This window comes from Carassius gibelio, chromosome B22 (assembly GCF_023724105.1).
Source record: "Carassius gibelio isolate Cgi1373 ecotype wild population from Czech Republic chromosome B22, carGib1.2-hapl.c, whole genome shotgun sequence".
Taxonomy (NCBI): Eukaryota; Metazoa; Chordata; class Actinopteri; order Cypriniformes; family Cyprinidae; genus Carassius; species Carassius gibelio.
Window position 1 is genome coordinate 33360984 of NC_068417.1, and position 72089 is coordinate 33433072.

At 37.2% G+C, this 72089-nt stretch overlaps 1 long non-coding RNA gene across 1 annotated transcript; it reads right to left on the reverse strand.

Moving 5' to 3' along the window:
• Positions 1-24816: 24816 nt before the first annotated feature.
• On the reverse strand, positions 24817-54119 carry LOC127987453 (uncharacterized). Its single transcript, XR_008161211.1, has 3 exons — positions 52855-54119; positions 37686-37815; positions 24817-28569 (listed from the first exon to the last, which is right to left on the reverse strand). It is a non-coding gene; the product is annotated as an uncharacterized LOC127987453 (long non-coding RNA).
• Positions 54120-72089: the final 17970 nt, after the last annotated feature.

A 72089-nucleotide genomic window follows, 5' to 3' on the forward strand; every position in this document is an offset into this window, starting at 1 on the left:
AATTGTTGGAGAAAAACAGCGAGAACAAGATTCCATTATCCCATGATCAATACGGCTATTTGTGCCATCCGTTCAATTCAGAATCTCTTTTCTTTGAGAGAATGGCATAGATATACTGAGCTGGATGCACTGTGAGTCGACTGCCTTGAGATTGTTTCCTAATGCGGGCCCTTATGGGATTTACTCTGTCACATAAAGAACGTAATGACAGGAGGTGGGTTTCACTTATGTTTAGATGGTCCTCTTCGATGAGTGGAGTGGCTAATATGCTAGTGAATAAGCACCAGAGATTTCCGTCATCCATTCTACCCGCTCAGTAAGTGAGTAAAATACCCTTTGAGGGGGCAAAAGAAGGTTATTTCTGAAGAATTTACCTGAAATTGGAGATGACAGAAGTTGTTTGTGGGCAAAATGCCTCCCCGCCATCGGAATCAGATCATAATTCCAGGTTGAACGTTCGTACTGTGGCGCTAAAGTGTTAAAATACACAAATGCCTTCGAAATGGAACCTCAGGTGTCAAATTACACAGCCAGGTTAATCCAAAAATTAGCTATTTCTGTTGTTAAAAGCAAATGACACAGAAAAGGCTTAAAATCCTACATCATATCAAATTAATGCGCCAATATTCCAGCAAAGCATTGACCATGTCTGCAATTTACAGTGAATAACTTAATTAGGAGGGCTAACTTGCGAGTTCAAATGAGATTCGTTTGATTGAAATGGCTCATATGCTGCTGATTTGTCCTTTCATGCAAAATTTTGCACCTTGGATTCCTTTTACATCCGAAGAGCCATGTCATTCAAATTAAAGTCTAGGATTTCACTATAATGCATCAGTTTTGGAATGATCTGGATCCACGATGACTGACATTCAAAAATAGAAGAATTAGTTTAACATGATGTGCGCATTAGTCACTTAAAATAATAGTGTTTTATATGTGAAGAGGGCAGAAAACAATTTAGTCTGCATTTAGGTTTAATACCTCCAACTCATCCGTCAGTGGTTTCTGCATTCAGTCGCTAGCGGATGTTTTTCTAACCTTATTTGTCACATACAGTGGGCTATAAATAGCAGCTTCCTGTCCTCTTCTGCCACAGTCGCAGTGATGACTTGGTTCACAGGGTCTCCCTCAGCATCCTTGTGCAGCAGATGGCAAAATGATTTGAACTGTTTGTGAGCTTTATTTAAACGTGCACCGTATGCTAACCGCTGTGGTTTATACAAGGTTCCCAGAGTCATGGTAAACCTGGAAATATCACACTGCATAACAATCATTTTTCATGTTTTATGCATGAATCTAAGAAAATCAGGGAAGTTTGTGCTTAAACCTTGAAAAAAGAAAAATGATCAAGGTCCTATTTTTTTCCTTCTCAATATAAATATCTATAAGTAAATAATACAATATAAATATTTTATTACAAGTAAATATTTACAGTTTAAAAATTTATAATTTAATTAATAATTGATTCATAATTTTAATTGTAATTATCAGGCCATGAAACATTTTGTCGTTAACATGATTATTTTTTTCTAAGTACAATCTTGTATAGTGTGTAATATTGTAATATTGTAATATTACTGTGTAATTCACACAACATACATCTTTACACACCGTTTAAATTTAGTAAACTGTCAGAAGTCCTCAACCTCAACTTCAAGCTAGTGGTTGAACTATGTTGCGACGGCAGGCTTCTTCCAGACTGCAATACCCCTTTGTTCCACTAGTGGCGCAGAATGTCGTTATCCACTCATAATCCACAGTTGTTATAAAATTTGTGCAATATTGTGTTACATTCCAATAGAGAACTATATAATGGCTTCCGACATTTTGGAATATAGTGAACAAGTTCATTTTATTTGTATTGTTTTTTCACTGCACTGCCTTTCCATAGTTTTGTATGTTGCATGGATTTGCGCATAAGATGTCATTCTTAAAACACAGCTCAGGTTAAAAGAAGTTCAGCTTTTAAAAACCACATCTATAGAGTTTGTTTTATTTTATTCCACTGGCTTGCATTTCTCACTTTTGTGTTTAAAAACGCAAAACTCTGTGAAATGCCCCTTATGATCCCTTTTTGGAGCTTGAAAGCTCATTTTCACATACCATATGTTTTTGTTTGATAGAAAAGAGCAGCATGAACATTCTCTGAACATTCTTTCACAATTCAAGGTTTACAATGACATGAGTGTGAGAAAATGATGGCTGCAGTTGTATTTGTAGGTGATTTTCTTTTAACTTTGTGCATGTGTGAGTAAACTCAAGTCTGAATCATTTCCTGGTCCAATTGCTTCTCTATCTATATGGCAAAAGCCACTAAAACTAATTTATATGTCTAAAATAAAACCTTGACATCATAAACCCTAATTCTTCTCGGTTCTATATTTGTTCCCATGTTTGGGCGGCTTTTCCTGAGGTAAAATATGAAGTGAAGAGGAAGATCACAGAGGGCATTAGTTACGATTAGGAGTTTGGGTGGGTAGGTTTTGCCGATAACCCAGCAGCTATCATTGGCTCATCACGCAGCCTCCAGGGGGTGGGCACCATCAATCTACCCGTCAGGGGCGGCCAGGCGTAGGCAGCCCAGCGTGAGGGAGAGCTCCGCTGCCTCCACACTCAGTCCAGACAGAAACAAATGGAGGGCTCTGGAGATTCGACTGAAAATTAAGAAGGCAAACGGTGTGATGCAAACTTAAGAAGCAAAGCGTGTTGAGTGCCAGTGTAATCATCTCCTTTACAGTACATTTCCTTTTCACTCTTCTTCAGCGGTTTTTGCACACTATTCTACCTTGGCATCAATCACATCCATATGACTCACCCCTCATTCGTAGATAAGGTTGCATATGAATTTTCCTACAATATTGGTTAGGAATTGGTGGTATGAAGTTATACACAGTGTAGAAGTAAAATTGTGACAGGGGAAACTACATTTCTTTATTGGGGTTGTCAATTTAAAGGAATAATTCACCAAAAAAAAAAGAAAAATTTCTGAATATTTACTCAACCTAAGGGCATCCAAGATTGTTTCCTCATCAGACATGGAGAAATATAGTATTCCATCATTTGCTAACCAATGGGTCATCACAATAATCCACAAGTGGTTCTCACCAGTACAACAATTAACATCTTGTAAATAGAAAAGCTGCCTGTTTATAAAAAAAACAAATGCATTTTTTATGTTTATATTTCAAACCATTGCTTGAGGCTAAAATATGAGGTTTAGGGTGTACTGTTTCTTTAATATGTTAACGTTTGACTGTAAAAAGCTAAATAAAATAAAAAACATGCATTTTGATATAAAATGTGACCACAGCGGCCACCTCTTTTGAGTATTTTTTAATATTGTATCCATCTCTCTCTCTGATCCTGCTCTGCTTGACACGCTCTCCTCCCACCTCATCATGAGTGTCAAGTTTATGGGGTCAGACCCGTTTACCCGGATATCTTAACTCAAAGCTAGTAATTACTCTCTGACCCCACTCTTTGGTCACTGAGATGACCGGCTAGCTTGTGTGGTCTGAAGTTGTGTGGCTGATCAAATTGAAAAATATGATTCAGATTGGGGCCCGTAGGTTAATGATATACTTTGTCACAGGAGAAGTCTCTGTTGCTGTTGATTTGCAGTTGCAAAAATAACCAACTATTCTGAAATAATAAATAAAAGGATGCACATTTGTGCATGTAAAATGATATTAAAGTTAGTTCTGGTCTGCAAATATTTTTCTGCTGGTTAATTTATTGCGCTAATAGGTGGCGACAAATGACTGTATTCATTAGTGAGTCATGCAACTCATTCATTCATTCAAAAACTCAAATAAGTCACCTTATCATTAACTCAGCCAATTGGAAGAGAATATGAATGATTCATTTCCATAAACAGTTCCTACCAAAATGCTGATTCATTCAGGAACAAAACAGCTAGCTGCTTTAATGAACGATTTGCATAATTACTTGCTCATTGAACATAACTCATTTATAAGTGAGTTATTTTAATCAATTACTCAAAAAACGTATTTAAAAATTGACATTTATATATAAATATAAAAATGCTAATACTATGTGTTTTTCTATGTTTCTGTGGCTTTGCTTAACTGCTTTTGTTGGTGGAGCAAAATAGACAAAGATGTATCTGGCAATATTGCATCTAAAATGTAAGTTACGTAATATTACCATATTTTCACTTAACTATTAAAACCATATCACATAGTGCTGCCTTTTGTTATTTCATTAACTTCGCAAAACAGCCCAAGACATCCCATCAGGCGCAGGATGTCAATAGCTATACCATCAGGATGTTGTCGGATAGGAGTTCGGACAGACGTTGAATTTTGAGAATGAAAATCTGGGTTGACGTCAGCATTTGACGCCAATTGGACGCCAATCACTGGATTTTGATTACACAACCTTAAAAACAACAAATAGCAACTTCAGTTAACATTGCTATTAGACATTAAACGTTGCATTGACATTGAATTTTGGTAACCCGATGTCGCAACCTAAATTTAACCAAGTATCAACTTCTTGAATAGCGTTGTGTGACTGCTGGGATCACTAGTTTTGAGACACTGTTTTTTGTATTAGTTAAGTAGGGTTTGTTGCAGCTAAATTATTGCTTTTAATTTTAGGGTGGACTATTCCTGTCAGACCACATCCTCCATCTCCTTACTGTATGTGTTTTGGACTTGTTACAGCAGAAAACTGGCGAAAATTTTCTACTGTAATTTACACGTCACGCAAATAATAAAAACCGGTTATCGCTTCTACTGGGCCATCATTTTTTTAAACGAACAAATCAGTATGAAGGACTTTTGCTTCAGGGTTTACCTTGACCGAGAGCTTATGAACCCAGCTACAACCACGTGACCATGACTTTTTTCTCAATCCCTCCAGGTGTGTAACGCGCTAGTTTACTTCTCGCACTGGATTCATTACATTTTGTATGCCACGTAGCCCCTCAAAACCCATTTCCCAGATTATGACTGGCCTATTTGTGAACCCGTTTGAGTTATACTCTCTCCTCTCCTCATTGATATGCCCTACCTGTCTGCATGTTGAATTATGTACTTCAACTGTATTTCTCCTTGCAATGGCCAAATGGTCCAGTGAAGATGGATTAAAATATACACAAGTTAATCCTATCAGGACCGTCACTACGCTGAATAATAATGCAGTTATAAAAACCGACCCCTTGACTCTGAAGTGCAATCATTTAAGTAAAGAAAAACACTGCTCTATGGCACTTGTTTTCATTGGGCAAATTGGCTGGGAACATTATTAAGCAGCCTGCAGTGATCTCCAATGCTGTAAAATAATAACTCTGGCCACGGTGTCTCAGTGACCTTATTTATTATTTTCAATAGAACAAATGAAAAAAAATAAAAAATAAATAAATAAAATACAAATAGGGGAAAGACAGCTCAATATCAACGAGCCCCGTGAGTCAGCACTATGCCTATCTCTTAAATACCTCCAAATGAACACGAAGCTTGCTAAGACAAACAGTTATTAAAATTGAGTTGTTCTCTGAAAATATGGTGCATTGCAAAACATAACGGAATCGCATTCCGCCCGATTATTTACAGTGGACACAAAATCTATTTCTTTAAGCCACATTTAAAATGCATGAATGTCACTGCATTAGAAATGTTCTATAAACTGTGCTGTGTTCTTAATTTTTGCTTTTCTGCCTTAACATTTCATATCTCAATGCGATAAATAGTGTTTCTTGAAGGACTGTTTTGTTCTGTTGATTAACACTAAGAAACAAACACAACAAGCGGAGTCTGATTCATGGATGAATGACTCTTATGAGCCAGTTCTTTGTAACGAATCAGTCAAAACAACTCGCATTGTTTGATGATTTACACTGAGTAAAGATTTGTTAATGGAAGTGTTATGAAATAAAACAATCAAACGAATATGCATAATTTCTTTCCAGTTGTCACTTGGTTTGATGTGCTGTTAGCCTATTGATGCAGTGAAATACCGGACTTAAATATGCACAGTAGCATCCTGAAATGTTCATTTTTATGCAATAATTAGCATTAACAATAATTGGCTTCATAAGTTTCACTTGGCATGAAATAGATGAAAATTGGGGAGAGATATGCACACTGATATTGATTAAATTGCTGTAATTATGGTAAGTGATGTAAGTGCGTGCTGACAAGGTAAAAAAAAAAAAAAATCATGAAATTACTGAGAGTCATAATTAGGGACCTAACATTTCTACAAGATTAACAGCGTTACATGAATATGATGCAAATTGAAAGTGAAACTCAACCAAACATTTGTCATGTTTAATATTTTCGATTTTTCCAGCCCTCCAGGCCAGGATAAGATGTCGAAAACATGTTTCTGGTGACTCGTAAATGCATCTATTATCATCAAAACATGATTCGAGGAATGATTCCTCAATCATTTTATCCAGAGAGTAATAGCCATCCGTAGTCTCTCGCCGAAGTTGCCCTGAGGTGACAGTTGCTTCTCCGAAAATCGCAAAAACCAGCGCTGCCCTCGAAGCTGCCAGACAAAATTTAGTCAAGAATCCCTGGGAAGCGCCATTGTTGCATAACTAATATTATTATGAGAGATAAATATTCACATCCATGTCCACTGGCTCAAGTCCATCTGCCCTGCACACTTGTTCATCCAAATCACCTGAACACATTCCGGCTTTACCTTTACCTTGAGTTGTTTTCATTCATCACCGTGCCGACTTCCTGAATCCTTTCTTTTCTCACTGTTAATAAAAAGAGGAAATCTTGTTCATTTAGTTTGAGTCATGCCACCATTGAAGTGCCATTTGTGTCCACAATATTTGATGACTCTCACTAAAATATAAACTAAAATATTTTGTATTTAAAAATAGGTACACATATTGGACAGACATTGGGTTTGGACAAACATTTTATGGTCATACGTCTTCCACAGATGCTGTAAATGCATATAAATACATGTAGACCACTTAAGGGGTTGGTTCACACTAATAGTGTAATCCTACACTATTTCTCAAGTAAATATATCTTGCTTTAGACATTTGTAGTGGAAAACCAGACAAGCCGAGGAAGTAAACGAGTTTCGCAGTGTGTGTAGGCGATTCCTTCATGTTGTGCCGGATGCATCAGGACAGATTAGCAAATGTCATGTTCATCTACATTTCTGGTTTCCTCCAACTGTGGTTTCATTTGTGACTTGCTCAGCTGAAGCTGATGTTGACGTCTATATGCTTTTCTTGTTCTCTATATACAAAAACACACAGACACTCATATCCTTTAGACAGCAGGTGGGCTCAGTTTATTGAGCTCAGACCTGACTCGGGCTCCATCGCTTCTGGGCACCATGCTGTCTTTTCCCCCGTCTATTGTATTCATGGCATCTTTAGGTCGCGTACATTCATATCAGATACAATGGCTTGGGCAGAATCGGGGCTAAAGTGAGGAGTGCGGCATTCCTGGCGGCTCTCCAGAGATACGAGTGGATTTATGAAGATCGGAGGCCAGGACAATGAAACGCCTTGTGGTCATTCAGCCGTGGAAAGGAGCTTAAAAGAGCCACTGAGACACGGTTCACCATCTCGTTCCCCGGGGTCCGCGTAGATGCCGCTCACCTCCTCTTGTCCTGCGAAGAGATTGGCTTGATGGGAAGCAGAGGAGGGAGTAATCCTCCCAGCGGCCGGCACCGGGAGATGATGATGAGGAGATGGCTCCCAGCACTCCTATGGAGATAATTACAGCCGCGTCCCGCCGTTTCACTGAGACGTGTGTCTGTCTGGAAAGAAAAAAAAAAAAGAGCAGAAAATACTTTGAAACTGGAACTTGCCAAGCTACATGTTAATTTGAAATAATTAAAATAGTGCTTTAGCTGCACTACAAACTGTTAACATCACTTTTTAAATGACTGTCAGGTGATATAATTCACTTCTCCAATCAGAATAGTATTTATCTGGCACTAAAGAACAAGAATCTTAATTATAAACCAATTCAACCAGAAATGAAAATTCTGTTAATGTTTTCATGTTGATTTCAACCTGTATGTGGTTACATTTTCTTTGGAACACCATTGCTGAAAAAAAAAAAAATAATAATAATAATTGTTTCCACTACAAATTCTATTACAAACCAATCAACTTTACAACCATTAAAAAATGGTTTACTGTGTGTTTTGGCACATATTCCATTAGGATTTAAAGGTTTTTAACAAGCCACCAATAGAAGGTGACCAATTATCTATCCATCTATTTTAAATTCAGCCAATTTATTGAATTTGTAATTTTTTAATCTTTGATTTTACTAAAATACTTAAACATAACGAAAAAGGGTCAATCAAGAAATGTTTACTTGAGAAGCAACGCTGCATAAAATATTTAATGACTTAAATTCAAAAAGTGTACTAGAGTAAGAAAAATATACAATTTAAACACATTTAACACAATATGTAAAAACACAAGTAATTTAATTTTTTATTTAATTGGTAAACGATAAAAAAATAATAATAAGAGAGAGAGACTAAATAAAGAATAAATCATCACAACACACGCTTGGAGCACAGTAAAGAGGGAGGAGACGAGGAATAAAATAAATGAAAAAGTTTTAATAAAGGCATGCTGGGAACACAGAGACCACAGAAGACACCAGACTAACAAAATGATATTTAACAGCAGACAGAAAACCTGAGGCAGAACTTACTTTAAATACACAGAACAAATGTGACACACCTGGGAACAATACGGACTAAATGGGGAACACCTGGACTAAATGAACATAAAGACAGGAACAGGAAGGACCAAATAAGGGCAAGGCAGGCACACGAGGAAAACAAGGACCAGAGTCTGACACACGTTGAGAAGCGTTTCTCCTGCAGTGCAATTTATTGAATTTAAGCGTTGAAAATGGTGATATAGGCGAAACACGATTGCATGGCAATATTTTATATTTTGGTGAATTTGTGGCTAATTCACATGAATTCATGATCTCATTCGCTTTCATATAAATGGTTTTAACCCATTCGTGGTTAATTTTGTGGTGGACCTTCAAAACATACATTTTATGATTCACCTTGCATGAATTCATAAGAAATTGCTACAGTACATCATTCAATTGTTACATTCTGACATACATTTTGAGCAATCATCAGGTTAGATGGATCGCAGCATTTAAATACCCCACAGCTCATTCAGCTATAAAGACCAATGTATGAAGATAATTTTACAAAAGCCAGCTTATTCCCCCAACACTGCAGTAGTTTTATGTGAAACTGCTCTTTTAGCAGAGTCCACAAGCCTGTCCTTACTCCATGTTGTTTTTTGGCACGTCATAAAATCAGCACTTGAATTGCTCTATGAGTGTAAAGCCTGTACCAGTTCAAATGAAAACATAAAACTCAGTGTTATAATGTCAACAGGGCAACATATTTTGTCTTGTAATGCACTTGGCCTCAATGTAATGGCGCTATTAGGATGATGCAATTTTATTTTTCGTCCCAGCCTCATAAAAATTACATCATTTCAAGTAATAAATTAAATCCAATAAACAAGGCGGAGAGACACTGGTTGTGACAGGATGATAGAGCATCCATCGGGATTCATATTGGACTCATATTGCAATCCCGTGAAGCTTTGCCACTTGAAAGTCATTAAGCTGCTATTTGACCCCTAATCACCAGCATTCTGCAATCATTTCTAGTGTTCTTCAATCTCCCAAATGAGCATCTTCGTGTTTCGAGCCTTTTCCGAGATGTTAAACACTGAATGCGAGCAAGCAGGAAGCTGGAATCCCAAGCAATTGGAAACTGGGAATCTTTCTTAGGTGGATATTTAGCATTATATTTTGATTAGGTATTTTATGTGGATCCATTACAGGTGTTTATCATGACATAAAAAAGGCAATGGGCATATGAAAGGCGAAATTAAAGTGTGAATGGTGCTTTTAGAGGATGTTATTGGTAATAGCCCACTGGTATTGCAAATGTCAACTAAATGGAACTAAAATGCTGGATGGATGGGTAGTTGGATAGATATATAGATCAAAACGATCAAAATCATTTAAAGCAGAGTCCAACAGTGAGCAGCCAAAACGTTTCTGAAGTCATGAATGCGGCCTTGAGGTTACGTATCATTACGCACAACCTCCAAATTCTCATTATTCTCTTGAGAAATTAGTCTATGCACCGACAGCCCTAATGAGTCAAACTGGCCTGATCAACATAACGCAGTGAAGACAATGACTTTTACATTTCAGGCGGCCTCTATAGCTACCGCTAGCTCTGTTGCGTTAGCGCCTACCGGTCTTGAATAAGCTCGTGGTGATCAGTTGCCTAGCAATTAACTTGAATAAATGAACATCCAATTTAGACCTAACAAGGTAAAGTTGATTAGCCAACTAATGGTTATATGGCTTTATGTTTGTATAGGACAGACAACACATATGAAGAATTAGCTTAAGCTAAGAATAAGGAATGTTAAAGGTCAGATATTTTGGAGTTGGATTACAGCGGGGGTGCAAAGGAGGTTTTGGCAGCGTGTCTGATGTCACTTGCACCTCTGGATAGATTTATATTGAGGCTGGATTACCACAAGGATAAACACTTTAGCTGTCTTATCTATTGTGGCCTGGAAATGCCGCCTTGGAGAAAGCAAGCCTCTGGAAATTTAAAATAGGGTTGAGAAGTAAACGCATTAGCATGAGGCTTATCAGTGGCTTGGCCTCTAAAGAAGGGGAAATCACTTTGGTAAGGCCTTGGGGTCACAGAAAACGTTTCAGGCTCGGCATTTGTAATGACTTGCAATGTGCAAGAGTACAGAGAGTCTCATAAGGAACTAGTGCTGGGTGATATGATGTTAAAAACCGTGTGACTAGCAACATAAGAGAAGAAAAATGGCCGTAAATGCAGTTTATGTAGCTTTAAATAGAATGTACACACCTTTTGTTGTAGTTTACAGAGTAATAATTGTAACTCCTGTTGGACTCTAGTAATGAAATGTACTGAAACAAATCGGCTTCTGCTCAGCTTCAAAAATGTACACCGATCATGGTCACCTATCGATCAAGTGATAAAGTTTTTTTGTATTATTATTCTTTTTTTATTTATTTACTATTTTATTGATAGTTTTCTTTATTGAATTGAATGACAAATAATTTACTTAATTGATGTTTGCCGGATAAATCTTATAGTTTTTCGGTTTGGGAACAGAGCAGATTTGATATTTCATAGTACATTTCATTATATTTTATTTGCTTTAAACTTATATATGGACAGTGTTTATATACACATACACACTGTATGTATAATGATTTAATATGATACACACACACACACAAAGTAATTAAAGTTTTTGTTCCATTAAATTTTTGTACTGTTGATCTTAAATTCTAGAGACCTCTCTTACCATGCTATAAAATGACTCCTCTTCTCTAGCGCTGCTAATGAAAGTCTGCCACACATGTAGTCTATCATATTGAGATCTATTCTGGGCCTTATTGTCGGTGTCATCTCTAGATGGAAAACATGAGCAACTGGAACCAAAGTATTCCATACTCCTGAACTCCGCGTTCACCCCGTTCATCTCCTCACAAACCATTTCAATCATATCCAGCAAAACAATGCAAGGGAAAGCAAGCAAGCACGGTGCCCTACTGCTGCTAGCGACATTTTGCAGAAAGCTGAGGCATATTGAAGGTCACTCTTAATAAAACTCAAAGCAGCAGCCGGGCAGACCAACATAAGCGCGCAGCTCAAGGATGTCTGAGTTTCTCTGCGGACACAGAGAGAGAGAGAGAGAGAGATAGAGAGAACGAGACAGCGAAAGAGCAGAGTGATAATGCTAGCATGCTAGGAGGGATTTGAGGACCTTAAAAGGGCAAAGTTCACCCTGAGAAGTCAGAGACGTTGGCATTAGCTTTGCTTTGAAAATCTCAAGAACGTGGGTAACGATAGCTAAGGCAGGCATTTTATGGAACAAAATGCTACAGAAAGGACTACCACACTGGAAAATCTAGCTAGTGTGTAATGGAACATGCTATGTATTATCAAATTGTATTAATCACTTTTTTATCTTGTCTAAAAATAATCATCCTTAAAGCAGGGTCAACCGTGGAAGCTCAGTTTCACTACACTTATTTTTATCTGACGATACAGAAATTTGTGTTGCAATTCTGAGTTTATATCTCAAATAAAAAATTTTTTTCACAATTTTGAACAGAAAAAAAAGAGTCCGAATGGAGAAATATAAACTCAGAAATTTCAGAATAAAAAGTCAGAAGTGTGAGAAGTCACAATTACAAAAAAATTTGAATAAATAACAACAACAACAACAACAATAAAACATCAGATTTGATCAGATATATTTATATGTATTCATAATTTAATATATTCATATTTCTTTTTTTTTTCTTCTTTTTTTGGTGAGACCGAAATTCAGAATTATGTGGCACAAAAGTCAGAATTTCACAAAAAAATAAAAATAATAATATAATATAATATAATATAATATAATATAATATATATCTTATACCACTGACAAATTTCTCTACTAATGCTTTCTTCCATTTTAAGTATAAAAGTCACTAGATGTCATTTGGTGTATGCTTAAAACAAGAATATTTACTTATTCTTTACTTAGAAAAAGTCACTTATAAAAATAAAAATACTGATTAAGTCAATGACTGAAGACTGTGTGACTAGCTGGTAGCTAGTTTATTGCAGGTTAAAGATGGTGGACCAACAACAAACAAACTACCAGGTTCCAAACACAGCTAGCAGCTAATGCTAGGTTTGCCAGCAGTAAAGAGCTCGACTATTTTTCAGTACTGTGGCCTCCATAACTACAAGACCGTGAGCAACACTGGCAACTAATCAACTGCTAACTACTAATAAAGGTTCTGGTGAGCTAGCAGCTCTGCAGGGAACCTTTGAAAGCTGAAATTAGTTGGTCCTTTGTTTACATTCGTAAATCTGTCACAGTTTATTTCCCCAAGCCTGGTGGCTGTTTTTTTCATTGCCAAATTTCAAAACCTTTTATAAGGTCTTGATAAATTATTAATTCGGCAATAAATCATTTGCTTGTACTCTAAAGAAATGCAATTGATTTTTTTTTTCATTTTCTGAAATTTCATTAGTGCTGCTAAAGCACCCATCACTACTACTTTACTTTACTCCTAACCCTAAGTATTAAACTTGATGCATAACAGTTCTGCAGACATGATTGAAGCCAGAAATAATTTTTTTAAGCACCCACCCAGAACAACCTAGAACTATATAAAAGTTGTCTGGTCTGAGTCATTCGTTCTTTTGTTAAAAAGAAAAAAATGAAATGATTATAGTTGACTTACTCCAGAAACTTATCTTTGAGCAAGACCTAAAATATCAGTTACAGTAAAATGTCTTAGTCACCTGTATATTCAACTTTGTTTCCAGAATATAGCCTATGCGGCTGTCCCTGATGAAAAAAACAGCAACTCGGACCAAGAGACTCAGAAGGTCAACTGATCAGTAATGTTTCCTTCACTGAAAAGTGACCTGGACGGGAAACAAAATCGATTAGTTCACCTCCCGAGTCCTCCCATGCATGAAGGAAATAATAACGAATCGCTCTCTGAGACAACTCGTTACTTCTTCTGAATCCTATAAAACAATCATTGAAAATGAATTGATCGTTCATGAGTGACCCATGACTGCTCCTTTACAGCTGCGATGCAACATCCTTGTATTATGGGGGTGACTCTTGCATGTGTAAGCAGCACTTAGGGTATGTTTCAACGACAATGATGTGCTACAAACAGAAATTAATTTCCTTTACAATTTTAAAAAGTTCTGCATATACGAAAATTGTCAACGATCTACCCTTTACACGGATCTGCAATAATGTCTTGAAGTGCTCTATTATGCATGCCAAGTCATTAGTTGGTGATGTCACTTTGTAAAAAAATCTAGCGCTGTCAAATGATTAATCGCGATTAATCGCATTCAAAATAAAAGTTTTTGGTTACATTATATATGAGTGTGTAATGTGTATATTATTTATATATATATATATATATATATATATATATATATATATATATATATATATATATATAAAAAGTTTTATGTTAACATTTTTTTATTTTCTTTTAGCATGTGGTTAATTGTTTGACTGCATTAAGAAAACGAATGTGTGTCTATAGATGGCTATATGCATATGATGTCACGGTTTTCATAAATTAGCATTTTTGTTGTCTACACAGAGATGATAATGGTTTTGTTTCCAAAAATTCACACTTCAAAACTTGTTTTACACCCCAAAATGCAATTGTTTATGTGAATTTTATGTGAACTTTTTAAGACCTGGGAAAGTCTTGTGCGCTTACTTATTGTTGCATGCATGTGCTCTCAAGTAGCCAAGACCACAAGTGTGGGTATTTGTACAGGCCCCTGAAATGGGTGCGTTAGACAAAGGAGACATGCAAAATGTTTAGGGTTGGGATACTCCAGGAATGTGGGTGGGGATTTGCATTCCCCCATTTGATGTGAGCTGATTATATTCTTGATTGCATGTTTCAAACATCCCCCTTAAAAGCTCTTAGTTTATTCAAGGTGTCCATGAGGTTCAGGGAAGTCATGCCACTTAACAGAACTACTGTATGGTGTGTCTGCATAACCTGCCCTTGACTTTCCTTGAAAATACATGGACACCACGCTACTTTCCGATTCGCTGCTTCCCAGGGACACTTTTATCCAATTTCAATATGTATTTCCATTTGAAATAAAACCCTCTGTGATGCATGAGTCCTTAATCCTGTCCTAGCGCCCCACTACTATACCTTGACCTGAACCCAGTGGAGTGACTCTGAAACTATTCTGTCTGCAATTCACAATCTGCAGGCAGTTGACTGGGGCGCCAGCGCTACATCCGTTAATAGATATTCACTCCGATAGCTTCCTAAATTTACCTCCTGCCCTGAAAAGGTCCAGGACGCTTGAGGTGGCAGCTGATAATGGGGGTTTTTGGCATTCCCGTCAGATTTTGCCTCAAACTCTCCGTCTTATAGTCACTGAGCTCTTAAACACACCAGACCCATGCGCCTCAGGACACAACTTGTCTAGTCAAGAAAGGAGGAAAGAGGCAGTGAAGAAGGAAAAGAAGCTTTTAAAAGCCCAAGTTATCTTTTCCCTCTCTCCTGTCCTTTATCTTCCCTCCCCTCCGCTCTGCCCGAGAGCTGTCGACGTCTTCTTCTAGTTCCCCTTTTACTTCTCTCGTCCCTCGTACTGATTGTGAGGAAAAGAGCCTTGTGACCAGAGGGGTCTTAACTATTTCTCAGAACATACATTAAATATTCATGGCATTAGCATATGCTCGCTCCAATACTGATTTAATTGAAAACATCTCTTTAAAAAAATGGGAAGATGTGCCCTTTCCGCCCGGAGAGACGGCCTGTGGCTAATTTAAAGCTACTTGGCCTTTTAAATGGCACATTTTAGTGGAGAACATGGAAAGTGCTAGACCACCCTGTAGTGTGAGACGAGAAAGAAACAATGGAGGGATATTTGCAACCACCTCTTTCTCTACCTATAATTTCAGTGTGTGTGTGTGTATGTGTGGAAAGTCGAGATACCCAAAATGAGAAAAGGTAGACAACTGACTTGCTTGTTTATCAGTTTCTTTGGGCTTTTATGGTGATTGCCTGAATGCATTGGCAGTGTCTCAGTTAAAAGTTTGTTTGCAGAGAAGGAAAAACTAGTACTACTGTAGTACTTATTTTTTGATTTGGAGATTTGAACTTAAGGTATAAATCATCCCCTACAGCTGCGACACAAAGAGACAAACTTCTCTGTGGTTGGAAGCATTTCATTTGTATCTGTAGATGCCTTATTAAAGGGATAGTTGCGGCATGGTACTCTTGTGAATGGAGGAGGATGGTGATGCAGAAGAGAAGAATTGTTTAATAAAGTAGTTATTTTAGTTTTCTTTGCACACAAAAAGTGTTCTCGTAGCTTCATAACATTATAGTTAAACAATTGATGTCACGTGGACTATTTCGACAATGTCCTTACTATGTTTTTGGGCCTTGAATGTGTTAATTATGATCAGAAAGCTCTCGGATTTCAACAAAAAAATTAAAATTATATTATTATATAAATTTGTGCTCAGATGATGAACGAAGGTCTCACAGGTTTGGAACGATCATGAGGGTGAGTAATTATGGGCCTGTATATGTAAGCCATCCTGCCATATTGAAATGGCCAAGGCCGGTCCGTCAACACTCAAGAACAAGTTGACTTTACATCTGCGACCATGCATATGCATGTAAGAATAACTATATCTAAAATAGATTAAACAGGTAATTCTGCTAAATTAACACAATACAACATGACGACGCCATTAGCTAACACACCAATTTTTAAAAACTACCGTAGTTTGAAAACCTGTAATATTCAGTTAATACATATGAACACACAAACCGACCTCATCTGTGAAAGTTTATTCCATTTCTTCCGGAATTTCAATATATATAAATATTGATTTCACATTGATTTTTACTGTAAGTGATGTCACGTTGACGGATGTGATAGCTAAGGTGTGCTATTACTTCTATAAATGAACAGACTGAAAACAGTCACATCAAGAAACCAGTTCATAGAGAGATGGAGATTGACTCTTTTGTCTTGGCAAGTGACCATCTAGCAACACTCTAGACATCATTTGAACTATTGACTTTTTAAAGCCAGCTTGTATTGCGCGATATCTGTGCTGTCTGCTGTAACAGGATGTTGTTTCTAGAGCATTTTGATGAGTCACAATTTTCCTCTGAAACATATTTGCTTGCGGTTCCAATATCCCCATTTCAATTGGCTTGTAAGACCCACAAGCGAATAAACTGTGAAATAGGGAGATTAAAGTGGATAACATAGAAGGAGAATTTTAATGCATTTCTATTTCCTAGTCAAAAAAGTAAATAAATAATAAAACAAATCATTTACCTCTCAAACACTCCAGGAGCTCATGTAAAGCTTGTGAGAGGCTGTCGCTTTAAAGACGAGGAAATTCTGAGACTTAATTTGATTAAATTCACCTGCCTCTCACTGGGGAAATAACACAAGTATGGAGCTCTGAGATATGTGGTCTTGTCACCGCTAAATGCTTGTCGATGACTTGACAGGAAGTGACAGCTAATACTGACTCCAGAGTCGCAATTCTATTCATGATTGCGTAAGCAAAAAGCATATAAACAAGCATCCCAAGGGTCCTTTTCCCAGTGACAAAGTGAAGAAAGCATATATAAGTGCAAACTCACTCCTGGTAATGGATGACAGGTTTTTGCATGGGTTGTTTTGCTGTTGGTTGGATTAGAACCTGATACTATTCAAAAAGTAAGGATTTGGAAATGGGGTTTGGGGTTTGTTTATGTTGATTAGTGTCAAGTAATACAAATTACAATGGAAACTGATAGATGACCCAACATTTGGATCCTGTGTTTATGTCTATCAACGAAACCTTCCCGGTTTTTAAAAGAAAACCAACCTTAGAAAAAGTTGTTTGTTTCTGCCAGAGGGGAGTATAGAAGGGAGTATGTTTCCACCTGTTTTCATTGTAAAAATAAAAATAAATAAAACAGGCAATTATGAGAGTTTAAAGAAGAAGTCCCGGTTGCGAGATATAAAGCTGCAATTACAAGAAATAAAGTTAAAATGGGAAGACATGTCGCAACTAAAATAAAGTCACAATTGGGAGGCATAAAATCTCAAATGGATAATATTAAATAGCAATAAAGACAAATAAAGTGGCACTAGCGAGTTGCAAAGACCAGGGGATGCAATGTCACAAAAAACGAAATAGTCGCAATAAAGAGAAAGTTAGTTGTTATTGAAAGGTATAAAGTCGGAATTGAGAGATATAAACTCACAATTGTTGGAAATAAACTTGAAATTGCAACTATATCACACACAATACGAGTTTTATAGGGAGAAAAAGTGCCACAGTTATAAGAAATAAAGTCACAAGCAGTTGCTTGAAAAGCTGCATTTATGAGAAGTTGCAGTTGGAAGATATAATGCTGCAAATGCAAGAAATAAAGTGAAATTCCCTCTCTTTTTTTCAATCTGACAGGCTTCCATATGAAAGCGAATTTCTAAAGTACAGCACACTAACATCTACAGTAATGTTTCCGTTTCATTGTTGTGATTGTCAAAGCTTGATGTCCCACAGTCTGTCCTAGCAAGTTTGTATTCTTCCTCCTCATTCTGCATTTTAGTCTCTATCTCTCTCTCTCTCTCTCTCTCTCACTCTCTCGTTCCCCATTGTGAGCTTTTCAATTACTGCTCTGTTTCAATTACACACCATGTGTAGAATAACACAGTCTTAATAGCTGCCTTGTTAATTGATTTGAACAGTGGATGGAACGGACCACAGGTCTATCGGGAAGCTCCTGCGGCAGAGGAGCCCTGATGACTGGCAGGTGGAAAACACAGCAAGAAAGACAGTTTGAGGTTGAAGGCTATATCTCTGAGCTCTGGCCTTTTGGTGCTGGCTGATTAGCGGTTTCATAGCCGAGGGTATTAATGGCCTATTTGAGGTCAGGGACGGGTCAGAGACAGGCGCTGTTTGATTTTACCCTTCAATCTGCTTTGCTGTTATCATATCCAACCATACCTGGAAAGAGACAGGAAATGAAAATGCTGTGATCATATGCTCAAACCTCATGTTGTTCTGAACCTGTTTGGCTTTTATTATCCATGGAACATGAGAGTAATTTTACAAAATCTTCAAGCTGCTATTTTCCATACAATAATAAGGACCAAGCTCATAAAAAGGACAATAAGTACCATAGCAAAAGTAGCTGCTACTTGTATATTCCAAGAATCCTGAAGATACGCTGTATGTTAGCTTTGCAAGGAACAGACCTACATTTAAAGTCATTGTTCACTTAAAATCATGAAATCCAATTTGCATTTCTGAAAAATCAAACTTCGTTCGTAATCCTTCTCGATAGAACTAGTTGTGTCCATTGATGTTGAAACCTACTGTAACATGTCTTGACCAGGTCTTGTTTAAGTGTAAATAAAGAAAAAAAACATCTTAAATTTATCTCTGTTCCTCACACATAATACTATTGAGTCATATGGACTTCTTTCACTTTATTTTTTAAATTTATTTTCTTTTTTGGAAGTTTAAAATATACAGAATTTGACATTCTTAAAAACATAGAACTCGTGTCACTAAAAGAATGACGAGAAATGTCCATCTGTAAACATGTACAAACAACTATAAAAAATGAGTGCAGATATAACGCAACTTTTTTTTGGGCGCAAAGCATACTCTACGCAAATATGCAAATGTAAATGTATCTGTGTGTAAATGTGTGTTTTTGTGTGTTTCTGCATAACAAAATGTGTGAAATCCAATTTGTAAGTGAACACACGTGGCATTGTGAGCATTGTTGCAAGAAGCCAATATTAAGTAAGTAATTAAGGACTAGAAGCACAACAGTATAACGATAAAATTACTATTTACTAACTTTTTGACATTTAGATTTTTTTATGTTTAGCTGTACATACTTTGTTAAGATGTTTTAAAACAGCACTCATGTCACGACAGACTAAAAGAACAGCAAGAAATAATACAGCGGACAAATAATAGAAAGTGCAACAATGCATATTCTGTGAACGTCCCTTTTTATGCAAATGTAGGTGCTTATAGCTATGCTAGCTTGATTTAATGTGATTCTGCATTGCGAAATGTTTTAGAACACAATTAGTAAGTCAACACAAGTGCGTGTCGTATGTTTAACATTGAGGAAAAAAGTCAATATTAACATAAACAATCTTCCGTTATTTCAGTTTTCTCTTTCAGGTGGAGCATTAGCATAACTGTACAGTTGATTCACAAGAACTTGCATGTTAGTTGAAGTTGTTGTGTTTATTTCCTTATTTCGCTACCTGAATCTGATTAGCTAATACATTTGGTTTAATGTCAGAGGCATTTAAAAGTAACTCTATTGCCCCCTAGAGTATGGAGGTTATGTTCTAGATTTTTCTGGATTAGTTGTACGATTAATAATTTTTTTTTTAAAAATTGAAACAGAATTTTAAGTTTTGGATAAACTACATAATAATAAGAAATAAATAAAAAACATAAACAATTTGATTTTGAATAGAATGTTTTCTTCATTTTTAAAACAAATCTGACTTAACCGTCCTTGCCCTGCAAACTACAAACGCTGACAGCACTTAGAATTTTCCATATTTGCCTTTCAAGGACGTGCCTGAGAGAAAATGAAGTCATTCATACCACAACAAAGCCCTCACTGCATTCTATCTCAATGATGAGAGGTGTAACGTCCCCAGGCATGAAATAATCTCTTGCTTTCCCATCATGCCCGGAGGTGCTGGGTGTTAATTACAGGCCACACTGATTTAAGATGTCAGTTTTACAGTCAGAGACACCAGCTGGCCGCAGCTTTTCTCCACTTCCCGATTATCTTGCTTCCTTTCTCACAGACATACACGTAAACGCCGACTACGTAATCCTTGTTTACTCTCAAGCCAAGCTATTGGATAATTCATTAATGGCAAGGCCAAGTTTTGGGCCAGATGTTCTAGACGGGAGCCTGCCAATGTTCCACTTCTTCTCCCGCAGGCCCCTGTACGCATACTTTCATGCCCCTGGTGGACAAAGTGCTAAGGCAGGACTTTTTCCTATTGGAGTCCATTTTTTTTTTTTTTTTGCTTGAGAAATTAAGTAGTCGTCAAGTGCTGTGTGGTGTGAACTGCATATCTTCTTTTACTCAAATTACAGCCCGAGGGGTTTATTTAAACAAACAGTCTCGTAATAATAATGTTTTTTCTATAATGATGTTGTTGTTAGTCGGCCCCTCTGCATGCAGCCTTGCATATTTAAATTCAAGAAAGCGTTGGAATGTAGTGAAATCGCTTTCATGCAGGTTTTGTTTTGCATTGTGAAACTCACTCTAATAGTCACCTCAGTACACTGCAGGTGTTCGATAATTACACCTTTTTATGGACTCAAATACTAATAAAAGTAGTATTTACCTTTTTGTCTTGAGCTTAGTATTAAAAAGCAAAAGCAAAAAATAAAATAAAAAAATAAATATGTTTGTTTTTGGAGGGGTTTGTTCTGGTTGGTCCAGCTGTTGTGTAGTACATGTGTTCTAGATAAATTTGCTATATTTTAGTTTTTATATGGTTTTTAATATTGTTTTAATATTAAATTTGATATTTTTATTTAGATTTTGTTTCCTAATTTCACTTTAATTTTGTATTTTTAAATAATTTTTTATTAATTTCTATGTCTGTATAGTTTTCATTCATTTTAATTGATTAGATTTAATTTATTTTTATTTTTTAATAGTTCAAGTTAAACTAAATATGAGAAATGTTACCTTGACAATTTTCTTTTTTATAATTTAGTTTATTTTAATTAACAATTATTTTATTTATATATATATATATATATATATATATATATATATATATATATATATATATATATATATATATATATATATAATTTTTTTTTTTTTTTTTTTTTAATTTAAGGCTTTAACTCTGACATTTTTTATTTATTATAATATGAAGTTTAACTATTTAGACTATAACAAATGAAAGGATATCATTTAATTTTGCAATTATTTTGACTCAAAAATCAAACTTTTTTTCTCACACCATATAAACAGATTTTTATATGCACAAAAGGTAAATAAAGCTGCTTTTATATGTATATTTTTAGAATGATCATGCGCAAGTGCATCAAAATATTATGTGGCATTTAACCTAAATTGGTTTGCAAACCTAAAATAAGGACTTTTATAAAGAACAGATTGGGCCTTTAGAATGTGATTGTGCGTTTTGATGAACATTTTTCAAGTTACATGTCATCAAATCAGAAAGTTGCATGTCCTTTGCAAGTCTCGTGTTTGAGGTACTGAAGTACTTTTTGGTAAGACAAGGTAATCATGTTAATGTAATTATAACATGATTTCTTTGTTTAATTATGAGTTGTGCGCTATATAAAATCATGGTAACAGTGTTGACATGCTTTCAATATCCTGCTGACATTTGCTTTTCTTTGAAGATTTGAAAGCATAAGGATATAATCTGTTGTTTTCGTGTATTCTTTTTTTTAAATTCATGAATTAATTAAAAATATGGTAACAGGGTTGATGCATTATCAAATATAACAAAACATAAGATAACACAAGGCATTTGTTTTTCCATTAAAACAGAAATATATCATTTATTATTTTATTTAATTTGTTCATTTATGGATTACTTAAAAATAGAAACAGGGTTGAAGCAGAAACAAACGTAAAACAATAATGTGAGACTTAATTTTCCTTGAAGAGGAATTAGAATCGTAATTCTTTATTACAATTAATGTTGCTCATTCACAGAATATGGTAACAGAGTTGAAACATTACCAAACGTAACAAACCATAAGATAAATTAATACATTTGCTTCCCCTTGAGAACATGAAAGTGTAAAGACATCAATTATTATATGTATAGTTCATTTATGGAATATTTAAGAATATGATAATAGGGTAGAAGGATAAACATAAGATAATGTGAAAAGATGTTCTTTTTTATGATCAAACTGCGTTGTTTATTTATAGAATACTTTAAAATATGGCAACAGAGTTAAAGCATAATTTGATCTTATGTTTTGTTATGACTGATTACAACATTTGTTTTATCTTGAGAACATGAAAGCATTAAGGCATCATTTATCTAATGGATATTGTTAATTTATGGAATATTTAAGACTGTGATAACAGGGTTGAATCTGAATATTAAGATTGAAACCATAAACGATTTCTTGGTTTTTGTTTATTTTATTTATGGAAAACTTCAAATTATTGCTGTAACAGGGTTGAAGCATTATTTGGGGACACATTAAAGACTTCATATTATATTATATGCTAGTTTTACTCTCTCATTTTTTTCAAGTTAAATGGGTAGTAAAACTGTAAAAGTTGCCATTAGCTACATGGCTAAAGTAAATTCCTACACCCACAAACGACACAAATTGCACCGTTTTCATAAAAGGACCCCTATGGTTTCCTCCTGGCCTGATTACCTGGTTTCTCACTTCCTAATAGACCTGCGAGATTTTTACCTTTAATACGAAAGGTGTGCCAAGCAACCGTCACTGAACGAGGGAGAGAAAGCCTGCAGGAGTCCAATTAACAAACGAGGGTACAACCGTCGGGAACGCGCAGACAGTCTGGCCTTTTCAATGAACCCGTTTAGTTTTCCGAGCTTCCGTTCAACAGTCCGCAGGTCTTGTTCTTTTACATGTAATTCAAACTAGCCTTTTGCCTTTCTCCACCCCTCCTCCTGAAGCAGAAAGCCGCTGAGTGGAAATGTCAGGTAATTGATTTACGGTCATCGAGTTTTTTAGTTAAACACAATATCGTCTTCCAAGATGAAGGAGAGTCTGAAAAAAAAAGAGAGAGAGAGAGACTGGGGGGAAATAAAATAGCCTTTTTCCCCTCACTCGAAGCCCCATGGGCGTCAGTGAGCAAAATCTCCATTTGAGCTTTGCTTGATATATGGAAGTGTTTTGTGCTGATCAGGATGTTTTTTCTTGTTGTTGTTGTTGTTGTTGTGTTTTGGGTGGCGGGGAGGAGGGAAGTGTAATGTTAATCAGCCCCAAAGCTGGATTTGCGAGAATTTCTAAACCTGGCTGCAAATTCAATATGCTGGCAGGTTGTGTAAATTACAACGAGGAGCAGGATTTATTACTTGTTTATTTATTCATGATGTCCTCTTAAAATGGCTGTGAGGATAAAAGTTAGTCTGGTGCACGCTTCGAGTTAAAACTTCCATTGCGAGGCCCGGGTGGCGTGTGATATTTATGTCCTTGAGATGCTTCTGGAATATCTCTGCCGGTATCTGGGAAGTTTGGCCTCCTCATCACATTTTAAATGAGTCCACGAGTACAGTGCTTACATAATCAAGAATTTTGAAAATAACAAATTTAAGGGGCCGTTCACATAAGACGTTGTGTTGAATTTGAAATCAGCAAGATGCAACAGCATGAGGCTAACCTCAGGGGCCTTGGTGTGTTTCGAAAAAGTTCAGATTCACATGATATAGCAAAGAATTATAATATAATATAATATAATATAATATAATATAATATAATATAATATAATATAATATAAACATGTATTATTATTATTATTATTATTATTATTATTATTATTATTAATAATAATAATAATAATAATAGTTATTATTAATAATAATAGTTATTATTATTATTATTATTATTATTATTATTATTATTATTATTATTATTGTTATTATTATTGTTATTGTTATTGTTATTATTATTATTATTATTATTATGTTGTTGTTGTTGTTGTTTTTCTATTTGCATTTATATATTTTACTTAAATGCATATTTTATATAATTTCATAAATCATTACATTTAATTAAAATGTGTAGATTTTCATAATATAGCAATAGTTATGTTATATTATATTATATTCTGACAAACAATGAGACAAATAATTTAATATAGATTTAAATAACTTAATAAATATTTATATTTAATTAATTCATATATTTGCATGATAAAGCAATGCGTTTGGGGGGGGGGGAGGGTTAATAAAAGAAAACATCAAAACACTCCTGACAATAATCTGTTTATTATGTTTTGCTATGTTACACTGAGAAAAATTCTTGTTTTTATTTTCATAGATTTCTTTCATTAAATGCAAATGTAAATGACTTAATGGAATAACATTTAAATAAAAATCAATGACAAATGATATATAAAATAAAATAAAATATAAAGACAAATAGTTATAACTGACAAATATCTACAATATTGAATTAAATGTAAACTCAAATATATTTAATATAAAAATAGAGTTCCTGGATGACAGTGTAACTGTGCATACAGATATATAACAGTGCATATGTTCATTGTACTGTGCTTTGTTGCTTAAAATAGCACACGTAGTATACTCTACACATTGCATACTGCAGGAATAGGAGCAGTATTAGTATTGTGAACACATCAAGATGCATAATGGGATAACTGCAGTTTGGATTGTGTGTAGATGTCTGCTGTTGGGCGCTTCGGGATGCTGATCTCACACCAATTGGTTGTGACAGAACATGGCTGCGAACGACTGCAGCCCAGGCCAGAGGAGTAAACTAGCCTGGCAGCATCTGAAGATCCTCTTGTCACAGCCGGAGAAGAGTGGCCTGCGCCGCCAAGTCAGGGTAAAGCCATGGGCAGCTGTTGCTCAACACGCCATTTCAGCTGCTCCAGAGAGTTTGGCCATATGTGCCATACAACCACAGGCCTTCATACACCAAAACAGAGAACTCACACAAACATGTACACATATCATTGTGAAGACGTACAAAAAATGTATGCGCCCCTCACAGTCCCACCTATATGTGCCCCATCAATCATTAACAAACTCCCCACAATGAACATCATGTGTCCAAAGTGACAGGTTGGGAAAAGGACAGTCTGTTCAATCCTCAGTTGTCTTAATCTTCTTTTCTTTCACTCTCTTTTCCCTCCATGCCACTTTGGTTGCCGTAGGTTGCCTGTGGGGTCTCTCTTTCTGAGTAGAAATTCACTCAGCCTGTGAACATACTAGAGGAACAGAGACTGGTCACCATGGATATTCAAAGAGTTGCACTTCTGACCGTGCGTTTGCTGAAAGCTCCCCCGCAACAAAATGCGCCCTTAGGCTTTCTTCCCCCAGGAAGCCTTCTTTCAATTTTTGGGCTTTTGCCACTGTTGATAGAAGGATAGTGGAGAGGGGACAAAACAACAGAGAAGAGGACCTGACACAAACAGAAGTTACCCATCAGGCACACAATGTCACAAGAAGTTGATATTTGGTTTAATTTTGGTTGCGATGCTGGGTGACTACAATTCAATGTCAATTTAACATTTAATGTCAATATTAATTTGATGTCCAATACCGACATCAGCTGATGTAGATATTTGTTTTTTTTAGGTTGTGTAACAAAAATCCAATGCTAATCAACGTCAAATTGGTTTCAAATACTGATATCAATTCGATTTTCATTCTCGACCAAAATGTAACGTCAACTTGATGTTAAATTAACATCCTGTGCCTGCTGGGAAGGTTCAGACATTTATTTTCGGATTACGTCACCAATTTTTCATACTTGTCAACCTCTTCTCTTTATCTGGAGTGTAACATCTAGTCTACTTAAATTTTTAGACACAGATTTTTGAAACCATGTGTACTTTGCTTGTTGAGCACGCACATTTTTTGTGCTACTTAATTTGTCCACAAGGTGACAACACTGCTTTTGTTTTACCGTTGTAAAAAAAAAATAAAAAATGAAGACGGAACAAAAAAAAACTAGAGACTCAAGAACTATATATGACTGTGTTGTGTGAAGGGGTTAAAAAATATCTGCAGATACCTTTTTTTAAATCATGTATTACTTATAGTGAGAAATGGTGCATAAACTTAGAGATGGTTCTTTCTAGTGTCGATAACCTGTGTTTAACACCACATGCTATCAAATGGAGTTGTAGCTTGTAGTACACATATGCTAAGGGTTTGCATCAAAACTGTGGTTTGGACTTTAGGCAATAGCGTTGCTAATGCATAGACACTTTTAAACATTTAGTTGCACAGCTGTTTTACTGATTTAACGGTGTTATTAATTAAAAATAAAATTAAAATCGATTTAAAGCTTTAAAGGATTCAGCTAGCTATTTACTTATTATTCTTTTTTTCAGTGTAGCTTGTAGTTAACTACTTTCTCTGAATAGTAGCTTTTAGCTTAGCTGAATCGTCTATGGAGTATTGTGTACAGTTTAGCACCTGCTAAAGATTTACGCTGCTATTTGGCATTGATACATTTGTACTGTAAAAATCTGAGTAAATTTTTGAAACTCAAAATACTTATAACTCAAAAAAATAAGATGATTCTTTCAAGTTTTGGCATGTTGAGCATCTATGTTCACACATGCTATTAAATAGAGTATTCTTTTAGAAGTTATGCATTCAGCTGAGAGTAACACTAAGAGTTCAAGTCACAAACTTTGTATATACTTTGGGCTTAAGGCCACAGTTTTGCTAAAAGTGGAAAATTGTTGTTTTTTTTTCAGTAGCATTAGCGTTTACATTACATTTTAAATTAGCATTAGCAAAGCTATTTTATTGACTTATCAGGGAAGCATTTTGAAATATTAAAATGTTTTCTCTTTTCACAATGAGGAAATATAATCACTGTATGTAGCAAGCTATTTTTTCAGTGTAGCTTAGCGCAACTGAAGGGTAGGTTTTAGCTTAGCTAATTTGTCTAAAGAGTAGCTTGCATAGTTTAGCACTTGTTACACTGGCATTTCCCAAATGAATTCATAATGTATACAAATGAGAGTTTATGTTTCATTGGATATCACTGTAACTATAAAAAGTGCTTCATGTTTATCTTAAGGTGGTGGATAGTTTTGGTACATCATTTCTAACTAGCAAAAGTAATTTTGGTTCAGATGAGCGGGCTATATCCAGGTGAACCTGGTTTCAATCAGATAGGTCATATTCACTTTTATTTTATAACCTGTAAATAATGTATTGTCTGTGAATGTCTGACACTGATTCATTAGCCGCTATGAGTAAACAACTAGAGGAATAACAAAGTGCATTGAACTGTAAGACTGTTTGCGCTAAAACCAGTGTGTTATAGATTAAAATAATATGATAAGCAACACTAGTTCGCAATATCAAGCAGCATAACGGACTGTTTTTGTACAGCTATAATACCTGGCATCGAATGACACCAGAAGCCTCCCACATTCAAATTACATTCACATTACAAAAGGCTACGTTAGTGGATTGGTCAAGGTGGGAAGGGCTGGTAGCAATCAAAAACTGGAACACTGACCTTGTTTTTCCAGCAGGGATTGTATCTGAAATACAATTACCTTATAATCAGCAATCACAACTCAAACGTTCATGTAAGGAGTGTTTATGTGTGTGCATTGTTCTACTCAAAGCAATCATGTCAAGTACCAAATGTTCTATTTGGAGCCTTACAGGCGTTTTTTAAATGAGCACTCAATGTTGTCTTTCCACCAGACTGAAGCAGCTCGCACAAAGAGGATGGCCGCAAATCGCCAAACAGGCCGAGTCTTTGGGCTGGCACTCTTGTCTGCAGATGTTTGCTTGACTTACTCAAGAACCAGGGGTCTTTTAAGGTTACTGGAGCGATATTGTATTTGCTTTTCTCCTGCCGTGCGGCTCTCCTTGGGGACTGCTAATAAGCAGAGAAAGCATTTCTACCTCAGCTAGAAAAGAGCATTTTGATGTTAAGTTTTCATCGTTGCCCCGAGCTCTGAGTGCATGTCACATTTAGCGTGTTTGTGGGTTTTTCAGCTTCTACTTCTCTCTCTTCCAGTCGTAAACCGTCTTTTGGTGGTGATCTGGGTGTCAGGTCATTATGAAGTAGTGATTTCTCTATCCTGAAGATGATGTAGACACAAATGCAAGGAAGATGAAGGGCCGAGCGTCTGCGCTCCATTTCTCTTCATCGGAGGACATCTCAATGACGTACGACTAGGGAAAGAGGGATATGGAGGGAGGGGAGAGAGATTGAGGTGAGCTTTGAGACGAGGAATGACAAGGCAGATGACAGGTGAGCAGTGGAGAACAAAACATTCAATTTTTCAATGCCAGTGCGTCCTTATATCTCTGCAGGGCTGGTTGTATCACCGCGTGGAGATGTATTTTTTTTGCTACGTCTTTGTAAACAATACCTTCCCAGAAGATAATACCGAGCCAAAACTGCGAAAAGCCATGATTCGATGAATTATTAAGCAATTATTGTTTGCTAATGAGGGAATTTAGCTACTAATTGGATGTTTTTCCCTCTATTCTTTGTACCGAATAACTGCAAGGTTAGCAATTATTTCTGCATTGTGTCAGCTATCACGGAAAGCATGGAAAACACAACAGACCGGTCAGGACTCATTACCATCTGGTCTGGGAACGCCACCAAAACGGCAGTAGTTAACCATTTTTCATATCATTTTGTGACGAAGCACTACCATCCATCATTGTGATTTCAACCACATTAGTTATTATTTCCAGATAGCTACACGCGCGCACAAACTATACGCATCATGAAAAGTATCAAGGCTTTTTAGTCTAGAAGGTTTTAGTTTTAGTTCTGAGGGCTTATAGGCTGCACACATGTCATTCTAGAATGTAAACATGTTTTTGATACTGTACCTTTAAGACTTCTTTATTTAAATGACCTCTGTTTTGATTGGCTGAAAATTCTTTGATTAGTGGTTGCTAGGGCATCCAGAGTAGTTAGGTGGAGTATTTTCTGGTTTCGAGTTGATATGGCATTACTAAGTCATTGCTAAGGTTTCGGGTGGTTGCTAGGGTGTAGTCAATGTGTTTGGGTGGTTGTATATGTGGCCAATAAGGTTTTCTGAGTAGATTCTAATAATTTCTGATAACTAGACTTTTTTTCTTTCTTTAAAAAAAAAAAAAAAAAAAAAGGTTGGTATGGATTTCCTGGTGATTACAGTAGTTGCTGGGGCATTGCCTTTAAAGCTGCGGTAGGTAACTTTTGATGCTCTAGCGGTTAATAAACAGAACTGCTTGCGTCTTGCAGAAGAACATCGTAGCCGGAACTACTTCTCTCTGTTTATGTCTATGAAGAATCACAAAGGTACTGGGTTACTCCGCCGCGGTACCCCTGAAGCAATCTAAAATAGTCCGAATATAAACACTTATTTTAGGTGCACCCTAGTGATTTAGGACAAGCTAAAAACACAGTTTGGAAAATGGATTCATGGTGTACACGCTTATTATATGAATTTTTCTACATTTTGAACACAAACAAAGTTACGGACCGCAGCTCTGATTGGTTGTTTCTTAATGGGAGCGCATGACTTTCTGCAAATGGCAATAGGACACTGGGAGGAGCCAGAGGAGCTTGATTTTTTTCACAGATTATCTGTCTCATATTCTACTGTCAGGACATAATGACAGGTTTAACAAATATGTAAAAAATATATTTTTACAAAAGTTACCTACTGCAGCTTTAATAATATTGAAGGTGTAGTATGTAATATTGACAGCCAGCAGATGAAACCGGACACTCAAAACTCTCACGGGTTGCCAGATTAAAGACACACAACAGAAACAAGTGCATTCTGCATTTTAATGTGCCTCTCGGGTGTTGAAATACTATTGGGTAAATTGACAGTGGGCGGAGTCACAAAGACCAACTTGCTGTAGTATTATTATTATTATTATTATTTTTTTTTTTTAAGAAACAAGTATGTGAACTTAGCACATTTCCTAAATATCTGCAAACAAATTATTATATTTTTTTGCTTTTGTACAGTCAAAAATTACTAACGCATTCTCATCCCAAGGCATCATATACTGACACTTTTTACATTTCGTCAACATCCTATGCACATGGCACCCTCTAGCATCAATATTAGACGCAGATTATGGGTTAGGGTTAGACCGCTAGGGGCCTTAGGGTTAGGGTTAGACTGCTAGGGGCCTTAGGGTTAGGGTTAGACTGCTAGGGGCCTTAGGGTTAGGGTTAGGGTTAGACCGCTAGGGGCCTTAGGGTTAGTGTTAGGGTTAGACTGCTAGGGGCATTAGGGTTAGGGTTAGGGTTAGGATTCGACCGCTAGGGGCCTTCTGACCCATATTTATCTGCGTCTAATATTGTCGCTAGAGGGTGCCATGTGTGTAGGATGTTGACGAAATGTCAAAAGTGTCAGTATATGGTGCATTGGGATGAGAATGGCCTGAAAATTACATACAGCATCTTTTAAGTATATTATTTTCTCAGTGAAATGACCCCTTTTAAGGTCATCTGTAAAATAGATACTAAACCAAGGAAGGATAGGTGAAAGGTCACAGCCTTTTGTTGTTCTTAGGACAGGTGGGTCCTCTCCAACCCAGCAGGAGTCCTCCAAACTGCCGTACACAGCGTGAGAGATGTAGCCTTTTATTAAACCTGACAGAATTTATTGCCAAGTCGAGAAGTGTGTGTGTTAACTGCATGGAAAAAGAGGAGGGTGGTGAGAAACAAATAGAAAGAGAGAGTGAGAGATAGAAAGAGAGAATCATCTCCTTCTGACAACACAGCTGGATTGGCTTTGTTCATGCTAAAATGGAGCAACGAAAGACTGGAGCTGTCTGCCTGCCGCTGACACGAAAGTGAAAACAGAGGCTGTGATTCCACCCGAACAGGAAGGACAAAAAAGATGCCATAAAATGAATAGGGAAAGCGGAAAATAAGAGCGCAAATGAGAAAAAGCCCTTGATGAATCATTTATGTTTTGTTGGATGGTCTCTTTGCTCTCCCTGTGACATGGAGGGGGACGGTTATGGATGATTAGCGTTTTATTTTCTGACTTTGTACCGCCCCGGGAAGCAGCACAGAGCTGATTGTGAGGTGACGTGCGGTTCATGCGAGGGCAGGTAGGAACACAGCTGTGCAATTCAGAGGCCTAAACTGACAGCTGAGGAAAGCAAAGGAAACCAAGGGGGGATTTCCACACACAATACAGAATTTGCCCTTTTAGACGTATCCAGGACTTGATTTTCCTTTCATATCATGTTCGCTCTTATCACAGCAAACTCAAAACAGATCTCGGGCTCACAAGGGCGCCAAACCCAAGTAAGCTGGCCACCCAGGAAAAACTTTTTCGATATCATAGATGCCAGTCCAAACAGCAGCCAGGAAAATGATTCTGCCTTATGGTGCGTTCATATCAACAGTGATTAAAATCTATGCAGGCTCCAAAAATATACCTCTACATAAAATTCACTGCAGTTTAAAGACTTTTCCTTATACAACACTATGCTATATGACCTCAAAACACTTTTAACATAATGAATGATTTGTAAAATAACATATTTTGATATTTGCTCCATATAACCAGCTCCATTAGTATGGCTGTTGTAATGTAGTAAACTTGCTAAGTAGCACGCCCGGTACAGCGTCGCATTTGCAATTTGGAGCACTTGGGTACGAGTCCCATAAAGCGCGAGCCACGATAAAAGAGTTCAAATGCATTTTTAGCTTACATTTGCTTTTGTTAACACTATTGGTTTGATTTGTGGTCTGGTTTAGTGTTTGTGGTGCATTCAATTTTTAAACGCGATAGAGCATTAAACTTTTAGCAACACTCGCTGAACATTTCGTTTGTGAACTGAGATGGTATATTTATAAAACAGATTAATGTTTATCTGTTTTGGATAAAACCGAACATGCTTTTACTTGACATTTCACTTTGAAAGTGTCACAAAACATACAAGAATAAGCCAACGTCACGTTTTCCAATGAGCCTTAGTTGATTAAAGTGCTTGAGGCCAGTAAGTCACTGATTCTTTGACATCAAACGCAGCAGACAGGGAAAAAGTCAATTTCACACTTTCAGGAGCTTTCCAAAAGAAATCTGGCACTGGCAATACGTCTACTGCAATATAATGGAATATTTGCCATTTATATGGCAGAAAACTCCACAGATTCTATTTGGGCCTGGTTGGATATCTCATTAAGTCCAAAATATAGAGCAACATACTGTATATCCTGCATGAGGAAAGGCCCACCCATAATGTTGTGCTGCATACTTTGACACAATCCGCCATCTTGGATAAGTAGAAAATAGTTAAATGCTGTTCAAATAGAATCTAGTTGCTAGCTTAACAACATGCTAATGCCAGACATTGCCTGCTGCCCATGTAGGATCTGTCAGATCTGTCATGTAAAGAGTTTCTATTTCGGTTGGGCTCAAATCACTTCTGTGTGAACGGACAGAAAGCATTCATGCATTCTTATTGGCCGATGACACCATTTCAGAGGAAATGGTAGAGCACAAAATGAACGTAACGTCCCAGACAAAGTGTGTGGAACCAGACCCAGCTGACCATCTGAGGATCTGGGTCATGCCTGTGAAAGTCCACAGCTGCTCCCCTGGAGAATCCTATTGATGGGGGTGTTCTGTGTTATGTCAAATTCCAGTTTGCTGTGGAGAAACAGATCCTGTTTACCAAGACCTTGAGTATTCCTTAAAGTTGCCCTTAAAGCCCTTAATAAATAGTCCACCCAAAACTGGATAGTATATATATATATATATATATATATATATATATATATATATATATATATATATATATATATATATATATATATATATAAATATATATATATATATATATATATATATATATATATATATATATATATATATATATATATATATAGCTGATTAAAAATATGTCATTTTGATTTGAAATCTGCACACTTTTCCCTGACTTTATGGACATAATTTTGTGTAGAATTGTTTTTGATGGTGTAAATGTTATGCTAAATAAATAGTAACAAAATTTTCATGTTTAGCTTAACTATTCCTTTAACAGAGGTAAAAATAAATAAAATAATAAATAAATCTAATTTATAAATAACTAACCATTTATAAATCAAATAAGTTTGAATAGTTGTTCCTTTACAATAAATGTGCATAATAATCTAAATAAAATCATATAAATAAATACGATTATATTGTCGTTTTGTTGTTTAAAAAGTATCAATTATAATTAACTACACTGGTTAATTTTCCCTATTTTCATTTCATTGTTTTATTTTTTACATTCAATAAATAAACGTTATACGTAATAAAATAATGCAAATAATAAATATAATATGTGTAGTTTGTTAAATTATACACACTAACTATACTACTACTACTACTACTACTACTAATAATAATTATTATTATTATTATAAACAACAACAACAATAATAATAGTAATAATAATAATAATAATAATAATAATAATAATAATAATGATAATAATAATAATAATAATAATAATAATAATAATAATAATAATAATAATAATAATTATTATTATTATTAGTAGTAGTATTATTATTATTATTAATAAACTATTTTAATATACATTTTTAAATTCACATTAATATTTATTGTAAATAATATACTAAACAAATAGTGGAATAATTTTCATTATTAAGTGACCTGTTACTTCTTTTGTTAAAGGTAAAAATAAATCGATTTGTACCATTGGCCACTTATTTCATGCCTCTTGATGCGAGCAAGATTTCTGCGTCTGCTGAGTTCTTCTGAATATGAATGGGCTCACCGTCTCATCCCAGCACATCACGTGAACATCTATGAATAGTTTCCCATGTTTTCTGGTCAGTTTGTTCAGAAGCCAGAAGCAGGAGTGACGTCACCTTCAAGCGGATGTGTATTACCTAGAAAGAGAGTCTGGGAGAGAGAAAGGGAAGCGCTCAGCTCAGTTCAGGAGCGCAGTCTTTGTGCAGTTACCATGGAAATGCTCCTTTCCAACCAGAAGAGCTGAAAGTTTAATATGAATACATCTGTAATTTCCTGTCATTGCTGGTGGGCTAAAAATATTAAATTACTGGTTGCATTGTACGACAGTCTGTATTGTTTCCTGATGATAAAGACGTTATTTTTGGCCTCTTTGGCACCTGTAGGCCGTGCAATTAGAGATTTGCAATAGTTCTTTTTTTAACCCTTTGGGGTCTGATTGATTGATTGATCATAAACAAAATAAATAATACAAATTTTATATAAATAATAATATAAATGATAAAAGTTTGCCTCAATGTTCATTTATTTATTAGATGTTCTGATTGAAATGCACTGACTATATTTATTTTTTTGCTATAATTTATGTACATAAATAATATAACATATATATTATTATAACATATAAACATAGTCAGTGTAGTGTTTGTTTAATTAATCTATTTACACTTGTTAATTTTTTTTACTATTATTGTTTTGTACATTTATTTGTTTGCTTGTTTGTTTGTTCGGGACCATACATAATAAAATAATGCAAATAATAAAATAAATATAGTCTGTGCAGTTTGTTTGATAGAACTCACAGAAATCTAGGTTGTTTTTAAGATCTACACGAAATCAAATCTGACTCCATCTACTTCCTTAAGGAATATTCCTAACCTGACTGTGTATGATTTATTGGTGCATGTTATTTAAAAAAAAAAAAAAAAAAGAAATAGATAAAAGGAGTCCCACTATAGTTCTCCTTGTTTTCTGAAAGTAAATTGGGTTGTGAATAGCGTTTCATGCTGACTTCAGAAAGATAGTTTGATAATGATCTAAAATTATAGTGTCGCTTCCCTTTTACACAATCAGCTCCTCTCCACACATCTCTTTTATTTTTAATTTTTGCCATGTGGGACGTCAATTAGTTCCAAGTGTGTGTTTTTCAGTTTTTTTAATAATTCACATTAATTCCACTCCAATTCACCTCTCCCACAACTTCTAATGCGAAATAATGAGACGGTATCCAGGGATTAACTGGGTTTAATTGTGCGTTAGGCTTCATCCAGGTCCTCCAGTGGAATTGAATGAATAGGCTGTGATTGCAGTAAAGACCTCGGGGTTAAACATGTTTGGATGGAGGAGTCCTGTTTTCCTGTATGGCTCTGCAGGATCACTGCTGACTCTGGCAAAATCGATGTGTTTTAGCTGAGTGGAGTGTGTAACGAGACAGAGAAATATTGACGGTCAAGAGTACGATTCGTTTTCCAACTCGCAACTCAATCACGTGATTGCCACAGGTCTTTCTAACGAATTAGTCTGAAACCATTTAAGAAGATACTGGTCAGAAATACAATGGGTTTTATAATTGTGCCAATGTCAATGTGAATATATAGGTCATGATTTTTGTTACATTTTTTAAATATATTTTTAAATATATATATATATATATATATATATATATATATATATATATATATATATATATATATATATATATATATATATATTTTAATGATAATAATGATAGTAATAATAATAATAATTTATTTTGTTACTGTTTAATAAATAGTATACTATGGCACAATTATTTATTAATATTAGTTGTTTAATGTCTATTATTATTATTATTATTATTGATGTTGTTGTTGTTGTTGTTGTTGTTGTGTGTTTTTAAAATTAATCTGGTGTAGTAAATTATTTGTTTTTTGATTATTTAATAGTATGTACATACATAATGTAACTACAATGGCTAACATTTAATTATTAGAATTACTATAGTTTTTTTTTTTTACAATATAATTCATAATTGCTAATTATTTTTACTTAGTACAAATATTTATTGTAAGTAAATAGAAAACACACAAATAAATTAATTAATTAATTAATTAATTAATTAATTTCATTACTTTTATTTGTTTAAATTGATTTAATAGTGTGTACATTTATAATAATTTAACTACAATGGCTAACTTTTAATTATTAGAATTACTGTGTATTTTTTACAATATAATGTATGACCGCTAACTACTTTTACTTATTTAGTTCTAATATTTATTATAAATAAGCAAATTAATTAAATAAATAAATAAATAGAATGGCTAACTTTAGGGGTGCTCCGATCACGATCGGCCGATCGTTAATGCGCATCTCGTCAGTAAAGCCGGTTTTCTAATCAGCGGTTAATTCCATCAGGTGCGTGATTTCACATAGAGCAGCTGTTACTACACAGAGCCGTTGTTAACCGAGAAGATGCGCCAATAAACGCTGAAAATCAACGTGATTTGCGCATCTTCTCTATTAACAACGGCTCTGTGTAGTAACAGCTGCTCTATGTGAAATCACGCACCTGACGGAATTAACCGCTGATTAGAAAACCGGCTTTACTGACGAGATGCGCATTAACGATCGGCCGATCGTGATCGGAGCACCCCTAGCTAACTTTTAATTCTTAGAATTCCTGTGCATTTTTTATACAGTATGATTTATCACTAATTACTTGTACTTGTTTAGTACTAATATTTATTATTATTATTATTATTATTATTATTATAAATAAATAATCCAACTACAGCAGCATTGATCTGATTGTAAGAATTATTGCCGATCACTATTACTTCATTTTGATTTTCATCATGTACATTTATATGTTCATAGTAAGCAGACACACTAAACTCAACTTTATTTTTATTCAGTAATATTATTTGTGATGTTTTGTCATGTATGATAGATAGAGACAGAATGACGACTGTATCACACACACTTTCGTTCTCTCTTTCAAAGACGACTCACACATGAGTAGCTCTCACCATCGAGATCAAGACCTCCGTGTGAACTCCACATCCAGTCAACTTCTGAACAAACCGTTCTCTTCTGTCTGTCCTGCGGATACAGAAGCGCTACACAACACAACACACAAGCCGTATTGAGCTCAGGCTCTGTCTTTCATCTATCCCGCGCAGAGAGCAAAAAGCAATGAAACCGATTGCCGGAGCTCTCCGTTCCCCAATTAACCCGAATCTCGTCACTCGTTTGCATATAGCTTTTATTTGCTCAGTGTGTCTTTGATGTCGCTTCACTATTCAGAGCCACACGAGGTGAAGTCACTGTCTTCAGGACCAAATTGATGTAGCAAGAAGAGAAAAGACAGAGTCCTCTGGCTGTTTTCGACGGCTTCCGTTACCTGTCTGAACGTGTCGAGGATTGCAGAGAATGCTTTTTGACGAGGCTTTTTGTCCTGGTACTTTTGAGAGAGCGCGTTTGGCCCCCGTGATCCGCTTTGACTTTTATCTGAGCACTGAGGCCTAGCTGAGGTATCTAGACGTGGCTCGGAAAAGTCTTTACCTGCCCATTAATCATCCTCTTGGGCTTTGAGGGGAGTTGGCAGGCCTGCTCGTGTTGGGAGACGCCGTAATTTCAGAAGATCCGGGTCTGTCTGTTCTCAAACCGTCCAGGTCTGGATCGTTCAGGACCCCTGTGAAATGTAAAGTGAGATTGAAGGTGGGATAAACGCTGTGGGAATGCCAAACACAACCACTAGATAGATGGGTCAGGGATGAATGAGAGTGTGGTTCTGGTTTAAAACACATGTAGCACTTTCGTAGAAAGATATTTTTGTATTTAATAGGTATTTATAGTTATATTTCCTGCATGTTAGTTGGACCACTTTATTTATTTATTTATTTATTCATGAGTTCATCCTACATGTCTTATTTTATGAGCAAACATTTATCTGTTTTGTACAAATGTATTTAGTTAAAATTACTTGGTAATTATTTGATGTTTTGCTGTAATATATGGCATTGTATGTAAACACTTATTGTATGTGAAAAGTAACACTTTAGAATAGGTAACACCTATTAGTTGCTTATTAGCATGCATATTACTATAATGCTAATTAAGAATATATTAATGCCTTATTCTGCATGACCTTATCTTACTCAAAACCTAAACCTAACAACTACCTTACTAAATAAGCAGCAGATTAAGAATTTATTGAGATAAATGTCATAGTTAATAGTTAACAAGTGTTACCTATTTTAAAGTGCTACCTTTACTTATTTTTATAAATATAATATTCAAAAAAAATAAGCTGGTGTAGTTAGATATGTGTTTATTACTGGTAAATATTACATTTATAACAGATAAATATTTGTTTGCTTATTTGTTTTACCTACTTCTTTAGTAGATAGATAGATAGATAGATAGATAGATAGATAGATAGATAGATAGATAGATAGATAGATGGATAGATAATCAATAATTCCAAATAATTAAATATAAAACGCAATCTGTCTTTTTATTTATTTAGTGAGTGAGTGGGTCAGTATATTTTAATACCCACAGTATGTAAAGTTTGCCCCTACAATGCTAAGCAGTGAGTGAATGTAAGCATGTCGCTGTTAGCCACTTCCTGAAAGTGTAGTGAAAAACGCATGACCTCCGCTCACACTGTGGTAAAAAAAAAAAAAACCTTTTAAAAAAAATAAGAACACGGAAGGATTTGCTTATCCTCCTGCTAGCAAAGAAGCATTTGACGTAGCCGCCAAGATGCTAGCACTGAGGCGTTTGATAAGTGTCTTCCCTAGCACAATTGGCGGTGTGGCTAATGGTGTTAAGGTGCTAGGAGCTATTTCCTGGTGCAGAGTCGAGAAAAAGAAAAGACGAAATGAAAAATAAATAATTTTAGCTTCACAATGAGGAAACAGTTCTGCGTTTAGCGATGTGGTTTAGCATGCAAGAGTAGCTGCTATTCGTATGATGGCTGGAGAAAGCCTGGCTGCAGGCTAATAACAGAAATGGAGAGATATGTTATCGCTTGCATGGCCTGTTTGTGAGATGAATTTTTTTTTTTTTTTTTTAATATACAGCCTTTCTGGAGGATTTTAAGAGAGCAGCCTAAAGTGGTTTGCTGGTCTTATGCTGGTCTCAAGGTGTCCTAGTTGATTTTCCAGTCTGGCCAAATCTAGTGTTAAGCAAGTTTAGCTAGTCAGCTAACTCTTTCTCCCAACTGTGTGTCTGTCTGTCTGTATCTCTGTCAGTCTGTCTATCTGTCTGTATCTCTCTCTGTGTCTCTGTCTGTGTGTCTATATATCTTTCTTTCTTTTTTTCTTTCTGTCTGTCTCCCTGTCTTTCTGTCCGTCTTTATCTCTGTCTGTTTGTCTGTCTGTCTGTCTTTCTGTATCTCTGTCTGTCTGTATCTTTGTCTGTCTGTCTGTCTTTCTGTCCGTCTGTCTGTCTTCCTGCCTATCTGTGTCTTTGTCTGTCTGTGTGTCTGTCTTTCTGTTTGTCTGTATCTCTGTCTGTCTGTCTGTTTGTCTCTCTGTCTGACTGTCTGTCTGTCTGTCTGTTTTTCTTCCTTTCTGTATCTCTGTCTGTCTGTTTATCTGTTAGTATGTCTGTCTGTCTGTCTGTTTATCTGTCTGTCTGTCTTTCTGTTTGTCTGTATCTATGTCTGTCTGTATCTCTGTCTGTTTGTCTGTCTGTCTGTATCTTTGTCTGTCTGTATCTCTGTCTGTCTGTCTATCTGTCTGTATCTCTGTCTGTCTGTATATCTATCTGTATGTCTGTCTGTATCTTTGTCTGTCTGTCTGTATCTCAGTCTGTCTGTCTTTCTGTCCGTCTCTCTGTGTTCCCGTCTATCTGTATCTTTGTCTGTCTTTGTCTGTCTGTCTGTCTTTCTGTCCGTCTGTATCTCTGTCTGTCTGTATCTCTGTCTATCTTTCTGTCTGTCTGTCTGTCTGTCTGTATGTCTTTCTGTCTGTCTGTCTTTCTGTAGCCCCTTTCACACTGCACGTTGGACCCAGCAAATTGCCGGGTCGCCTTCTGTGTGAAAGCAAACACATCCAGGGATTGATTTTGCCATTGAACCTGGGTCGGGGACCTAGTAACATTGCTGGGTTCAGTCCGGGGAAGAGCGTTGTGTGAACAAAAGCCAGATCTAATGCCATGTCGTAGTGATGATGCACGTTATCGTGCTACTCTTTTACTGGCTGTATTGAAGGAAGATCAACGTTTGCGACCAAAAAATATGCAAACTGTAAAAAAGCAGAGATCAGTTCGTTCCTCACTTTCCGTGTTGACGCTGAGATCGTACGCTTGATTTAGTGAAAGTATAACGTGCCTATCTCGTATATTACACGTCACGCCCTGATGTCATGTGTCATTACGGGTCCTTTACGGCTTGTGTGTGAAAGCACGCACATATCCCGGGTCATCACTGTGAGTGTGAAAGTGCAAAATCTAGCGACCCTGGAACAATTGCCGGAACACTTTACCCCTGTATTTGCCGGAATCGCAGTGTGAAAGGGGCTTATCTGTCTGTATGTCTGTATCTCTGTCTGTTTGTCTATCTATCTATCTATCTATCTATCTATCTATCTATCTATCTATCTATCTATCTATCTATCTATCTATCTATCTATCTATCTATCTGTTTGTCTATCTGTCTATCTGTATTTCTTTCTGTCTGTCTGTCTGTCTGTCTCTGTGTCTTTCTGTATCTCTGTCTGTCTGCCGTTGTATTTATCTAGCTATCATTCTAGCTTTAGTTCTCTAGGTATCATTCTGTCTGTCTATCGATCTTTTTATCAATACACCATGAACAGAATGGTAGCTGTAGTGTCAATGCTGATACAGATAGATTTAAGTCTTTGCTATGAGCACTCAGAACTGAATATCAGCTCATCATAGACTGTCTGCTAGTTACAGATCAGCCTGATCGTCTAATCAAGCACATTTGCCTGTACTCCATTGATTCAGACCTGACTAATCATGGATTTGCTTGATAAATTATTCAATTAATTTGCACAACGATCCCCTCCTCTTCCTGATATAGCCATCACCATCATAATAACCCAATTCCTCTCACAACCACAGGACATTTGAAAATGGTTTATGTCTGATGCTTGTGGTTATTGGATAGCAACTCCACACTAAGGAATTCCTAGATATTTATAACGTTTGACCGACATCAATATTGTTATCCACCTCTTTCTTCAGTGCATCTACTGGATCTAACTAGGAGATAAATATTGAATATTTGATTATATTTACAATATCCTCACAAGGATTTTGCTGGCAATGCAAAATTAAGCAACATTCATTTTGTGGGATTTGGCAATTTATATAAAGCACTGCATTATCACCCAGCCCTATTGGAATACCAGTGTAATAATTCAAGTTTATATATATATATATATATATTTTTTTTTTGCATAAATAAATTTAAAAAATATATAATTACAGTTATATCATTACATTTTGTACAAAGTACATTTGAATAAATTTAGGCTGCTTTTTATCTAGAGCTGTCTTGACACAGGCAAAAGGCATATATTGTGAAAAAGTGCATTTAAACAGACTTTCATGTAGCGCAGGGGAGGCATAAATGTACTTGCAAAGGAATCACAATCGCAGTAAACAATGTATCATTCCTGTGAATGTTATGTTTTTGAGAAAATCTTGCCTTCTGTGTTGATTCACATGCACAGCTGATACTGGTGGGGAAGCATGCAGGGCATAATTTGTGCCGGAACAGGCTGGATCCGGCACTTCCAGAGTTTGATCATGAATCTATTTCAATGACCTCACATGCCTCTGAAAGAAAAAGAAAAAAAGCTATTTTCTGTACGTTACATTCTAAATCAAGTATAATATTAATAAAGTTGTCAATAAAACCAGTTCCTTTATACCATTATAACTAAGCTGGCTAGACAAGTACCTGACCTTGGATGTCAAACACACTCTTTGCCTTCCGAACTCACTGATATCAAAATCTTTGTACACTATATACCTTTTTTTCACCAAGTGTCTTGGTTTTATTATGGTGGCTTGCACAATATTTGCAAGCATTTTAGAGGGTGGGCTTTGGCAAGTCTAATCTCGTCACACACATACACACCTCACACACACAAAGGTCCCTCTGTTTGCCTGTTTCTCTGCACAATGGCACGCCACCCTTGATTTAAATCAGCAAGAGCAGCATGTGTTATCAAAGCACGGGCACATACTTCCCCATTCCATGAATAACACCACCGGAGGGCACAAACTGACACATAACACATTAACTCAGCTTGACCAGACTGTGTTGACTGTTTTGAGTCTTTCTTAAAAACACCTCATTTATGTATGATGACAATGTGGCATCAGTGTACATTGTACACTTGTCGGCAATTGTCTGTGATTAAATCAGCTTGAATCACAACATATTGACGTTTAGTTGATGATTTCAGTCATATGTGGGTAATTTTGGTTGAAAAAAAAAATTGCATAATGGCCTACCTGCTTCTTCTGAAGTCCATTAGTTCCACTGTGGCTTTATTTTATTTTATGGAAGATTTTAACAAAAAAAGGGAAAAAAAGGGTTTTACTGCTTTGCAATCATCAGTATTTACTTGCATAAATGCAAATCTAGTTATGGGGACGTTATGTCTTTTGTCCAGGCTTTGTTTTGGTCTAACTGTGCATAATAACCTAGGGAATGATTGAAGGACCTAGCAGACAAGTCAAATGGTCCCATACAGATGTGAAAACCCTACACTTTGCGATCCATTATCAAGGGAGAAACTGCACTCACTACAGAAAAAAAAAATCAATAACTCCTTCAGAACTAACTGCGCTTGTAGGTAAGACAGTAGAAATCACAGTCATTGAAGCACCTATTTAACGAGATTGGCGACTATTGAGCCCCTTTCACACTGCCATTCCGGCAAATACAGGGGTAAAGTGTTCCTGTAATTGTTCCCTGGTCGCTAGATTTGGCACTTTCACACTGCCAGTGATGACCCGGTATATGTGCGTGCTTTCACACACAACCCCTGAAGATCCCGTAACGACACGTGACATCAGCGCGTGACGTGTAATGTACGAGTCGACAAAGCTTGGCACGTTATACTTTAACTGAAGCAAGCAAACGATCTCTGCGTCAGCGCAGAAAGTGAGGAACTAACTGATCTCTGCTTCATTACAGTTTGCACATATGTTTTCGTCGCGAATGTTGATCTTCCTTCAAAACAGCCGGTAAAAGAGTCGCGCGATAACGCGCGTCATCACTTCGATACCGAATTAGATCTGGCTTTTGTTCACACAGCGCTCGTTCCGGATCGATTACCGCAATGTTACTATGTCCCCGACCCGGGTTCGATTCGGTAATCAATTCCGGGACGTGGTTGCTTTCACACAGAAGGCGACCAGGCAATGTTACGGGAATATTGCGGGTCCGACGTGCAGTGTGAAAGGGGCTTTGGTGTTGGGTGCAAACCCTTCATCTGAGGTTGTCTTACATCCAGAAGCAGGCTTTGGGTACTGTTGACAACAAAACCCTCTTTGATTCATTGCATTTTATATGTGGTATATGTGCGTTTGTGGACGTTTCCTGTGATTGTTGTTTTAAGTCTTATGCTTCTGTCTTGTGCTAGTCCCTTCTGAAAAAAAGCTAGTTTTTTTTCACCAGGGCCCTTGAAAAAGATTTAGGTCTTGCTGGTTAACCATATAAACCAGCTGTCCCAGATGAAAGATTAGCACCGTGAAACAACCGTGCCGATTTTTGTGATCTTGGCTCCTAATCGGTGGTTCTGTGTCGTACATTGAGAAAAGTTCAAAGACGGCTGTTTTCACAGTCTTGTGACCAAAGATAGCCTACAATACAGTGTGATCATTGCACAGTGTTTTTGCTGGTACATTCACGTTTACTGACCAACCAATAAAACATGGACATGAAATCAATGTGACATGAAATCAAAAAAGACATTAAATCAACGCGACATGGTGCTAAAACATAAAATGCTTGCCTCGACCTCTATCGCTTCCCCTTTCGCCACTTCCATTTTTTTTTTTCGCCACAAATAAACAATACAATGGCTAAAGTGTGATTTATCTCGCTCTTTTTGTTCAAAACAAGCGCATGCTGATTACGTTTATTATTTTATAGTAACGTGCGTCGTATCGTACAAGTCAGTAAATGTCATATAATCGTACAGTCTAAACATGTCATATCCAGGTTTATTAGATCCATGTTGCACAGTGTGACTTGCAGTGATCTTATAGGATTGCTAAAATCCTGCAGTGTGTTTTGGGCTTTAGACTCCAGCTCTGAAATTCCAACCACCATAAGCTGGTACAAGGTGGTTTTAGGTGGCTGACCAGCTCAACTTCCAGCTGGTGGGATTAACCCGGCAACCCTGGTAGACTGTCTTGGGCCATCAACAAACCAGCTACCTTGTTCCAGTGACTAGTAAAACCAATTTAAATTGTTTTAAACTGCTTCGTCCATGTAGAGTCCTTGACTGAGATGGTAGTTCAGCAAGTCAACCGTCAGAACAACAAGTGTCATGGGCAACTATTCTACAGCATTTAGCTTCAACCAGCTTCAAAACATCTGCCTGGACGTTTCTAGTGATACCGAAAACCTTGATTAGCTGGTTTAGGTGTGTTTAATTAGGGTTGGAGCTAAACTTTGCAGCACAGTGGCCCTTTAGGACCTGTTTGACCCCCTTGTGTTTGACAACCCTCTTCTAAACCCTGATTGTTCAGCAAATGGCCATGATGGATCAGTTAGAGACCAGGAACTATATATGAAACCACACAGACAACCATAAAATGGTTTAGGTTGTTAACCAGTTCAACTACTACTTGGTAGGGCTTAATTCGCTGACCTGGTAGACTAGCTTGACCCAATTTTTTTGTTCTCAACAGGGCCCTTGTCAGAGGAGGTAGTCCAGCTGGTTGACTATTTAAACCATTTTACATGAAGCAGCAAGTTTCCAGTTGTCATGTTTATCCTATAGCTACCACCTTAAGATGGTTTTAAGGTGGTTATGTCAGAAGATTAGATTGAGCTGTTGTGTGTGACAACAACCAGCTAGCATATTCCAATCATGACCACCTCGTAGTCCATATCTGACCATAGCTGTGGGCTAATCGAAATACTAATGTACTTCTAAATGTACACTAAATTCAGTTTTAGCTGAAATATGCAAGATGGCACCCACAATGACTTAAACCGGTTAGAAAACAACAAGCATATTTCAAACCACGACTAACACCCTGAACTTGTTTTATCTGGACTCTACAGCTGGGAAATCAAACACATCAAACTTAATGTGTTGCAGTAGTGAATTGGAGCAGCGTATGCTCCAGCCTCACATGCATGCCTGTCATCTTTTCTCTTGCATTTTACGTGCCAGGATTGATTCCTTGCTCTGACGTGAGAATCTCCACATGCTTGAGAATCACACTTTTCCAACAACCCGTCAATCAACAAGCAGTTCACACTTCTCAGTTATGTATAACACTCACAATATAAATATCAATCCTCATCAAAGCTTGGTGATACAACTCTAACCCCTTAGCTCTGGTGTCATAATTGGCAGGAGATATTTATGATTATGCTCATGAACATGTGGCTGAGAAAATCAAAAATAGTGCCCACTACTGTCGGCTGGGCCCACATTGTTCTCAAAGGTTATTTTTGCGGCTTGAACAGAAAACAGAGTTAAGACCACAGAGTTACAAACAGCAAAGCAGATTCATCCCTGGATTAAATCCAGTGATGGTGTCTGGAATCTGAAGGCTTAGCCGCACATCTGCCGCTGGTCTGACAGGTATGGGAGAGGCATTTTAAATGAGGGCCTGGGTGGTAATCTTGTTGCATGACTGCACTTAAGAGAGAAGGTTCAAGAAAAGTCATTCTGACAATAGATCTTCAAACTGCAGCTTGCGGTAAGGTGAGTACTTTGGTATTTGTTTATACATGATGGTTTTCCTTGGCAGCTTTCAGCGTGCTGATCCAAGGCCAGTTCATCAGCCATCCAACAATAACCAGGGGTTGGGTTTCGGCCCTTGCAGTTAGGTTAAAACCACTGTTTGACCCACTCGTACTCTAGTATAGATCAACTCAGGAGGCAAGACAAAAGAAACCAGTTTTGGTTACACCCCTCACCCCTAGTGTGTCCTTTCTCCTCCTTTTGCACCCACTGCCAACCATCCTGCATGATTTCTTCAATAGTTTTCAGCAGATTCACTGTAACATCTGTGTTGAGTCTTTCTCACATTCCTAGTAGTTAATGGAGCTTTGTTTAATTACTGTACTTGCTACAGAAGCGCAAACAGTGCATTGCCTCCAAGTGGTCAGAGACAGCTGAATAAAACACAGATGGTGTGTTTTATACAACCAGGTGCTGGTACAAGGGGAAAAAAAATGCTAACTCCTTCAGCATTAGCAAGCTGAAAAATGAGAAGAGAGGGACTGAAAACCAAGGATATGTTAAAACTCACAGTGAAAACGTACAATCTCTGAGACGTTTTAACTCGAAATTCATTGTGATTGATTTTGTACTACAGTGGAAACTCATTCCCGGTGGCATCAGTTCGTTTGCAAAACTTTTCTTGGGCGTAATGTAGCTGATTCAGGTTGTAGTTCAAAATCCATTTGCAACTTTATTGAGAGAAGATAAGATCAGTCAAGGTAGACAAATTCAAATTGAAATCCAATTTTCTTAAACAAAACGCAGGCAAATGGGACAAAACTAGGCAGACCCAATATACTCACGTAAAGAATGGTGAGAAGTGCAATTGGCAGGCGAATGCAAGAATTCACAATGTACAAGAAACATACATAACACATAAATGTCATGGCAACAAACTCCAGTCAATCATTATGCAGGCATTTAAATGTGTTTGCAAGAACTAGGGCAGACAGAGTTTGACGCAGCTTTTTATAAAACAGAATGTAAATCACTTCATACATAAAATTGTATCTATTTTTTTATTCGTTTCTAGATGGAAACATCTACAGTTGACTTAAAAGGATGCCTAGAGTTATTTTCAGACTGGTTAACATTATTTTCTGTGTCTGAGTGACTTCGGGTGAAAAGACAATTTCAGAGGTGAAGTAAACTGCTTAGAAATTACAAACAAGAACAGTTTCTTTTACACTAACCATGAGACCTCTTCTCCTCATATAGTTATGCTTGTGTTTATAAATAATTTACTGCCATCTTTAAAAAAAAAAAAAAAAAATCCAGTTGCCACACACCTGCCGACATCATCATGCACAGCTCATCTAATATGGTCTCACCTGTCAGGGACCTTTGTGCCTGGAGCTCTGCTGCATCATACATTTTTTGTCTCCTACTGTCTGTCTATCTACACTGCGAGCTCACAACCTCTGCCTTCTCCCAAAGGACACCATCTCCCTATCTTCCTCTCTCTTCGCATACTTACTGCCACACTGTGCAGGATTTTTGACTATCTCTAGAGAGCTCAAGATAATGTGTCAAGTCAGGTCAAGTCTTTAAAAGAGCTAAATTGTAGTAAAAATTTAACATATTTGCAATTTAAGACGCATATATATATATATATATATATATAGGTGTATAATTTGTTGTGTATTGTTTACATACAGTATACCGCAGATATACTACAATGGCACTGGTCTCCAAAACATTTTATCTTGCTTAATGCTTCTTCCACAACAATAGATGGCAGTATGAGGTTTAAGGCATTGGTATCCTTGTTCATCACAACATACATAAACAATGCAGAGTATAATAAACTTTGTTGAATATATATATATTATGGAAACATACTTACAATTGTTTTGACCACAGTGAAACAGCCTGTAATTTATTTTGACACAAGATTGGTATGCTAGGTTGACAAGATTGTTTTCCTTGAACGTCATGAATGAAACAAGTGGACTGGTGCTGCTCGGGTTGTGGGATATTCTTATTTTATGTCAGTATAATAACAATGATTTCTTTACTCATTAGAATGTAATGTGCTAATGCAGTTAACTCAGAGAGAGCAGTATATAACATGGCAAATGATTTTACCTGTTGATAATGCTAGTGTAGAACTAAACCTCTACAACTTAGCAGCTAGACGACGTCAACTTTGATAGTTGAATAACTACGGTCATAATGCAAGTGTTGTTTGGAGAAGTAAACGATGTATGCGATCTAGCACAAATGCTAATGCTGCTAATATTTTACTTAGACCAGATATTTTGTGATCTAGCATGCTTCCTCCTTCTGGCAAACTGGTGTTATGCTTTCTGCCTTAAACTTGTCCAAATCCATTCAAAAGCCTTCAAAGAGACCAATTTATCCAGTTTGTTAATGACAGGCTGGTTAAATTGAGCTACTTTTAAGAAGGGTTTTTTCATTACCTAAGCCCATCTTCTCATAGACAGTTCTAAAACATCCAAAGAAAAGCACTTTGTGTTTCTGTTTCCCAATACATTCATCAGTAAAACCATTACGATATTTGGAAACCATCCCTAATCCAGCACAGTAGCCTAAAATGCATAAAGCATCTGTCAGCTTGCACCACAAATGCACTGACACAAGTATTACGCAACAACGCCTGCATTAAACACACCAGAATACACACGTTCAGTGTAGGGCATTGTTTGCGGTTACGGTAGAGGGGTCCATCTGTGACTGATTTCACCATGGCTGGAGATTTCTCCAGTCTGACCAGTACGTAATCATCCTTGTAAAATGTTTATGAGAGTCACCGCTGTTTCCCATGATTCCATTCTTCACCCACTGGCGCTTGCTGAAAATGAGAGTTATAGCCGAGTGCACACCTGCGGTCCACTGGGCTGGATGCGGCCACTGATTTTGTTTTGGGTGGAGGGGGTCTAGGATTGGTAGGTGGGTGCGGGCGGGCGGGCGTTCCTGAGATGGGACTATTACATTAGCTGGGTTTGATTGGGAAACTGAAATTGGAACATTTTCCAAGGCCTCTTACACAAACCCTGACAACTATAAATCTCCCAGCTTGCCTTGCAGCCTTGCACTTGGTGCAGGAGGCAAAAGACAGCCGCTGTTTACTCAGATTTCCAACATGCCCCTCAAGCCCACCCGCTGCCACAGGAGATGGACCATCCTTTTTTTTTCTGAACGCCCATCACTGCACCAAATTGCTTGGGTGGGCGAAGCGCCGGCCTGCTCAAATTCCTGCCCTCTTTCAGTCTGTCTTCATGGCAGATGTCTGCACATACCATTCGTTTGAGAAATAGCTGTCTCTCTGCCACATTCCATGAAATGTTACATTCCACATATATGACATATTGGCGCCAAATGTATTCGAACACTTGGAAATGTTTAAATGTCAATAAGTGATGAAATGTCATTTTTGAAATGTCAGTTCTGGAAGTTAAAGTATGCTTTCATAGCGTGATTAAACTTTCATTTTCTCATGATATGTCCCTCTTTACTTTGGCTTAAGTGTCCACATACATTGTGGGACCACTGTGTTAATGTTAAAAACTGTGTACTTACAAATTGTGCCGGAAAATGTCACTATCCACAATCCACATTCTTGTCGCTGGTTTATCTTTAAAAAATAAGAGAGAGAGAGAGAGAGAGAGAGAGAAAGAAAAAAATCCCTTTCTATGCTGTTTACATCTGATGAGTGAATAAAACATCCGATATTAGCTATAGGCTTACTGCTTTGTAGCTTTTTTTATAACATTTTATCATCTTTCACATCGTGAAATTCTCTTTAATATGATAATTTTAATGACATAATACTTCATTTCGAAAGGCAGCACGTAGCGCACGTGAAACTATCATCGCTTTCGCATTAGTACTACTCATTACAGCGAAGATAAACATTTAAATGAACGTCTGAAGTTATGCTGAAAGATAAAACTTAATGAAATGTTTCTTCTCTCGTTGTAATCATGTTTCAACCGCAAAAAGACGTCAAGAAATGCTGAGGAATATACGTCACATACATTTACCTCAGGAAAGCCATTTAGCTCATTTTAACCTATACAAAAAGAGCACTCTAGAGAGTGTTTTGTCAAATGCAGTCTATGTGCTCCATTATATGGTTATTTAATGCATGTTAAAGTTATGACAGCCACGTTTATATGTTTTCATTTCAACAACAAATTTTAATAATACTCTAATTATAGATATCATTAGAGAGTTGAAAACTTTTTGATTGATATGTTTATTGTAGCATATACAACTCTTCACGCAGTATACATATTCATCCCCCCCCCCCCCACTATAGTAGTATCATTCACTATCCAACTCATTCAGCTTGACCAGACACATTAATGCACCAGTTTATTGCTGTACCAGGAATATGTCAATTATTTCATCATCATTGTTGCCCTTTATATGTAAATGAGGCTTATTATAGAATGCACCGAATTCAAACAAGTCAGTGTTGTTTGATTGGCGCAATTAGCATTTCGGTATTACCACCCGCAGGAAAGCTGGTGGTAATTTAGGAGGCAATTAAAAGCAGACTTTTAATAAGATGAGATGTTTGTGTTTATGTTCTGATGATCATAGCAGCAGTAATTCATCAAATGATGAAGGCATGTATCTAGCCAACAATTTCGTCATTTTAAAGAGCCAGTTCTGGTGTTTGGGTCGCAATGGTGGAGGGACATGATACAGTTGTGTAAAGTACGCCAAATTACTGTAATCTGCCGGATTCGTCAAAACCGATCACTCATCAGAACCAGCCTAAAAAAAAAAAAAAAAAAATGTTATCTGCAAATTGTATTTAGCACAATTTTTATTTTTTTTGTCTTGTTCATATTTGCACAATACAAAAGTGTCTTGGATGGTAAAACAATCAATAAACAAGCAGTAAACGGGGAATTTGCTGTATTTGTGTTTATATTCTCTACTGTTAGTGTTATCTGTATGCACCAAGGGTCTGAAAGTAATGTAATTTCAATTCTCTGTATGTATGTGCAGTACATGTGGAAGAATTGACAACAAAGCAGTCTTGACTTGATTTGATTTGACATACAAATGTGTGGCTTATCGCCACATCTAAAAAACGAGCCAGTCATCATATCTCATGTCCTACTTTTCTTAATTCACTGAGACCAATGCAGATCAACTCCTTCCTGTAGACCTGTTCTCACACAATCCTTGTCTAGTCTGCCAGCTTCCTCTTGGCTCTGAAGGAGCACAACTGCATTAAGACCCGCTGTCTGATTCAGTTCCTAGACAAATGGAATCATAAGTTCCACTTGTGCTAAGCCGTATCCTCTGTCAAAACCAGGAAAACAATAGGCTCGCAGTCATGTCCCCCACTGCCACCATGTCAAATTTTAGACAAAGACTGTCGAAGAGCCTTAATTGCACTTAGTCTGTGTTGTTGTGAGAAGGTCTTCACGGTCAGTCCACCATTGAGTTTTAAATGGATGTTAATCTCTTTTACAATTCACAGTGGGATGTAGTCAAAGCATTGTTATGAGGAAAAATATCACATGACTTTCCTAGTTTATTAAACAAATAATTAAATAATTAAAAAATGACAGACACAATATTCAGTAGTTATAATGCATTCAGTCACGAATGCAATCACTAGAAACACTGTTAGATGTAGTGGTTATGACAGTGATCTTTACTGCTAATTATATTACTGCTGCTAATGTTACTATACATTTTTATTTACCGTACATTATTTTGCCATTTTAAAAATTAGCGCATAGAATGTTAACTATTAATTTGCATAGTTATAAAACCTGCCATGCTAAAAAAATGTGCATCATCTTGAGATAAAATACATAAATAAATATGAAAATGAAAAAAAATGAAAGTAAAATATGAATAAAATAAAATAAAATGCAATAAAACATACCAAACAAAACTAAATAAAAAACAAAACCTAAAAAAGTGAAAAACAACCAAAAACAAGTCAAATGCAAAACAAAAAAGTCAAATGCAATACAACATAATAAAATTAAACTAAAAAAAGAAACAAAGTAAAAATAAATAAACAAATGCGAATGAAATAAAACAAAACAAGCAAGCAATCAAAACATAAAATAAAATAATACCACAAAATACACAAGAAAACAAAAATGAAATAAAACAAGTAACTAAATAAGCAAACAAATTAATTGATTAAAATAAACAAAGTATGAAACAAAATACAATACAACAAAATGAAAACCCAAAATTAAATTAAATTAAATTAAAAGAAGAAAAACAGAATAAGAAACAAACAAACAAACAAAAAAAAATTGTTAATTTAAGCTGCTTAAAGTATACTTTATGTTCCGGTAGCCTGTTGGATATGCTGTATAGCAAAAGAAATAGCAAAACATCAGCTCAGCGTGGATGCTGCACCGTCCCTTCAGCGGAAAGAAAGTGTGGCCCATGCTGGAGAAGAAACCTCATGATTGTGGTTCTGGCAGGAGGATTAGCAGTTATTGGCAGAAATGGAATTGAGTGTATCAGAGGGAGAGAACCAGAGAGATGGGGAACAAAAAAAAAGAACAAAAACAGTGCCATTTTGACAGAGGCAAAGCAATTAAATGTTGCCAAGGCAACCGTGATGGCTGTGCCCTCATCAGGCCACGGTTTGGCCCCTCTCTCACAGATGGAGAAAGGGGAAGGCAGGACCTGTGAAATTAAAAGTGGCCTTCCTAGCGCAGTCACATATTAATTTTGTCTGTCCTTAACCCAAACATCGTGACCTTGTTAGATGAGCCGCCACATATACGGCCCTCCTACGTCCTCACCTCTCGACTCAAAGCTGATGATTCAGTCAAATTAACATCCGCTCTCGAACCTGACTTACAGTGGGACTGCAAAACAGGTCTCTGTTCCTGTAGGACAGAAAAAGAAAAAATGAGATGTAGTTAATATGTCGATTATTTCCAAAGACAGCAGTGAGATTAAATATAAAGCAAAAAAAAAAAAAAAAAAAAAGAAAAAGAAAAACTCTCCAATCTGATCTCTCTTTTACAGTTACAGAAAATACTTTGTCTTCTAAAACAAGTTTTTCAAATTTTTTGATGTCAAGGTCTATCCATAGAGCTAAATGAGGTCGCAAATGAAAACCGAATTAGCCCTCTTGATTGACAAGTGCAGTCGATCCGTGTTTGTTTGTGAACTTGTGCGTGTCTGACAGACTTCCACATCACGAGGCAGACACGCGCAATCTTTTACGCGAACATTCGGCGCAATCATGCGTGAAGACGAGGAGTGCCGATGGTGCGCATTATCGTGCGTGATGACTCTCCGGCTCCAGCTTGTTTGAGGTCATTTGGCACTTGCTTTAGTCCATTTTATCAAGAACACTTCAAACAGATTGTTTTCAGAGATCCGGCTGCACATTTAACCTTCTCAAAGCAGCAGCTTGTTAGCCGTCATTAAGGATACGAATTTGCCCGATGAATTGAAAGAATCGCATTCACATGATGCCCTCTCATCTTCACATGTTATTCACAGTCGGCCTTAAAAGAAAACCTAGGCCCGAAGCCTTTTTGTCTCCCTATCCACAACAGACGTGTGAAGGGTTGGTCTTTATCTGTGCTCAGAGTTGATCCTGACGAGGGAAAAGGTGCGAGGCTGTAAAATTGAAAGAAGAAATACATCAAAGAGGGGTAATGAACCTTGTCCAATCCCAGCTCGGCCGAAAGGCGCTCTGGGCCAAGAGATGTGGAGAATTCTGATGAAGCCGTTTTCTTTGCCGGAGCAATAGCCTGGGAATGTGTGTGTGGCTGGCCGTGGAAAGTGTTCGGCGTCAAGCCAGGTGAACGCTCTTACAAGCCTCACCACTTTTGATTCTTTCACTCAGCTGTGAGCGCCGTTCTTGAAAGCCTTCCGATCCGAGACCGAGGGTCCTAAATGGGAACCGTGGTGTTGGTGATGAGGTGGAATCCTGCAGGAGGGGTTCCGTACACCTCATTAAGCTCAAAGCGGGCATCCAGCGGTAACTTCCCAGCAGCGTTAAAACACCGGATTGAACCGCTTGAGGAAAGAGTGAGGGGCTGTTTGGTTGCTATTGTCACTTTATGCAGATGCATGTTCCCAAACCATTTTGAAATCTGTAATTAGTAACTGTATTAACTATAACTATACATGTTTATTATTTGTTCTAATTCAATGAGAATAGTGAAGTCCACACCACAACTACAATTGCATAGAGAAATTATATCTTTAGAATCAATTTTCTGAGTTTGTTTTTCCATCTGATGAACGATAAAAGCATTGAAAGGTAATCAGAATCCACCCAATTTTAATAATCTCGAGCATTTAAAGTGATAGCATGTGTTTAGGGTTATTGTTAGGGTTAGGGTTAGGGTAACTCTAACCCAATAAACAGAATATAGTCCATTGGTGTGAATGCTAATATAGTTATCCTTCTTGGGGTGAATGGGGCATTTAAGGTATGGTTCATCCAAAAATTTCAATAAGCTCAAAATGTACTCATCCTCAGGCCATCCAAGATGTATATGAGGCTGTTTCTTCATCAGATGTGTGATGTTTCCATTCACTCTGCAATGGGTGCCATCATAATGAAAGTCCAAACAGCTGATGAAAAAAACAAACAAACATCATAATAATCAACAAGTGATCCACATCACTCCAGTCCATCAACTGACATCTTGTGAAAAGAAAAAGCTGCATGTTTGTAAGAAAATAAATCCATCATTAAGGAGTTGTAACTTTTTTTGGTTTAGTTCAGTGGTTCGAGATTAATCACACAGAAACTGAAAATACTTTTTTTTTTTATTTGTGTCCATGAACACAAATCAATAGATACAAATTTTGTGACGAAATACCCCAAATTTGCGCTACTATATCTTTTCATGTACAAAAGCTAATTCACGCTATAATAAATGTAGTATTAGACATGTTGTACTGATTTCAATTAAAATTGGTAAGATGTTATTAATATTAAGTGATAATATATTTTAAAAACGGCCACAACCCATTTGGAGTTGGCATTTTAAATCTTTTATGACACATATCAAATTTAGCGCAGTGTAATTCATAATAAAATATTGTTTCAAAGAGGCATGTTGTAAAAATCAAACACAATTTCTAAGTATTTAAAGTAAACTTGGATCATATGACACAGGCCATATGATAGTCTTACTGTATTTTATTTATTTTTTTCTGAAATTTTCCACAGGCTACCCAAGTGGCCTGTATCTAAAAACCCAATTTCAAATTAACCAACTTGAACTCAGGCTCTTTGACTGTATTGTAATCATTTTAGAGTTTAGAGTAGGCGTCAAAGCCATTCTATCATTAATCGTTTGCCTCATTTTACAATGTGGGTTATGGATAGATCAGCACAGGATTGTTTAATAAGACCGTTCCAAGGTCCAACTTAATTAAATGATGTGACGACATTATTCTTCTATCAGAATAATGCGCGTCACCTCAAACCATTCGTTTTCATCACAACATGCATTTTTCCACCAATCGTCCAAATGCAGCTGACGCTCAATTGGGTGGGTGAGATTTGGCGAGGTTCGTGCTCACTTGATTTAATGGACTAAATGGTCTGTGTCCATGGCTGGCTGTTCTAGCCCATCCTCATTATCCAAAGCGCGACTGCAGACAACATCAAACACGAGTGGGATTCCAGCTTGGAGAGATTTGCGAATCATCTGACACAGCCACAGAAAGAGGATTAGAGGTTGTGTCTTCTCACCTCGCTGAGATCTTTTGGCTGTACTGTGCTAGTCGAGTCGCGGGTCTCCTAAGTCCTGCTTAGCCGCCAACTTCTGTATGAGTCATTATAGATCTCTTTTGAAAATCTGCCACCGGAGTGCTCTCGTTTTCACACTATTGTGCCTTGTCTAACGCCTCCCTGATGGGATCGTCTTGAATATTATTGGCATTAAGTGCAAAATACTCATTTCTTTATTCAGCGTTGTTCCTTTTAAGCTAACATGAGCAAGGAGGACTATAATACTTATGCAATAGGACCCTCTGGAGGAATTAGATTTCAAATTAAAATTCAATGATCATTGGAACTGTGGAAGTTTTTCAGCAAATTGTCAGATCTGTTAATGCCATATTAGACAATCTCATGCTTTTAAAATCGCTCCAGAAAGATTCGTTCACTTGTAAAAAGGTCAATGGCATGATGTTATTATTTTTTTTTTTTTTGATTCTACATATTAACCCTTTAACTGTCACCCCATCCCGTATACGGGATGCCTACATTTACTTCACTTTACTACAATGAAATCTAATCTAATCTTGACAAACTATATATATTGTAAAGGTCTATGTATTTATAGAATTTCAGGGTTGTACAACTTAATTTATATATATATATATATATATATATATATATATATATATATATATATATATATATATATATATATATATATATATATATATATATATATATTTATAAACGATACGTGATAAATAAAAAGTGTTCTGACAGACCTAGATTAGTGTTTGAACAGTCTTGTCCAGTTGTTTGGCAGACAATCAGAGATTTATTTTTTCTTTATTGATTTTTCTCCTGACCTTGTTATGGGACCGAGTGTCAGTGTTTAGAGTTAGATAGAAGAGAATTCAAAACAGAAATCTCAGGCTCCGGGTTCCACCAGAAATCTAAAGAATGCAAACGGATCTTCAAACGAGACGTCTGGAGCCGTCCTTGAGAGGCTGCTTTTCTTTTTCTTCAGTTTTACAAGCAAAGATGTGTTTCACTCATTTGGATCTTTGAGGATTTACCCTTCTTTTCTGGAAAGCCGCACCTCTAATAATTTAATAATTTCACACCTTCCACTGAGCGCATCCCAACGGGCTTCAACCAGAATCCAGTGTCTTGCACTACTGGCTCTGAATGTGTGCTTGTGTCATTTTTCATCTAGATTTATGGCTTAGGGTAGCTTATCTGCATTTTTAGTGTGATTGAAAAGTGTGTGCTTAGTTTTCCCCATCAAACAGTGGATGCAAACACACCATTTTCTGATTTAGCCTTGCCATATTGTGCATTAGGAATAGGGAGTTGGATAAGAAGCAGTATTATCATCAGAGAAGATGACCAGAAAGACCTTTCTCTCTTTTAAATATGGCCCTTTGGTATTTTTATCATTCCTTTCCTTGGGTAGTTGTATGGGACAGTCTCAATCACTAATCGTGTTTATGCCCAAATTAGTTTTCTGTTGTAATATTTGTTCTAAAATACAGTTTAGTTTATTCCGGTGATCAAAGCTGTATTTTCAGCATCATTACTCCAGTTTTCAGTGTCACGTGATCCTTCAGAAATCATTCGAATTTGATTTGATGCTTAGTTATCAGTTATTATTTTGGGGCTCATTGAAGAATAGTATTAAACTCTCTCTCTCTCTCTCTCTCTCTCTCTCTCTCTCTCTCTCTCTCTCTGTGTGTATTTAATAATAAGAAGAAATGTAAAGACATGGCTGGTGAAAATTCAGCTTTGCTTCACACAAATTAATTACATTTTAAAATATATCAAAATAGAAAACAGTTGTTTTAAATAGTATAATATTTAACAATATTACATTTTTTTACCGTATTTTTTGATAAAATGAATGCAGCCTCTGTGAGAAGATACATAGTGACGTGTAAAGAAGAGACACACCTTTACTCGTTTTTACTGAAAGCACAAAAGCTGATGGATTGGAGCTTGGATTGTTATTGTAAGATTTTGAAAAGCCCCACAGAATGTCTAGTTAAACCCGCTCAAATGAGTGTGACTAAATTCATTCTCAACAGCTGACGTGCTGAGTATTGAAAGACCTTCAAAGCCATACAAAAGAGTGTTTTTGTGCTTTTCTGAGATTTTTATTTTACTTTTTTTTTATATAATCTTCCGCCCTTCATTTTGTGTATGTTTTGTCTCTGGTTATTTTGGTGTCCTCCAAATAAATGTTGCTTTACCATTCACATTCAGTTGCAAAAAAAATAAAAAATATATATATATTCTTCTGGTTAACAGAATAAGTTCTGTATATGCCAGAAAAGCTGTAACATTTATGCAACTTGCCAGCCTTTACGCTGCTATGATTATATTAGAGCTTAGATTGTTTCATGTATGCTTTTCAAAACCATTCTTCTTTTTCTCCCCCTGAAGGTGAAGTTTTGATTTATGAGTTTAATATCAAGAGAAAGCAGTAATCCAGAACTAATGCTAAATTAGCTAAGTAATAGCATTCAGCTGTTTAACAGTGGCCCGCAATCAATGAGATGTGATTATTTGTGTAGGCGGGGATTTTGTTTGTGGTCTTTATCTGGAATATATATATATATATATATATATATATATATATATATATATATATATATATATATATATATATATATATATATATATATATATATATATACACACACACAAATACAAACATAGGTAGATGTTAAGGGTTTCTATTTCAAATAAATGCTGTTCTTTCAAACTTTATATTTATCCTCAAGAATCCTCAAAATTAAAATGTATTTCCACATAAAAAATACATCAACATTAAAAAAAATGCTATTTATTACAAACCTTTGACCGGTTAATGGATAATTAAAATTTAAAGTAAAAAGCCTGTAAAATCCTGCATTGGATTCAAGATCATGTTAAAGCATGTTAACCATGTTGACATGATTCCCAGGAATTCTGAGTAAAGGTTTGGGAAAATTTTTTTCTGCGGCATCAAATAGCAAAAGAGTTGTGGTGGTGTTAGTCTAGACAGATCACACACATCTTTCTGCGCACAAACACACACACACACATAAAAGCATACAGTACTTTAATAGACATAACAAAAATGCACATAACATCTTTGATTCAAAAAGATTTGATTAAACCTTGATTCTACAGATAGGACTGAGTCATGATTTGCCCGTTGCTGTTGAATCACAGTCATTAAACTAAAAAATTACCAAGCCTTTGAACAGCATGTTTAATTAAATAAAAGGAAAACGAGTCTTTCAGTCGTTCTTTAACTCCTGAAATGCTCCAGTAACATCTACTGTATGTGTCACAGGTACATTTCTTCAACATACATCCGCCTCCACATGAGATGTTGCATAATATGCTCGGTAAGCTGCGATAAACACAATGCGGCTTTTTCTCGCAAACAATGGCGTACAAAATGTCATACTAGGCGTCTCAAGCATGTGCTATGAAATTACAGAAGGTGTAAATAAAGAGCACATTTGCCATTGCTGCAGCAAATAGATTCCTGCTCTGCTGTGGCTGCAAGATAACAACGCTGCGTTTTTACAATACACGTTTGCCGCAAAGCGTGTGGCTTTACAGCTATCTTCACGCATGCTGGAGCCCGCTATAAAGTCTGGCTATCTTCAGTTTAGCGCCATCTAATAACAATGTTTAGCAGCTTGGGAAAGAAGCCCTTGTCTGCAGTTAGCATTACCCTGAGCGCTGTAAGATTAACAAAATCTAATTGAAACTATATTTCTCGGAAGTCGCTGAGCTTTAGATCCACTGCACTACAAACAGGGTTGATTACTTCTGTAAACCAGAGTTAGTTTAGTTGCACTGATACTCTATTACACTTGCTGTAAATATGTAGGATTAAATTAAAATTTTAGGTTCTCTTTTTTTCTGTTTCATTTGACTTTTTTAACAATTTAGTTTGTCTGTTTTATTATTGTCTGTATTTTTAAATGTCTATTTTAAATTCTGTGATGGAAACAGGCCTCCATATTTCTTATTACTGCAAATTAAACATTTTGTCTTGGAAACTAGTGGAAATAAAATTATTTTAAGATATTTAATAACATTTATCTTAATATAGTTTATTTTTTATTTTAATTTTTCATTTGAAGTAGTTAGTTAGTTAGGTAGTTTTAGTTAACCATTATAACCCTGAAATGGAGCTGGGGGCTGTTTCATAAAACAAGTTTACCAAACATAGTTTTTTTTTTATTTTATTTTTTTAGTTAGTCTGAATTATTTTGAACCAAATAAACAGACAGTACGTCACACAAACTGAAATAAACTTGGCTTATTTGGTAAACTTGATTTATAAAACATGCCCCAGGTTTTGCAAAGCTGTAAAGCCTTCAACTTTAAGGGAACAGTTCAGTCTAGTCAAAAATAAAACTTTATTTTAACTCCTTATTTACTCAGCTTCACGTCACTCCAAATCTGAATGCAATTTTGTTTTGCTGAACATAAAAATAGGCATTATGGGATATTTTAACAATTTTCATCCGGATATCGGAAATCAAAAGGGATCAAACTATTGTTAAGGTATATTCCAGTGTATTCAATGTTTGAACAAAATGATGACTGGTTTTATTTATTTATTTATTACAAAATTATTGGCGTGCTTGTTAAGAAACAAAGCCATCGAGACATTTTTAATTTCGAATCACTGATTCTGGCTAAAATACAAGAAATATGCATGTTTTGCCAATGAAACATTAATATATTATTTGTATAGTTTTACATTTTATATAAATATTTCAGATTAAATTAAGTAAAAGCATTTAATAAATACTAATCTCACTGATTAAATGCAGTAAAATCATCCCATCAATTCAATATTTTGTTAACCTGAGCATTTGTATGTCTCTACATACTGTATGTTCATAAACAAAATGTTTACATCTTTGTTTGAGATGCTCTCAATACATTAATAACACGTTTTAGTGTCTATGCAAACATATATGCTACAAAAATGTAAATATGCTACACAATCTATCACACATATCCTGTGAGCAGAAGTCCAGTGTACATTCGCTGTGGTAGTTTGTTGATCTGTGAAAATTAGTTTGAGGTGCAGTAAAAATGTTTTATCTGACTTTTATGTCGTCTTGGCGATGAAATGGAGTTGCAAATTAAGATGAGATGAATGCTATAGTTATTACAGAAACATTATGAAAAGCTTGTTTTCTAATGGCTTATTTGCTTATTGAAATGAGACCCCTTACCTGCGGCCAAAAACATAGATGGCATCTGATAACGCCGCGTGAGTCAAAGGGAGCCAATAAAGACTACCGCTTTTATCATTTGTGGATATGGTGGGTGTGAATAATCACTGCTGTGGAGTCTCATACACTAATATGTCATTATTCATGGGATAAGAATGATTTAAAGTGGATATGGTGAGACTGGGTCACAGGAAATGTATATCATTTCATCTCTGGCTTCTAAACCTCAAAAAAAATTAGCGCTCTTAGCATAATGGCTGTTACATAACATGAAATGTTTCTTGGTATGTTCAAAGGATTTTGGATTTAGAGTATTTGTCTATATATATATATATATATATATATATATATATATATATATATATATATATATATATATATATTTCTTATTATTTATTTTTTTTCTCCAGTGATAGTAACCAATCTTAAATCTGTGATCTGACGTATTATATTTGTGAAATATGATATTCAGTGAGATCAACGGTAAGGCTGGACTGTAAATGTCAAATCTATGTGAAGTCTCTGTTTTACACACTATGGCTGTCAGGTTAGGCAAGGGAGGAACTCAAGTGCAGACAGGGAATCACAAAACAAGGGGTTTATTTACAAAAAGGGGAAAACAAAACCCACGAGGGGGAAAACAGGACTAGGGCAGATACAACAAATACTAAACAGGACTGATCAGACAAGATAAACAAAGACTCAAAACTAGAGAACACTAACTACAAATAACACTCACGGTTATACAGGGACTTCAGAGGTACAATCACAAGTGTAGAACACATAAGTAGTACACAAATCACAATGAACCGACGCAAGACAGAGCACACTTGGAGACCTAAATAGGGGAAACAATCAAGTCACGACAGGTGGCACAGATGGGACAATCAAGACACGACTAGGTTAACAAGGGGGGCGGGGCAAGGGAACGAGACAACACAAGCACATGGCCCAAAGGCAAGGCCATGTGCTTGTACACAAAACACGGGTCTGTCATGATCCTGCCTCAAGACTAGGAAAAATCAAGGACACGAGGGCAGAATCATGACAGAACCCCTCCCTTAAGGAGCGGCTTCCAGACGCTCCTCAAGGGAACATCAAACACGAGACATGACTGACATGACGGACTGGGACACCGACACAAACCAACAAGACATGACAAATAATAACAAAGGCAGACATGAATACACGACGGCAGGGTTAGGGTGACATAACAAAAAAAACAAACAGGGAAGGGGAGGGGGCGGGACCACAAAGTTCATGGGGGACAGACCAGGGCGGGGGGGTGGGGTAGGAATCTTAGGAGGACAGGACGAAGGCTGACGACGGGGGGTACGGGCAGGTCTGGGTGGTGAGGGGCGGGGAGGGGTCTCAGGACAACTGACAGGGGACATGACAGGAGCAGACAAGGGACGCGGGGCAACACTTACGGGACGCGGGGCAAGACTTACAGGACGCGGGGAGACGACAGCTGGACACGGGGGAACAACATCTACTGGACACGGGGCAACATCTACTGGACACGGGGCCACATCAACAGGACACATGATTACATCAGCAGGACACGGGGCTACACTCACGGGACACGGGGAGACGACATCTACGGGACACGGGGCCACATCAACGGGACACGGGGCCACATCAACAGGACACGGGGCCACATCAACAGGACACGGGGCCACATCAACAGGACACGGGGAGACAACGGCTGGACACTCTGGATTTCTGGGGACAGGGTCTGGGGACAAGACAGGACTGACGGGGACTTCTAGAATCCGGACAAGACTAGACAAATAATCAGAAAAGGCTTTAGCAGCTAGGACAATTGGCATCTCCTTATGAGATGAGACAGACTGTACTAAAGTCTTTGCTGCAGAGTCGGCCGCGGCTCTCTCCTCCGCTCTCACGACTGCAGACTTGAATACGGCTCTCTTCTTTGCCGGCTCGGGCACGCCAGCGCTCCTCGCTGCTGGCTCGGGCACGCTCAACGCTGCTGGCTCGGGCACGCTCAACGCTGCTGGCTCGGGCACGCTCACCGCTGCTGGCTCGGGCACGCTCACCGCTGCTGGCTCGGGCACGCTCACCGCTGCTGGCTCGGGCACGCCCACCGCTGCTGGCTCGGGCACGCCCACCGCTGCTGGCTCGGGCACGCCCACCGCTGCTGGCTCGGGCACGCCAGCTCTCGACGCTGCTGGCTCGGGCACGCCAGCTCTCGACGCTGCTGGCACGGGCACGCCAGCTCTCGACGCTGCTGGCACGGGCACGCCAGCTCTCGACGCTGCTGGCACGGGCACGCCAGCTCTCGACGCTGCTGGCACGGGCACGCCAGCTCTCGACGCTGCTGGCACGGGCACGCCAGCTCTCGACGCTGCTGGCACGGGCACGCCAGCTCTCAACGCTGCTGGCACGGGCACGCCAGCTCTCAACGCTGCTGGCACGGGCATCCAGCATTGCCTCCTGTCCGCGGAGTTCCATTCTGGTCGGTTCATTCTGTCAGGTTAGGCAAGGGAGGAACTCAAGTGCAGACAGGGAATCACAAAACAAGGGGTTTATTTACAAAAAGGGGAAAACAAAACCCACGAGGGGGAAAACAGGACTAGGGCAGATACAACAAATACTAAACAGGACTGATCAGACAAGATAAACAAAGACTCAAAACTAGAGAACACTAACTACAAATAACACTCACGGTTATACAGGGACTTCAGAGGTACAATCACAAGTGTAGAACACATAAGTAGTACACAAATCACAATGAACCGACGCAAGACAGAGCACACTTGGAGACCTAAATAGGGGAAACAATCAAGTCACGACAGGTGGCACAGATGGGACAATCAAGACACGACTAGGTTAACAAGGGGGGCGGGGCAAGGGAACGAGACAACACAAGCACATGGCCCAAAGGCAAGGCCATGTGCTTGTACACAAAACACGGGTCTGTCATGATCCTGCCTCAAGACTAGGAAAAATCAAGGACACGAGGGCAGAATCATGACAATGGCGAGCTGATGAAAGGATGCTTGACTACCGCGTTGCACTAAATCAGACGCCATGTGTGCAGGGAATAACTACTGAATAACAAAAGTCTTTGTTTGGCTCCCTGAAATAATAGATTTTTTTATGGGATTGAATGTTTTTATTCACCAGAAGACTTGCAAGGTCCCCCTACCGCGGTCAGTGGGCCCTGGACTTCCACCGGGCCGTGGCAAATGTAATTAATTGGATCTGATTAAAATTAATGAAGTAATTAAAGAACTGCTGGGGCCGGTTTCAGACTTCTGCGGGTAATATGGCCGTCAACAGGGCAAGGCCGCATGGACCTGCTGCTACGAGGCCCGTTCCAGAGCTAGACTACACTTTATCGTGAGTTTATGGCTGCTTATCTTTTCTTCAAGGCTGTCATCCACTAGTGTGACCTAAATAAGTCACAACTCGCTCGCAGTGGTAATCGGGTTTGGGTTATACGAGGGTGAGCTCAAAGGGTGAAGACAACAGTGGCATAACTTTGTAACTAAAACTAGTCTGTCGTGCATTTCTTTCTGGGATATCAGTCTGGTGACAACAAATCTGATTGCTCCTGCTGTATTATTTTTCATCTAATAGAATATTAAAGGTATAGGTCGCTCAAAAATGACAGCAGCCATAATTCTCTCATATTGCTTCAAACCTATATTTCTTCATTAAGTTCAGGGTTCGAAAATCATGTGATGAGCGATCCAGATTGAAATGTAGTCAACAAACGTGGACCTACTTCATTTTCATGCAGTTATAGAAAATTAATCAACAGTTAACGCGTCTGTCAACCAATCAGAATCAAGTATTCTCACTTGCCATAATAATGTAATAAAGCGCCGACCTTATGAAAGAGTCAAACCAGACTGGAAAAGCAGAAGCAGGTCATCTGGGAGCTGACAGCAGCTCCAGTTATCCTCCGAGATGAAAGAGATGTGGCGGGCCGATGAGGCAGGCGTGCGGAAGCGTCTCCACACTCCTTTGAAACCAGCAGGCCCAGGCCGCACTGAAAAAGGGCCTGTAAGGGTTCATTGGTATTCCATTCGGCTAAAACTGTGCTTCGAAAAAAACGCAGACAAGACTGACTCAACAAGATAATGATGACAGGATCTCAATTAATCTACACAGTGCTGGACTGGAGACGAGCGAGCAGTCTTATGAAAGGGAGGAGCAGATCTTGTCATGAGAGGAAGGAGCTGATGATGGAGGAAAATTGAAAGAGTTTGGTCAGTGTATTACAGCCGCTAAGTGAGTATCAGGGGAGAGTCTGACTCTAGAACTGTTGTGAAGAAAGAGGTGGCAAGTATATGGTGAGACTCGAATTAAATCTTTAGGTTTTCTCGCACAGTGACCTCAATATTAATATCACCTTTTGTTCGGTAATTATTAAGACAAAGTATCTGGGCAAACTTGACATGCCTTAGAATCAGATCACTCAAAAGAGGATCTATCTATCTATCTATCTATCTATCTATCTATCTATCTATCTATCTATCTATCTATCTATCTATAAACAGTTTGTCATCTTGGCTTGGTAAAAAAAAACAATTACAAAGATGAGACAATATTCTGTTGATTAAATTTTTACCGGATGAAGACATTTACACTGTTTTTTTTTTTTTTTTTTCTCTGTCAAACAAATCGTATATACATTATATGGAACAAATGAATTATTATTATTATTATTATTTTTATTATTATTATTATTATTATTATTATTATTATTATTATTATTATTATTATTATTATATCTTATATTAGCACAATGAAGTATAAACTAACTTTATTATTATTATTTATATATATATTACATTTTTAAATTCATAAATGGTTTGTCATGCTTTATTTTATATATTGTCATAATACATATTGTGCCTAAACGGACAGTAATGGGGAAAAGTACGTTCACGCAACTTGTTCTTCTCCTAAGAATTTTGTTCCATCCATTCTCCCGAGAGATGTTGTATTCATTTACACAATTATTTGCATTCTCCTAAGATACTTTGACTTTGAACTTTTACAATCTCGAGAAACTCTGCATTCATTTGCACAACTTGTGCATTCTTCTGAGAAACTTTGCATTCATTCGCACATCTTTTGCATTCTACTGTGAAGCTTGCATTCATTGACAAAATTTTTGCATTATCCTAAGAATCTTTGCATTTTTTTGTACAATTTTTGCATTCTCCTGAGAGACTTTGCATTTATCGCACAAATGTTGCGCTCTCTTGAAAAACGTTGCATTCATTCGCACAACTTTTGCGTTCCTCAAGAAAGTTTGTGTTCATTCACACAGCTTTTGCATTCTACTGTTAAACTTGCATTCACTGACACAGCTTTTGCATTCTCCTGACAATCTTTGCACACTTTTTTGCATTCCCCTTTGCATTTATCGCACAAATTTTGAGCTCTTTTTAAAAACTCATTTACACAAGTCCTGTTTTCTCTTGAGATACTTTGCATTTGTTCACACAACTGTTTTGTTGCTCTGAAGAAAAAAACTTTGCTTTCTTCTCACAACTTTTGCGTTCTTTTCCACACTTTCCGCACTTTTTACGTTCTCCTGAGAAACTTTGCATTCATTTGCAAGAGAAATTAAAAGATTTTTGAAGGAATTCAAAAATAACTTTTTTTTTCTTTTCCATTACAGTGGTTCTGTAATATTGACTAAATTGCTCATTAAATTTACATTTTAAAATAAAAAAATATCTATGAGTAAAACAAACTACCACAATAGCAATAACACAGTAACATGCCACTGTTAAAGTAAATATTTCCCACTCTGAGCATGAACTAAACTGCTGTGTGTGTAGCGTAGTTTTTATACTAGTTTATCTGCGGCTTGCATGGCTTGAGTTTGCAGACTGAGCTCCATGACTGTGGTCAGCCTGTTATGTGGTTTCATGCTATGCCCACTTCAACAATGAAGCCATCCTGGCTGCTCACTCACTGGTAGGCATTCACTGTATTTCTTCCCCTCCACCTCCCCTGTCATGCTTAGCTGCTTCCTGCTTGAGGGTGTCACCGTATTTCAGCCGCCTGCCCCATTCCAAAGCCGCGCTCCCACGGAGAAATCCGTTTCTCAGCTGCGCGCAGATAATGGAACATCACTCTTCTGCCCTGGTCTGGCAACACGCGATTGCCCCTGCCTTGCAAGAGTCGTTAAAAAAGTGCTGAGCAGAAAAACGCTCTTTCTTGACAAATAAAAAAAAAATTCAGTTAAGAGAGCAATGGAGTACCTTGGCAGAAAAAAATAGGTGAGGTTTGGAGTGCTGAGTTATTGTGCCGATTAAACCATATGGCCGTGCAGTATATGGAGGACAAATTTAAATATGCTGGCCAAATGATTTCATACACTTTAAAAGGGTCTGATATTAGGTTCTCCTAAAACAATAAATAGAGTTACCATCATGCAAATTAAATTTTCCATTCCTTTAGATTTGTGACAGGCCCTTAAACACAGCTGATGTGTATGAAATCTATTAAACTTCAACACTCTTAACAGGTAGGAAGCATATCTTACAAATAAATGTTTGGGTCATATTTCACTGTAAAATAAAAAAATAAAATAATACATCACGTGTATGTGGAAATCATTACTTTTTTTGTACCTTAATGTAAGATGTAATGAAATAATGCAAAATGCAATGCAATATTCATCATAAATTATAAAAAAAAAAAAAAAATTATAAGACACATTAAGTTTTTGGTAGCACTTTATTTTACAGTCCTGTTTCTCATGTACATACTATGTACTTATTATAGTAATTACAATAACTATGTAATAACTAGTTAATAACCCTGAACCTAACCCTAAACCTAACCCTACCCCATGTAGTTACCTTGTGTTACCAGAACTTTCTTAGATAAATACACTGTAAGTACACTATAAGTGCATGTTAGTACACATACTGTAAAATAAAGTGCGACCAAGTTTTTTTTATACAACTATCATTAACAGTAATTTGTATTTCCTAATTTTCCTAATGTGCATCCTTTTCCAACAACAACAATAGCACACATGTGAATACACTAATTTGCATCCACTTGTAAAGATGGACACTCAGCTTTGCACTGGGGCTTTATGCACTGTACTCTCTGAGAAAGGTTAGACCCTATGCCAATGTCTTTTGGCACAACAACGGCAGAAAAGTCACAGTGTGCAGTTTATTCTCTGTCACAATATCCCTCTGCTGAGTCACAAGTTTTCCATTTTACTGTCCTCTCTGTTTATGTTTTTGTCGACTTGCTATACCCAGAGAGGAAAGGTGGTTCCCTCTGACACACCAATGCCAGGACGCAGAAATGGCTTTATAGATCTGATGTTCTGCCTTTATTTGTTTCACTGAGAGCAAACAAGGTGACTTGTCTGACACAATGGAAGAAGGGCAGGGATGTTTGGTGAGGGACACCCCGTTGTGCATATTAATTGAATTCCACCCGGACCTCCACCTGTGTTGGTGGGGGTGCATCAGCAGGATGTTTCCTGTTGATGTGGGACACATATGTGACCAGTGACACGTGTTTCCTCTCTATCTAAATAAGATTTCTTTGATAATTTTTATTATTTTGAGTATTTTTTTTTTTTTTTACTTTATTTCTTGCATGGCTTTGTAATTTGTATTAGCAGTTGACCAAGTAGGCTAAATATAAGACACACATTATTTATTATCGATATGTATTATTAATATTATAATATATTAATGTATTTTATATATATATATATATATATATATATATATATATATATATATATATATATATATATATATATATATATATAAAATATCCCCCAAAGTATGAGTAATCAAGCATGCAACCAAAATAAATCTATACACCACTTGTCCCTATCCAGTCAAGGACAATCCCTCCTTGCCACTCTCCTTCCTCAGGCAACCTGGGAGCAAATCGTGGCTGAGGAAACATCATCCTGCCATGCTATGAGAGATAAACAATCCAGCCAGAGAAAGAGCACAGCGTCCTCGCTCACACAGTCTCTGGTGGGCTTTTCTCCAGAATTTCCACTACTGAGCTCAGAGCCAGCAATTTGGCTGCCACAGGCAAGATCAGGGCCGGTGCGTAGATGAATCCAGTCAAGCCCCATACATGCAGCCCAGCGCAGAGGGGGTTCTGCGATCAGCTTCCCTTGAGGAATCGTAAGCATCTTCCTTCAAGACACAAGTTCAAAGGCCGAGGTTGCGCTTTCTAGAGCTTTGGAAAAACACTCTAGGTTTGCTCAGTGGCGGGGGTGAAGCTGACACGCTTTGGCCCTCTCATGGGCCACCAATTTGGCACTCGCTTTGAGTGCTTTTCTCTTTTTGGCTGGAAATCGCCACTGAAAAACAGACTTGGGAGTGTTCCAGTCATCTGAAGAGCTTAGAGAAGCTTACCTGCTTTCTTTTTCTCCTGTGTGTGAGCTAATGAGCAGAGTGCATGCGACTCTGAGGTGAAATAGAGGACCATCATGCACTTGGGGAGGAAAAATAACTGCATTAAATTGAAAACATTTATATTTATAGGTGCATTTCAAGAGAAAGTGACATGAAGTGAGTAGGGAAACAGGGTCAGGAAATTCTGCAAGTTGGATTTTGGCCCATGTAACCCACATAAGCACCACAGCTGCATATGTACATTTAGGTGCATTTACTTAATGTAATCATGTGTCAAAATATGTGCTAACCCGAAGAATTAGATTAGAATAGGTAACCAGGATTATAAATAGTTGCATGTTGACTTCAAACCAATGTTTTCCACTTGAGGCTCAGTGTGCCAAAGTAAGTGTACTAACTGCTTTGACATTTGGAAAAAGGCTTAGCAACTTTTTTTTTGATCCACCTCAAATGTTAACAACTATAGTTGCAACCCAAATTTAAACCAGTGTAGCACATATGAGGTCAATGTGTGCACTAAAGTCTAGTTCATGACTTAATCTAAAACCAATTTAGCCTTTTTCCACATACATGTTTTCAGAATACTAGCTGGGTTATATGATTGGTTGTGAGCCAGATTTGAACCACTGTAGCCCATATGAGGCTCAATGTGTTGATGTGTGTTAACTGCTAGGCCATGGCTTTGACATATAGAAAACAACTGTGACCTTTGCTGGCAAAATTAGCAAAATGTCAAAAATGATTTATTTTTAATAAGATCCACTAGGTAGCACGTACACATACATGCTCACAGTCAATGGAGTGTACTTTGAAAGGCTTGTGCATTCAACTATGTGCTAAATGGAGTGAATCAAGGAACATTACGTATACCTTGGCCTTTGTGATTTGTGATCATTTATTGCTAAATGCTAGACTGCAGATGTCCCATGCTGTATTCATTTAACAGACATGCCCTATTTACCTATTGCAAAATATGAAATTCTTACTTCGAAAACCTAAAGATTGTTTCTGCCATCATGTTTGCTGATTGGACTGCAAGATTGGACATATCTGTTCCTGCCCTCTATATCAGTCAAAAAGGCATAAACCAAGTCTGCAGGTATGCAGTTTCAGCAGAACACCAACTATAAAAACACACTCCCTCCTTCCCCATCCAGCCCTTCCTAGAACATTCCTCTCCTGTTCCTCCTCTGGGTCACCGAATGGCCAGTTCATCCAGCCGGGGGGGGGGGGAACATAATCCTCCACAACATATTTCCCACTGAGGCATTTTCTGAGCTCACTTGTCTGTGAAAAGCTGTGAGATTACTGGAACTATTAAAAGAGTTTTAAAGCTCATTAACTTTGTGGTCACATTTCCATTTTAGTGTGCTTCAAAATATCAGCTACAACATGATAGATGCTATGCCGCTTTATCTCCCAGGCCCACATAGATGAGGAAAAATGGGTAGCACGTGATACATGACATTATTAAATGAACTCAGAGCTGGTACCTCAACACAATGCTCTCGACGTAAAGAGGACAGCAGCTGTCTGTTCAGAAGGTGATGTAGAGTTGTAGGGTAAAGTGTAAAGTGAGTTTAAACACAGAAGAAAAAGTAATCTTTGTTCAGCCATCAAAAATATTTGACAGATATCTCAGAATTTAGTATTAGAATATAAATATTGTTTTGACCAAAAGTTTGAACCGTTAATAATATAGAGATAATGTGGACAGCATGACTGAGATCATTTGGTCTTGATGTCTTGGCAAATCTGAACATAGTTTTAGATATTTAGACCTATTCTGAAACTCTAGAAGAGACACAGGGTGTGAGATTGGGTCTTTTGGTCAGGAGAAAAACTTGAGATGCAGGAGACAGGCTAAAAAAGGATTCTACACAAGTATGCTAACTTAAGTGCTAATGGTCATATTTCATGGTTCTTACATTACTGTGGTGGTTAAAAATCTAATGGGAGGTAGCTTTAGATTTAAACAGATTCAGCTATTAAACCAAATGTTTAATAAGGCAGGTCGTATGCAAAAACACATGCTTGCTACCTATTGTCAAAATTGATCCAGTTCACATATATAACAAGTATGTGTGTTTGCATACTTTGTAGCATTTGTTTTCGGCCTTAAAAGGATAGTTCAGCCAAAAATGAAAATTCTGTCATTCTGACATATGATGTTGCTAAAAAGAACATTATTTGGTGTAAAAAAAAAAAAAATGTGTGCATGCAGTTTAAGGTAAAAAAAAATGTCCTCATGGTTCCCTTAGAATGGGGAACAAGACGCTGCAGGCAGGAATGCCCGAAGCATGGCACAGGGATGCAGTTTTTCGTTCCCTATTCTCAGGGAACCATGGTTACATGCGTAACCTGAGAAATTCCCTTCTGAAAGGGAACTCCACGCTGCATCCTCTAGATGCGGCTGGGGGGACGGTATACCAACACTGCCATGCTGAGGGATGAGTGCCCAGGTAACTGTTCCCTAAGTCAATACTTCAAAGATCAGCATCCCTGCTAGCAAAACGCTAGGCTTTACGGGCAGGCATAAGCTCCAATCATCATTTACTAACTCACCCACCTAGAGTGTGGAACTCTAAGAGTGGAGGTCTCAGCATAACGACTCCCTAAGTGAGAGGAGACCTAACTATACTCAATGCCAAGGACAGTTAGTGAGGCTCAAAATA